We start from the raw sequence: 72,089 nt of genomic DNA, 5'->3' as shown, positions 1-72,089 counted from the left end.
ACGTTTCAATCGTTCAAATGGCTCTGAGCACTATGGGACTCAACTGCTGAGGTCATTAGTCCCCTAGAACTTAGAACTAGTTAAACCTAACTAACCTAAGGACATCACAAACATCCATGCCCGAGGCAGGATTCGAACCTGCGACCGTAGCGGTCCTGCGGTTCCAGACTGCAGCGCCTTTAACCGCACGGCCACTTCGGCCGGCGTTTCAATCGTATTACAGAGGCTTTCCTCAGGGCAATATCTGCCTTTTGGAGATGTTATTCAGTTCTTCTGATAACATATAAGTTGTTTTGTATCATACACTGTAGGTCTCTCGTAGAAAATAGTGTCCAGCTGTTGGAAGAAAGCACCGGTCACGCGTGTCTGAAGCAAGAGTAGCAGGAGTGATCACAGAACTACCGACCAATACGACATTCCTGTGTTGAACAATCTGCGAACATGTTACGAGCACTCCGCCTTCAGGCCACAAGTGGCCCATCGGGACCATCCGACCGCCGTGTCATCCTCAGTTGAGGATGCGGATAGGAACGGTGTGTGGTTAGCACATCGCTCTCCCGATTTCTTTGACCGGAGGAGCTACTATTCGGTCGAGTAGCTCCTCAATTTGCATCACGAGGCTGAGTGCACCCCCAAAAATGGCAACAGCGCATGGCGACCCTGATGACCACCCATCCAAGTGCCGGCCACGCCCGACAGCGCTTAATTTCAGTGATCTGACGGGAAGTGGTGCTTCCACTGCCGCAAGGCCGTTGCCCGAACATGTTATGAGGTCATAAGCAATTAAGTATTTCGAGCAGGGTGACTAGATTGGTTTAGAAACCTTTGTTCATCTGAAAAAAGCACCGGTCACGCGTGTCTGAAGCAAGAGTAGCAGGAGTGATCACAGAACTACCGACCAATACGACATTCCTGTGTTGAACAATCTGCGAACATGTTACGAGCACTCCGCCTTCAGGCCACAAGTGGCCCATTGGGACCATCCGACCGCCGTGTCATCCTCAGTTGAGGATGCGGATAGGAACGGTGTGTGGTTAGCGCATCGCTCTCCCGATTTCTTTGACCGGAGGAGCTACTATTCGGTCGAGTAGCTCCTCAATTTGCATCACGAGGCTGAGTGCACCCCCAAAAATGGCAACAGCGCATGGCGACCCTGATGACCACCCATCCAAGTGCCGGCCACGCCCGACAGCGCTTAATTTCAGTGATCTGACGGGAAGTGGTGCTTCCACTGCCGCAAGGCCGTTGCCCGAACATGTTATGAGGTCATAAGCAATTAAGTATTTCGAGCAGGGTGACCGGATTGGTTTAGAAACCTTTGTTCATCTGAAATTCAACTCACTTTTCTTAAATGACACACTGAAAGACGTGGGTCAAGGCCGCCACGTAGCTGTGGTACTTCTTGACTTCTGAAAAGCGTTTGACTAAGTACCAAACCAACGACTATTAACGAAATCAGAACCATACGTAGATCAAAGGAAAACTGAGAATAGATTGAAGATTTTGTAAGTAGGCTGTTTATGTTTTATTATTGGCAACTTTACGTAGCGCTCTGTATGAAAATCACTGGCTGTGCTGTGTGCAGTATGTGGCTAGTTTCCATTGTTGTCTGCCATTGTAGTGTTGGGCAGCTGGATGTTAACAGCGCGTAGCGTTGCGCAGTTGGAGGTGAGCCGCCAGCAGTGGTGGATGTGGGGAGAGAAATGGCGGAGTTTTGAAATTTGTAAGACTGGATGTCATGAACTGCTATGTATATTATGACTTTTGAACACTATTAAGGTAAATACATTGTTTGTTCTCTATCAAAATCTTTCATTTGCTAACTATGCCTATCAGTAGTTAGTGCCTTCAGTCTTTTATTTAGCTGGCAGTAGTGGCGCTTGCTGTATTGCAGTAGTTCGAGTAACGAAGTTTTTTGTGAGGTAAGTGATTTGTGAAAGGTATAGGTTAATGTTAGTCAGGGCCATTCTTTGTAGCGATTATTGAAAGTCAGATTGCGTTGCGCTAAAAAATATTGTGTGTCAGTTTAAGCACAGTCGTGTATAAGTTTTCTAAGGGGACGTTTCAATTTCTTCGTAGACTGGGTGCAGTATGATATCGTGGATGGTGAGTCATCGGCGGACATAGAGGTAACTGTAGGTTTGTCTCAGGGAAGTGAGTTCAGGCCCACTCTGTTCGTTCCCTATATTAAAGACATGCAAACAATGTTCGTAGTAACTTCAGACTTTTTGCAGATGACTCAGTTATTCACACTGGAGAACTAATCAAAAAGCTGCACAAATACTGTAACGTCTTAATAAGATTTCAAACTGCTGCGAAGACTGGTAACTTACTTCAGATTTCCGGAACTGAGAACTGTGTATTTCACAAAATGCAGAACAGTGGTATAGTATGACAACAATATCAATGAGTACCTATTAGAATCTGTCAACAAATACAAATACCAGCCTGCAGCATTTCTGGCGTAATAATTTGTTGGGATATGAAACAGAATGATCGCGTAGGCTCAGTCGTAGACAAGGCAGGTGGCAGACTTCTGTTCTTCGGTTCAAAACTCTGAAAATCCAAATGGTTTACGAAGGAGATTGCTTACGAAACACTCATGTGACCCATCCCAGAGTACTGCTGAAGTATGTGGAAACCATACCAAATAGGACTAAGAGGGAATTTATTATTATTGCTATTACTACACAATTTTGCCTCCAGGACAGTGGTTAGCTTGAATGTTACATGGTTATTCATTTTCTTTCTTGTTTTCTTCTAATTTTTCTCTTCATTTTTTGGCTCTATTCCTGTTACCTTTTCTCTGTTCAAATTTTCCCTGTTTCCTTCATTTCTTCAAATTTCATGTTCATAATTTAATTCCTGAATTTGTCTCTTTCGTTTATCATTTCAGTACTGATCCCAGCTTGTTCTATGTCTACTTCTAGTTCTTGAAACCGATTGGTTTCCTTCACTGAACTGTTCACTATATCAAAAATCCTCTTTGTGAGTCTGTTGTTCATCCTATGTATATGTCCATAGAACATTAGTCTCCGTTTTCTGATCATGTCTGTGAGCGCGTTTGTGCATTCATATAATACTTTGGTTGGTCACTTCGGCCATATACCTTCTCTGTGTACTGCTCCAAAAATTTCTCTGAGGACTATACGTTCTATTTTTTTTTCTGTGTCTATGATGCCTAATGCTCCGATTCTGGTCGTTTCTGACGCGTAGAGTGATTCTGGTGTTTTACAACTGTAGTGTGACACCTGAGTTCTGTCTCTTTAAATATTTCTTGTATTGTAGAGCGTCCACGCCAGTTTCTACGCTTTCCGAAATTTTTCTTTTCCTTCTATGTCGGAAGCCCTGTTTAATTGTCCTAGTTGTAAATATTCCGCAAGACATTTCAGTTTTCCACACTGTTGACCTTTCCGTATTTAGTGTACATGGCTTGGTTGTTGTTGGTCTGTCTTTCCATGTAATGCGTTTCCTCGTATGATATCTGTAGACCTGTTTTGACAGGGAATTAAAGTTAGTATTTCAGTTCTTCTTCTCTATTGTTGATGAGTATTGCCACGTAATCTGCAAATGACAGGAATTTTATGATGATTTGGTTTGCACATGTTCTTAGTAACTGAAATCCTTTTACTTTTTCTTCCCATCCTTTGATGTCTTTGTCAAAGCTCTTGTTGAATAAAAACAGGGAAAGAGCGTCTCCAAGTCCGACCCCTGTGTCTTAAATTCCTCCCATAAATTTTATTTTGGTTGTGGTACCTGTAAATGTGGGTTGTATGAGTGTCCTAGTTTTCCTGTCTATTCCATATTCTTCTAGTGTGTCAAAGATAATCTCGCTGTCTACTGAGTCGTAGACATTCTTAAACTCCACGAATGTGACAACAGTGTTGTTGGTCTGTCTGACCTTCAGGAGAGTTCGCAGGTTCCAGATTGTTCAATACAGGACCTTCCTTTTTTTTAGCAGGGAATTTATTATTATTTTTGGTAATGCAGTATTTCGTAAAAGAATGAAAACAGCGCATGCCATGCCTATATGTAATTCACAACTAGAAACAGATGACGCCGAATTATTCATAGGGTCAGTAGAGTCATCGCAGATTTAGCGTCACAATACGGCGAATGGATTTCCAAACTTTTTCGTTTGCTCCCCGGCAAGTGGAAAGTTCGGTGCCAGCTATTTTTACAAAAGAAAGCAAGAAATAAAATAGCTGTATACGAGCAAAACACTTTACCTCGTGAACAAAGGACATGCCTCACCTGACAAGGTGAAACTGGAAATACATTATCGTTCATCGAAACGCGAAAGTGACGGAGAGATAGAACGCAGAAGTGAGTTTCGGTTTGTGGCGTATTTAGTAATTCGCTGGCTTTGATGGAAAAACGTTGTAGAAGTAACTTTGAGCCGCGCGTTTCAGTGATTATTCGGCGGCTTTACGTATTCCGGTCGCGCGGGGCTCACAATGTGTGCGCTTTCGCTCTGGCAACAAAAACAAGTTAATGCCAAAAAAAAATTGGCCGCTCTTTCTGCAATTTTTCCACTCTGTCTGACCGAATCAAGTGCTTTGGTCTCGAGATTGATGTTTCGACCTCACAACTCTTTTAACTCGAATGACGCATTGTAATGGGTAACGTGTGACAGAAATCAGTACTTTAAAAATATACGACTGGGGGTAATAGTGCGGAGAAACAAAGGGCACTCCGATACTTTTGTAAACAAGATCCTGAGAACAGCTGCTCACTGTCTGTATTCAATTTTTAGAGGTAGCAACTCACTCTCTTGCCAACTCACTCTCTTGCCATTCTTTAAAACATATCGTTCATTAAGTCCCGTCTGCGTCAATAAATATTACTGCTCCTCGTGTTTAATATCCGCGAAATAGAAAGAAAACCTTCACGAAAGTCATTGTCTACGCAAGAGAGTAAAATACAAGCATGCGACATGACTTGTCATGCAACATCACTGATACATACACACTGCAAGAAATAATAATGTTTTTGGGTACAGTATGTCTAGTTTTCAATTTTGACTTTTTTTAACTAATTACACAGATACAAAAAAGGAACGGTAAAGGAATAAAACTGGCCGTGCCCAAAACAGACGTGCTACCAGTGAACTAGTTCACAAAGATGAAGCAGCTTGACCACATTTAATTTGTTATAGTCTACGCGCAATAAAATTTCATCGTCAGGCATGACGTTTTAACTTATTACATCTCTACTACTAACTCTATTCGAAACACATTTAGCAGACAATATCCATCTATATCGCTGAACGTTCCAGCAAAACTATGTCATTATACAACATATCTTTCAGAAGATATGACGTCATAAACACTAACATGCTTAAAAAACTGCAATGTACTGAACCGTAAACGCTTTACATGCTTAATCAGATGTTCGAAGTTGTTTTGTAGACGGGAATTCGATTGGTTGAACAATCGGGGGTGGGGCTACTTCATCTACAACTACATGACTGCTCTGTAATTCACACTTACTGCCTAACAGAGGCTTCATCGGACCACTTTCTGACACCGTTTCATTCTCGAATGATGATCATTTCTCTCCATGTACACCGGTGTCAGCAAAATATTTTCGCGTTCTTAGCAGAACGTTGGAGTCTGAAATTTGCCGAAAGGCTCTTGCTGCAGGGAAAAACTTGTTTGTTTTAATGACTGCCAAACCAATGGACGTATTACATTCGTAACACTCTCCCCCCTATTTCGCGATAGTACAAAATATGTAAGGAAAATCGCACGTCAGTACTATAGCAGGGGACGAAAAATCGTAGTGTAGGGAGTTTCTTTAGTGGACCTGTTGCATCTTCTAACTATGACGCTAATAAAACGCAGTCTTTGGTTTGCCTTCCCACAACTTTATTTTCGTGATGGTTCCAGTATAAGTCGTAAGTAATCCTAATTCCTAAGCTGTTAATTGAATTTATGGCCTTTAGATTTGCGTGATTTACTGTGTAGCCGAAATTTAAAGAGTTCCTTTTAGTACTCATGTGGATGCCTTCACGCTTATCATTATTTAGGTTCAGTTGCCACATTTCGCGTAATATAGATATCGTGTCTAAAACATGTTGCAATTGGTTTCCATCATCTTCGATTTTACTAGACGGTAAATGCAAGTATAATCTGCAAACAATCAAAGATGACTGCTCAGATCGTCTCGTAAGTCACATATATAGGTCACAAACAGCAGAGGGCCTGTAACAGTCCCCTGGGGAGCGCCAGATATCACTTCGATTTTACTCGTAGACTTTCCGTCAGCTACTACGTAATGTGGCACTTTTCTGACAGAAAATCAAGAATCCAGTAGCACAACTTGGCCGATACTCTATAGGAACAGACTTTCATTAGAGGCCACTTATGAGGATCTGTAACAAAAGCGTTTTAGAAATCTAGAAACATGGAATCAATTTCAAATTCCCTGTCGATAGCAAACATTACTTCGTGAGGAGGAGTTGCTTGCGTTTCACGTGACCGATCTTTTCTGAACCCGTTTCCAGTGGGTATTAACAGATCGTTTTCCACGAGATTATTCATAATGTTCGAAATAGTATATGTTCCAAAATCCTACTGTATACCAACGTCAGTGTCGTCGATGTTGCTGTTGTGGTGGTCTTCATTCCGAAGACTGATTTGATGTAATTCTCCATGTACTCTATACTCTGCAGGGCCCTTTGTCTGCGAATAAATACTGCTACCTACATATTTCTGAATGTACTTACTGTTTTCGTCACTTGGTCTCCCTCTACTTATCCCCTGCCCCACTTCCATCCAGTACTAAATTTGTGATCCCTTGATGTCTTATCAGTCCACTCAGACTGTGCCACAAAATTTTTCTCCCCAATTCTATCCAGTACCTCATCATTTCTTACGTGATCTACCCATATGATCTTCAGCATTCTCTTCTAACACCACATTTCAAAGGTTTCTATTATCTTCTTGTCTACACTGTTAATTGTCCATGTTTCACTTCCAGACACGGCTACACTCCATACACATACTTTCAGAGAAGACTCCGTAACACTTAAATGTATATTCGATGTTAACGAGTTTCTTTTCTTCAGAAACATTTTTCTTGCAGTTGGCAGTGTACATTTTATATCTTCACTACTATGGCCATCATCAGTTATTTTGCTGCCCAGGTAGAAAAATTCATCTACTACTTTAATTGTTGATTTAATTCGATTGTATTCCATTATACTTGGTTTGGTTTTTTTGACGTTCATCTTATTACCCTCCTTGCAAGACACTGGACGGTGTTCAACTGCTCTTACAAGTACTTTGCTGTCTCTGACAGAATTAGTGTCAAAAAACCCGCCAGGGTAGCCGAGAGCGCTAATGCGCTACTTCCTGGCCTCGGGTAGAGGCGTCGGCCCCGACGACGGCCAGTGTGCCGGCCAGACTGGATGTGGTTTTTGGGCGGTTTTCCACATCCTAATAGGTTAATACCGGGCTGGACCCCACGTCCCGACACAGTTACACCACTCGCAGACATTTGAAACACAGAATGAGATTTCCACTCGGCAGCGGAGTGTGCGCTGATATGAAACTTCCTGACAGATTAAAACTGTGTGCCAGGCCGAGACTCGAACTCGGGACCTTTGCCTATCGCGGGCAAGTGCTCTACCAACTGAGCTACCCAAGTACGACTCACGCCCCGTCCTCACAGTTTCAATTCTGCCAGTACCTCATCTCCTACCTTCCAATCTCATTCTGGAAACATCCTCCAGGCTGTGGCTAAGCCATGTCCCTGCAATATCCTTTCTTTCAGGAGTGCTAGTTCTGCAAGGTTCGCAGGAGATCTTCTGTACAGTTTGGAATGTAGGATACGAGGTACTGGCAGAAAAGCTGTGAGGACGAGGCGTGAGTCGTGCTTGGGTAGCTCAGTTGGTAGAGCACTTGCCCGCGAAAGGCAAACGTCCCGAGTTCGAGTCTGGGCCTGGTACACAGTTTTAATCTGTCAGGAAGTTTCATTTGAAACACATTCACACTATTTCACGATTTACACTAGACGCAGACAGCTGGGGTACACTACTTCCGTCCCGGGGGGGGGGGGGGGGGGGGGTATGGGGTGGCGGCAGGAACGGCATCCGGCCACCCCTTACAATTAACCATGCCAATTCCGTACTTAACCCTGCCGATCCTGCGCACAATGCGGGGTAAAGGCGGTAGTGAAAGAAAGAAAGAAACAGAATTACTGTGTCATCGGCGAACCTCAAAGCTCTTATATCTTCTTCCTGAACTTTAGTTCCTAACCCATATCTTCCTTTGGTATACTTTACTCTCGCTGGAGGTTCGAGTCCTCCCTTGGGCATGGGTGTGTGTGTTGTCCTTAGCGTAAGTTAGTTTAAGTACTGTGTAAGTCTAGGAACCAATGACCTCAGTAGTTTGATCCCTGAGAAATTGACAATTTGAACATTTATCCCTTACTGCTTGCTCAGTATACGGATGTAACGTCTGTGATTGGCTACAGCCTGCCTCACTCCCTTGTCAATCGCTGCTTCTTTAGTGGCTAGTTTCTGAATGACCCTCGTGGTTTCGTCGCCTCAGCGGCAGGCGTCGTTGGAAGGCACACGGGGGCGTCGTCATAAGTCGCCTCGACCCCCTCGGTATTCCGCAGCCGCACCGCGGGCCACAGTGTCCGCGGCAAGTGTGGGCGCCGTGAGCCACCGCGGAGCTGACGTAGGACCACTGGGCCGGCGGCCAGCGCATGCGCAGAGCTGAGGAATGTGCCGCCTTCCGGACGGCCGCCTCGCCCCTCACCCGCCCGCCACGCGCAGCACCCAGCCGGATTTGAACCGCGGACCGTCCTTCCGCCAAGGTCACAGCCAGCGCGTGCGAGGACCTCCACTCCTCTCTCTCTCTCAGCCGTTCGCCACGCGGTGCATTCCTCCGGAGTCGTCGACAGCGGGGCTGTTTCCAGCGCACTTCACCGCAGCTTGCCAATGTTGCCACTCGGTGGAGGAGTTGCGCTTGCCACAGAGATTGCGCAGAACCGTACCACTCAGAGGCACGTTTTCTGTACACCTGCAGTAGGATTGCGAATTTCTACGACATCGCAGTAAGGGACACCGACTATAACTCCAGATAAAAAATATCTATATAATGCCACCAAGCCGACCGCTGTGGCCGAGCGGTTCTAGGTGCTTCAGTCCGGAACCGCGCGACTTCTACGGTCGCAGGTTCGAATCCTGTCTCGGGCATGGATGTGTGTGATGTCCTTAGGTTTAAGTAGTTCTAAGTCGACTGATGACCTAAGATGTTAAGTCCAATAGTGCTCAGAGGCATTTGAACCAGTGCCACCAAAAAGAAACATATATCAATGTCCTGAATTATTGCTTTATTTCCCTCTGCTTAAAATATTTACACTAGCTGAACGGCCAACTTTTTCTACTTAGTCGATACTGGTATGTCGATTTTGGACTGCTTAAACTGGTGAATGCAGAAGTGATGTTGAATGTGAGTTGCTTTAGACAGTTGTGCATATTGCTGTGTTCCATTCGGCTTTGACCACTTCACTGAAATTCATACCTTCACTTTGAAGACTGAACAGCTGCGCAACACTGTCAGGTTAGTATCAGAAGTTCGTTATTCACATAGTGTCATTATTTTAAGCCGAGGGAAATATATCAGTAAGTTAAGACATTTAAGATATGTGAGTTGGTCCTGTTATATCGATATTTTGGTTCAAATGGTTCAAATGGCTCTGAGCACTATGGGACTCAACTTCTCAGGTCATTAGTCCCCTAGAACTTAGAACTACTTAAACCTAACTAACCTAAGGACATCACACACATCCATGCCCGAGGCAGGATTCGAACCTGCGACCGTAGCAGCCTCACGGTTCCGGACTGCGTGCCTAGAACCGCGAGACCACCGCGGCCGGCTTTGGATATTTTGTCCCGACGGAGGTTCAAGTCCTCCCTCGGGCATGGATGTGTGTGTATTTGCCCTTGGGATAATTTAGGACTGATAACCTTACCAGTTAAGTCCCATAAGATTTCACACACATTTCAACATATATCGATACTTCATTTATTCGCGTTACCAGAAGCCGTCTCATAGACCTTGTGAAGGAGACCATTGAAATACCTTTCGTGGTAAGAGGCGCAGTTTTGCGTGCGAATGATTCGTACCACTGTTTTTGGGATGGGCGATTTACAAAGCGCATTTTCGGGCGGTTTAGTGCGTTCCAGGTCACGCACTTCCCTTGTAGGGGTAGGACTTCTAAAATATACTGACTGGAATAGTGGATGTGTACTGTTGACCTTCGAGAGAGGAAGTCATCAGAAATAGGGTTAAACTAATGTTCTACACAATTTCAGATTGTTGTTTCAAAAACAGATATGCATGGTACGGAGATACCCAACTCCTTTTCTGTTTATATTGCTGATCCTTCAAGTCGAATGCCGACATCATACCTTTATGCAGTCTTTTCGTTTCTCTGCTCTATCTCTGTTAGTACTCCGCCTATTAGGGGTCTCGTCGCCCATTCTTCTTTGGGAAGTCGACTGATATTAAACAGTAACTCGTCTTGTTTCCTATTGCCCTTATTCTGTCCCAGCAGCAGTGACACGCTAGGGCAACTTCCATCATCTGAGTGGTAATAGAACCTCAAAACCCTGTACTCACTGAAAATGTTGCTGAAACACTGCGCTTTTTCTATTTAACTGCACTTGATACGTGTACCTGTAGACCTTATCGCGTGCTATACAGGAAAACATTAATTGCCTTAATTACCAAGCGCAACAGATCGTACGTGCATCTCGCGTGGGAAAGAACATCGTATGTGCATAAATAGTCCACCGTTTCCTGTAAGAGCGGCAGGCATCAGAGGACAGCTGGTGAAAGCCAGCTTGTAGTGCGTGTGTGTGTGTGTGTGTGTGTGTGTGTGTGTGTGTTTGTGTGTGTGTGTGTGTGTCGCTGCACAAGGCTGAGAAAACTATCGGGCATGGGTGTGTGTGATGTCCTTAGGTTAGTTAGGTTTAAGTAGTTCTAAGTTCTAGGGGAATGATGACCACAGCAGTTGAGTCCCATAGTGCTCAGAGTCATTTTTTGAGAAAACTACTTTTTGAAAATGCGAACTCAAAGCCATTTCATTACCTTAATTATAATACGCATTACCCGTTGAATTATCGGCTGATTTAGAATATTCCTTCAGCCCTATTAACGTATAGAATTAAAATCATTGTAGCTCATAAAAACTTCAAAAGACATTACTTCAGATAAGAAGATAATGACAGAGAACTGCTAGTTCCTGTCTTTCTGCTGACGGGTACAGATCAAAATGGTAAAAAGTTCTGAAATAATAACATAAAATGTCACAGTTTTCCTTCTTTTTATTGGTATACTTTTAACAGTAGAAATGGCTCAATATTTTACGAATCAGCATTCAGTAGTAGTTTTTTTTTAGTTTCTGCTCGAGAGACATTCAGATAATATCTATAACGTACCTGGTGTTCAAATAACATTTCACTGGACAACATTTTTTAGTCTACTGAATGCGACCGACCATGATCTGATACTACCATAATTTATGGTTGTATCCTGCGGTTTTTAGTATATTTCTGGCATACAATGGCATATGCACTTCACTTGAGAGAAGATGGTCGGAAGACCGTAATCGGGAGTTCAATAAAATATCACTTTACCATTAGCTTATGGTGGTACTTTTGTAGGATTTCACTATCCAGACGGAAAGCTTATCTTATGAGAGAAATTTTCAGACTTGGTTAAAGATTCCTAGACGTAACTCAACCGCTGTCAAATTTCGAGAGAAATAAAAAATCTTTACGATATCTACTTCCTTATCAGACTGTAAAGTGCTGTAATATCATACATTATAATTTGTGAAGGCGCTTTCTTCGTATTCCCATATATAAAAGAGAACATCAGAAAGTAAGATACAAGTGAGTGGTGCATTGTCAGAAGATAGTACACGTCCTGGGTCATGCAGACACAGTTCTGCTGCGGTACGGACAACTTCCCTGCCGTTTTTGCCATCTAAGCTTGATAATGGTCATTGATTGAAACTAGTAGCAAACTATGCAAAATATGTGACAGCTGAAGGTTTCACCACGAATTTTCACGAGTACGGATAACAGTTGTATCATAGCGTGGGAGTGAAGTGACGTGACAGCTAGAAACGTACTTCAGAGCACTATTCTAGGGTCCACAAAGTCTAAATTTCACATAGATTCCCAGCGAAATCTTCGTCGTATGTGGACCAAATGCAAGTCGCATCCAGCCATAGTGCAATGGTGTCAACAATTTGACCAAGGCTGCACTGATTTGAACCCCATGGGCTCTGTGACCAAAGTGCTGATTTCTATCGTCGAAGAACTGAATAATTAATAGAACGTTCTGATGGTTGCTTGCAGAGAGGTGGTAGCTTTTTGCAAAATACCGTCATGTATCTGTGTTGCTATAAAGTCTAGTGCAGCATTCAATAAATGTTATCTTGCCTGCTATAAGACAATGTAGCTCACTTTTTGAAGGACTCTCGTAGTAACTCATTTAAATAAAGCTTTTGAGCAAAGAACTGTACACCTACAGCTAGTTCCACAAGAAACTGTACGCCACAAATTTAAATTTAACGTCGCTGTCGCACAGTGTATAGGTAAACAGTGTGAGAGTTGAATGTTCTGTTTGGTCGGTTGCCTTTTAAAATGAGTGCAAAGTGTCTGAAGCGTCAGGAGGCGGTGTTCCTTGTAAATCATCTTTTTGGGCCTGGTCTCCTCTTTCGAAAGCGTGGTGTACGTGGCGTGAAGTATTGCTTCGACGGACTGTAAAAACACACACACACACACACACACACACACACTATACACAAAACACACATACATCTAATTTCTGTCTGGGACAATGTTCAGCTCTGTCCGACCCAGATTTTTGATAGGTTTCCCTTGGTCATCAGGCGAATGATAGAACTGCATATACTCTCACAAAGACCGTAACTGGGATTCCCTCAGCCACACTTCCAACCTACAGGTGTTTTAGCTTGGAAGGAGGGGATGTGAATGAAAGATACAAAAAATAAATAGAAAAATCGCACCCTCATTATGATGTTCATAGCAATGCACCGTGGACTGCCCTCATTGGTTACAACATGTAATAATAGGCCTACTACGGATCTGCGTCACGATATGCAGCTATTAGTAAGTAAACTGAGTCTCTGTGGGTTCCTAAATCGACTACGAAACCTGAAGTCATTTCGTCACATTCAGAACACATGAACGGAGGTATGTCGTTAAAAATCCTTAAAAATGGCGCTGGTCTAAATAAACACTGACAATCAAGATAAAAGTGACAGTATCTCATTACTGAACCGTTGGAGACGATGAATATAGAGTGGCATATCAATCAGGTAGGAACAAGTCCAACTATTTTATAAAGCCTTTCCACCCAAGTTCCCTTCTACTTTTACTGACCTGGTCAAACGGTTAAATCTAGAACTTTCTGTACAGTTGTATACACCCTCCGATATCAATAAGAGGAAATATTGCTTATAAACAATTTCTTATATGAACACAAATACCACTAGCATAATTTTTGAGTAAATGGAATTACTGTAATAAAAAATTTTAATTACCACATATTTACATATTTGATATTATATGCACTATTAAATTTTATAGACTTGAACAGGAGCTCAAAGAATCAGTTATTGTTGAGTATAACTGTTCAAAAGGAACTCACAGTAGCCGCCTGGCGCCTGAGGAAACGTGACGTGCGTTCGTATATGTCAGACTCAGAGACTGCTTACCTGTAAGAGAAAGAAAGAAATAGTAAACAACTAATACCACAATAGATATGTGACTATGATCAGTTGCTCTGGATGTAAGAAAAGGAGTACTGTTAATGGTAAATACTACAAATGTATGTGTTTGAGTGATAAGTGTTCCGAAATGATTGCCTTGATTTCTTGTTAAATTCATTTGTTGTTATAAATCGCCGGCCGTGGTGGTCTCGCGGTTCTAGGCGCTCAGTCCGGAGCCGCGCGACCGCTACGGTCGCAGGTTCGAATACTGCCTCGGGCATGGATATGTGTGATGTCCTTAGGTTAGTTAGGTTTAAGTAGTTCTAAGTTCTAGGGAACTGATGACCACAGATGTTAAGTCCCATAGTGCTCAGAGCCATTTGAACCACTTTTTTGAAAGTGAGAGAGTCCGCTTTGTCTTAAAGGGTGAAAGTTGTGGAGTTACGTCTTAGATATTCGATGCGTAATCAGGTTAACTGTAGTCCACAAATTTTCTTCATTTACATCTGTTTTCAATTCGCAGTTTAATTCGATGCATTCCTTTACAGTAATAACTGGTACCATTCAAACGTACTCCCGTCCCACAAAGCTTAACAATGTTTTCGAAAGGCAGTGCCCTAATCATCAGGTGTGTTAATCTTAACTCATGGGGTTACAACACAATAACACCCGGACCTTCCCAGAATTGTCAGCTGGACACCCTTGGAGCACACACGGTGTGTAGTAGTGTGCGATATGATACAAAACTGAGAGGAGTCGACGATTTTAAGGTAAGATGACGAAAGACAGTGTGTAACAACAACTACTGTACATATAATAATTTTTTTCTTCTGATTTTCGTTAAATTAGTGTAATCGATGTTCTGATTTCATTTCTTTTTCTTTTTATGCCATGATGTCAAAGGAACTGTAACCAATTTTCGATGTGAATATTAATGTTTATGTCAAATTGCAAGCAATATTATAACAAAATGGAAATGTAAGAAATGTTGAAACTGTTGTTGTTAAAGTTGTATTTATGCGCCTGGTCCATACGTAGGCAATGTATTAGGGTATGTGGAATGCAAAACCTTTGGTGAATACCCTGTCTGTAGGGGAGCGGTAAAAGGTGGATGGCAGGCGAGCGCGGGAAAATGCACACGGGCGCTGCACGGCAGAACGGGCTCAGCAGTCGTAGTAGTCGGAGTTGGGCATCGGTCTCAGAAACACGCTCTGGATTGAGGAGGCTCTCCTGGAAAACGTGATTTCATTGAGCCTCGGATGGGCCGTTTCCGACGACTATACAGCATGGCTATATTCCATAGGCTCTAAATGGAAAAGTATTGCGACGCTAAGAAGAAGTGAAGTGCCGATACATCAAGAGCCATAGCTGTGATTGTATGTGTGCTGTGGGCCTCGACATCTCGCCGCCCTCCAACCGCCGCATCGACACGAACAGGTTGAAACTTTTAGTACTGTATTCGTGTGGACCAGTGTTACTTTTGTTCCTGACTGTTCAATAACAACTTAACTTTTACCAGAATTGTCCTATCATTTAATTATCCTCATCACTAACCTAGACAGGGTCCTTTCCACATGTTGTGCAATCCGAGTGTCCCGAAATGAAGATTTAAAGTTTATGTTAATAATACTTAGCTGCTGACCTATCTATGTTAGAATGATGTTTAAAGAACTTTGCTGTTAATGAATATTTAGGCAAATAGTATAGGTCTGATAAAGTTGGAAGATAATTTTGAAATTGGTTTAGTAACGAAGTTTAATTAATTTGAAACAAAAATAATGGTAGTTAAATGAGCAGGAAGTAAGCTAAAAAGAGTAATAACTCATATATTGGAAATCTTGAGTGCTTAATGATTTAAATAACCAAAATTTCAGTACAGTGATCATAACAGTTTCGGCCCCCCCCCCAACCCTTTTCTTTTCTATTCATTTAAATTCTGAAGTGTAATGAACTGATTTGACCAGCAAAGTTAAAGTCAATATAAAATCAAAATTTATTAGTGTTTTACCTTTTTCAAAATTAACATTGTATGTGTGTTTCGAAAGTGCTGTTTCTAGGGTAACCTATGCCCGAATTTAATCAGATCAATAGACAGTACGAAGTTTGTAGTAAACATTATAGTGTATTGTTGTGTATTTTTGGTTTGTCCATATTAGTACAGAAAGTGAAATTATTAGTTCAGTAGATTTTCTGGTTCTAAAATTTACTATATTATGCAGTGTAGTTACGTGTTGTTTTGCATGAACGTACTTCAACTTGTACTGGGAAGAAACTCAGTTAATGCCTAATTAGGCTGGCGACCGTATTATTAACAATTTGGTAGCATCTGCGGTGTTGTTTCTTGTCCGTCCTAACGTGTAGTTGCACTTCAGACTTGCTTGACGTATCATTGTTGTTACTGAGTGGATGGAAGTCTGATTTTGGCCTCCATTCAGGTACACGCGGTCAACATATATACCAAAATCCTTTCTTATAAGGTGAAGCCCGTCAACTTAGCATAGTACAGGCTTTAATAAGTATCGTGCGCAGTAGCGTAGTGTTACAAGTGCTATTTGTATTTTTTCAGTTTTACTTTAGGAACGTCGCAATTGTGTTGGTAGCCCTTTTAGGATTTTAAACTAAGGAATTACACTTGTACAACCTGATGATGTGAGCATTCTTAAGCTGTATGTAGGACAGAAATACGGTTGAATGCTACCTTTTATTGTCGTGAAAACATAACAGCAGTTACATCACAATCATGATGCACTCCCTCTTTACCTGGAAACGGGGATAGCGGAACCTTCTTCTCCACAATTGCAGATTACAGAGTTACTAAATCCCATTGGGATTTACAGGCTTGGGATAAGGACCATGTCCTACTAAAGGGTGTAGCGTCCTTCGAGTAGGGCCGCATATCCAATCTGTTCTTAACGTTTTAGAATATGCTGTGCACTCCTTGTATTGCTTCTAGTGACTCAGATCGTTATTCGTCTAATCTGTAGGTCCGTAAGTGTCTGAAATTAGGAATACGAGCTCCTTTGATCTTGTACATTCGAGCATATTGTCACGCCCCTTTCAATACAACCACGATACGCAACGCACGTGTCCCGAGAATCACCAGCACACCCTCGACATGAAATTCGACGCGTGAAACTAATCCAGAGAGAATACTAGCAACACTGACTACAACGTCTAACGTTGCGCGACAATCGGTAATGGTGTTACGTTAAACCGACAGTGACATGTGGAAACAGATTCCAAACAAGGCACTTCACAGCAGAGACAGACGGCGGGACTGGATGAACAGAAGCCCTCTGCACAAGAGAGAAAACAGATGAGTAACTTTTAAAGGCAATTACTCTTCAATCCCGCGCTGCCCCGGGCGACAGCACTGTGTCTGCTTCCGACAACCGGCCCCCTTCCCCGCCTCAGTTTCTCTTTGTCTGGTCACTCCTTTCTTTGCTTTCAGCCGCAGACACTAGCCCCAGGCAGAGAACGCATCGGACGCAGTGTCTTTTCTTTGCCTCTCTTTTATCTGTCTTCTCGTGCAAGTACTCGAGGACATGCGTATACGTGCCTTTCCAAGCGTGATAGATTTCCAATATCGCCTGTGATCATTTCACAGTAGCGGTGACAGACGGAACCTAAGGGAGAAAGCAACGCGAGTTCAGTCGATTACTTTAAAACATTCGAATTACTGTCGTTCCCTTGTGGCAACATATTATAAGCTCTATTGGGCTTTTACGTCCGCTTAGGTGTTGTCATATACAGGGCGAAAAGTATTTAAACCAACAAACTCTGGGAGGTTGTAGGGGACATCAAAACAAATATTTTCCCTAAAGTCATTTTTCCTATGAGGAGCATTTAAACCGGTAGAGGAAGATTTCTCTGGGCGCAAATTAATCAAATCAACAAACACTTTTCCATTTTTTATGACCAAGAGACAACACATTAACACAACCCAATTTCAATTACATTAGATTTTCAAAAATGCCTCCATTGACACGTAAACAAACGTTACACCGTCGGATCATGTCCTGTCTGAGACGCGCAAAAACCCCAGGAGTATCCTGAATTGTTCCTGCTGCTGCTACTATCCGGGCAACCAGATCTGATGCAACAGGATTTGCGTAAGTAGGATTGTGCATCTAGCCCAGCACAAAAAGTCCAGAGGGGACATGTCTGGGCATCGAGCAGGCCAAGGTGGAGGACCACCTCTGCCAACCCACGTTTCTGGGAACCGTCGGTCCAGGAATCGACGCACACGACGACCGAAATGTGCCGCCGCCCCGTCACGTTGGAAGCAGATGTGTTGTCTTGTAGGGAGCGGGACGTCTTCCAGCAATTCTGGCAATGATCTGGCGAGAAAATTGTAATAGTGCCTGCCATTTAACGGCCTAGGTAGAAGATACGGCCCAATTAAACAGTCCCCAACAACACCGACCCACACATTAAAGAAGAACCGCACTGATTGAAGGATCCCGCTCCACATGCTGCAAGATAGCTTCCTCAAATTGCAGCGTTCTTACCGTGCGACGGCGTCCCTGTCCAGGTAATCTGCTAAATGAGCCGGTCTCACGCATACGTTGGTACACAGCAGCAAAGGTTGCATGATGCGGGATACGACGATTAGGATACTGTTGTTGATAAACCCGCTGCGCAACTCGTCCGTTGTGGTGCGGTACGTAGTACACACGAACCATATCAGTGTACTCACTCCAGGTGTATCGCTCCATTAGTAAACAGAGACAATGCACTACTACACTGGTGGACAGCAGTTGACTACAACTGAAGAGCGTAATACGCCCTCTAACAACTGAAGATAGTAATACGGCCTCTGACAACTGACTAGCGTAATACAGCCTCCACCGGTTTAAATAATCCTCATAGGAAAAAATGACGTTAGGGAAAAATTTTTGTTTTGATGTCCCCTACAACCTTCCAGAGTTTGTCGATTTAAATACTTTTCACCCTGTATACAGGTTGAGTCACTTGAGTTTATCTGACCGTGAGGTGCTAGCCATACCATCTGACTTACTTCTTGTAACTTAAGTCAGAGCGTGTGTATATGTTTCTAGAAAACCAGTATTGTAACCAGCTGTACGAGTGTTCACCAGAAGCAGCAAAGACCATCAATTCAGCGGCGGCTGACAGCAGCAACGCGCACCATGGATCATCCGGGGCGAGCTTGCCGCTATGCAACGAAACCACAGCCACAGGGAATTATACAGGGTGATTCAAAAAGAATACCACAACTTTAAAAATGTGTATTTAATGAAAGAAACATAATATAACCTTCTGTTATACATCATTACAAAGAGTATTTAAAAAGGTTTTTTTTCACTCAAAACCAAGTTCAGAGATGTTCAATATGGCCCCCTCCAGACACACGAGCAATATCAACCCGATACTCCAACTCGTTCCACACTCTCTGTAGCATATCAGGAGTAACAGTTTGGATAGCTGCTGTTATTTCTCGTTTCAAATCATCAATGGTGGCTGGGAGAGGTGGCCGAAACACCATATCCTTAACATACCCCCATAAGAAAAAATCGCAGGGGGTAAGATCAGGGCTTCTTGGAGGCCAGTGATGAAGTGCTCTGTCACGGGCTGCCTGGCGGCCGATCCATCGCCTCGGGTAGTTGACGTTCAGGTAGTTACAGACAGATAAGTGCCAATGTGGTGGCGCTCCATCCTGCTGAAATATGAATTGTTGTGCTTCTTGTTCGAGCTGAGGGAACAGCCAATTCTCTAACATCTCCAGATACTGTAGTCCAGTTACAGTAGCACCTTCGAAGAAAAAGGGACCAAAAACTTTATTGGCTGAAATGGCACAGAAAACGTTCACCTTAGGCGAGTCGCGTTCATACTGAGTTGTTTCCTGCGGATTCTCAGTGCCCCATATACAGACATTGTGACGGTTGACTTTCCCGTTAGTGTGGAAAGTTGCTTCATCACTAAACACAATCTTTGAAACGAAAGATTCATGTTTCCATTTGAGCAAGGATAAAATCACAGAAATCGATTCTTTTAATCTTATCAGCTGCAGACAGTGCTTGAACCAATTTCAGACGATAAGGTTTTATAACTAACCTTTTTCGTAGGACTCTCCATACAGTTGATTGTGGAATTTGCAGCTCTCTGCTAGCTCTGCGAGTCGATTTCCCTGGGCTGCGAACAAATGCTTGCTGGATGCGTGCTACATTTTCATCACTCGTTCCCGGCCGTCCAGAACTTATCCCTTTGCACAGACACCCATTCTCTGTAAACTGTTTATACCAACGTTTAATAGACCACCTATCAGGAGGTTTAACACCTTACTTCGTTCGAAATGCACGCTGAACAGCTGTCGTCGATTCACTTCTGCCGTACTCAATAACACAAAAAGCTTTCTGTTGAGCGGTCGCCATCTTAGCATCAACTGACGCTGACGCCTAGTCAACAGCGCCTCAAGCGAACAAATGTACAACTAAATGAAACTTTATAGCTCCCTTAATTCGCCGACAGATAGTGCTTAGCTCTGCCTTTTGTCGTTGCAGAGTTTTAAATTTCTAAAGTTGTGGTATTCTTTTTGAATCACCCTGTACTTTTCAACCTGTAGAAACGTTAAACTATCTCTCGGCAGCTGCGACTGTGAGATTCCGGAACAGGAATGTAGTACATGGTAGGTAATCACTGAGCTATAACCGTCTGCTGAAGCAATAAACGGAATCGCTCATACGATGAAGCATCGTGCACCTTTATAGCACTATAGCGTTCAATATGGAAAGTATATAACAAACCCACTCAAACATAACGAAGCGTCTCAATGTGAGCTTTCCAGTGGCTCTATTGAGCTGCTTCCAGCCTTTCTGTACTTCATAGCACCTGCTTTTGTCGGTGCATCTGTGCTTCCGATTCTAGAGAGAAGGACGAACAGTAGGTTGTCTCATTAGACAGCAATAGCAGCACTTTAGTATTCAGATATTGTATTTTATAAACTACGATTCACACTTGTATACGTGCTTTAGGTTTACATGTGTTCTATAACGACGTTTATGTCGTATCCATACTATATATTGTTTGTTCCATGTTGTGTTTTTGGGTTCCTGTTCTTTTTCATTATCTCGTCTGCTAGGGAACGTATGTCAGTGTCTGTGTGTAATGCTTTCTTAGACTTTGGTATGGTAACGGAAGTTTAGCCAACTTTTGTGTAGAGCTTAAGTTGTGGTCTGCTGGGCCAAAGTGAGGTTATGTGAGACTAGTCAGCAGCTATTGTGTAGGTTGACACAGGTAGCCGAAACGTATTCTCTCTGCCCATTTCCGATGGCGTGGAAAGGCACTATTTTCTGGGTCTTCGGAAGGTGAGGGCGTCTTTTCTGGCCATTTTTATTAAGATAACTCAGGTAGTTGGAATGTGTAGGAACTTGGTTGAGTCTGAGATGGTAATATGTTCCTCAGAAGTATAATGGTGGTAAATCATACCGGAGTATCTATTTCAGTTAGTGAATGAGAACTTGCGCATCAATACTTCAGTTATCTGTGTGCTACCGACACTTACCGATGGCAGAGTTCTTTCTCCGACCTATGTATGGTTTCCGTTAGTAAAGTCTTTCATGCATGAATGCATGTGCGTTTTGCGTTTACTGTATTGGAGCTATTTTTCGATGTTCAGTTATAATTTGATTTCGCAAGATTCGGGTTTATTGTAGCACGGGAATAGTTAATAGTTACCACGTGTTTCTCATGGAGCTCCATCTCTGAAATGTCATCTTCTGTTTCTGTGACTTCTTTTTGTAACCTTTCGTGTGTGTATAATTGTACTTTATTCGGACAACCTGCGTGACTTCGGTGTTAATTGGTGTTGGTTATTTAAACTAGATCAGGTGCCTTTCCGCCACGTGGTGAACCTTCAGCTCAACGCTATTGTTCATTCAAGCCCGTTGGCAACTTGAATTTCGAATCATATAAACATTTGTTTTCACCCTAAATAAATCCTTATTCTTTTTACGTCCGAGATGGAAAATTTCTATGCGTCTACCGACCACACCGCTGAATAGTGAAGGTAATGTTCCTCTGGCTCATCGTGCTTTTACTCTCATGTATAAATTCATCCTTATGTTTTTTTCTGTGTTTGTATTGTTGGGATGAATGCGCGTGTGCGTCTAGATGAGGTGAATCCTTCATTTTACGAAACCGAAGCTCTTCCCAGGTTAAGATATAGTTATCTGAAATAGCTACTGTGTTATATAAAGATTATCAAGCACTCTTTATTGACCATTATTGTTCGAAATTGAAATTAGTATGCGGTTTTATTCGTGAATAAATGTGGAATGGTTTCTAAATGGCTTTCCTAACATTAGTTATGCAGCCTGCCCAACTTTCTGTCTAGCTTTCTTAGAGCCATCTGATTTGACTATTTGGCCTTTTAATACTTTTTTGGTGTTGATAGGAAGTTTAAATTTGAATTTGATCAGATACTGGTTAGGCAGAAAACATTCCAGTTTTTCTGTGTAATCTTAATTGATTTAATTAGTTTTCAACTGACAAACGTAACTGACTGAGACTTACTCCGTACAAACGACCACTAGGCTTGCTTTCAGTTCTACCATCAAGTAGGACGTGTAGTGGAATATAGGCAGGAAGCAACAATATAATTAAGTTTTCTGTTTGTTACTCGAGCTCCTTTTCTATGTTGACTGCATCAGAAGTATAGAGTGAATGAAAACTGATGCGTAATTACTGAAACCCTCATCAGATACGAACGTCAGTTCTCCTAGGAGAGAAAGCATCGGAAAAGATAAGCCGGGTGAAGCATGAATAATACTATGTTGCAACACAGGTGCGCGGGATTAGCCGAGCGGTCTTGGGCGCTGCAGTCATGGACTGTGCGGCTGGTCCCGGCGGAGGCTCGAGTCCTCCCTCGGGCATGGGTGTGTGTGTTGGTCCTTAGTATAATTTAGGTTAAATAGTGTGTAAGCTTAGGGACTGATGACCTTAGCAGTTCAGTCCCATAAGATTTCACAAACACTGGAACATTTTGCAACAAAGGTACCTACTGTATTTTCCTCGAAGCTTGTGTCACTACAAGAGGAAACAGTGTCAGTCTTTACCCTAACGGATTAAGCTGCAGATGTAGCGGTGGTGGTGGTGGTTAGTGTTTAACGTCCCGTCGACAACAAGGTCATTAGAGACGGAGCGCAAGCTCGGGTTAGGGAAGGATTGGGAAGGAAATCGGCCGTGCCCTTTTCAAAGGAACCATCCCGGAATTTGCCTGAAACGATTTAGGGAAATCACGGAAAACCTAAATCAGGATGGCCGGAGATGGGATTGAACCGTCGTCCTCCCGAATGCGAGTCCAGTGTGCTAACCACTGCGCCACCTCGCTCGGTGCAGATGTAGCAACACTAGCTCGTACTTTGAAGATAAAATGTTCAAACAATGAGCACATTTATGAAAGATAATGCTCCACATCCCCTTTTAGCCGTCCTCCCAAGATACCTTATAATTCGGAAGAGTTAAACGCCTGGGTGGAGTTCTTTGCTAGCTGTTATGGCCACTTCCTTGTTCCTTCTCTAGGGTTCTCTTCACCGCTGGTTAAGGCACTGACACTGTACCACAATTATACCGACTTGTGGCTTCCGTCCGGTTGCCTTTCTATAGCGCCAGTACATTCAAAACGGCGTTAACTACTTCCCAGAAGCCGTTTCACTGCTTTCCAGTTAATGGTGCCTGCCTATAAATTGATCTTTCCGCTCCCATCCGACTAGCGGAACACAGTGGCACCGAAATAACGAAATAAGAAGAGCATTTTTAAAAATCATGTTATTATCCAACGGCACATTGACCTGCTTCATAGCATAATGTAGCATAAACCGCAGTGCGCTAGCTTGCTCGACAACGAGGTGAGAAAGATTCAGAAGGAATCCACGCGGCGCATTAACGAGCAATGGTGTGGTACACTGGCCAGCTTGATGTGTGGTTTTAGGCGGTTTTCCACGCTCGCTAGGTAAACGCTGGACGGGTCCCTAATTTCCAATTTAGAAAACACGACACGCAAACAGTTGAAAAAGGATAACACATGGAGTAATGTGTACACGATTCACAGGTAGGTGGTGCACAAGACTTCTATCCATTGGGCTGAGAAGTGTTGCGACAGGTGGAGTATCTGAACAAAAAGTTAAAAAAAAGAAGAGTTTCTGTATAATGGCAACAGCGGAATGCTAGAATAGGTAGATGAGATAGATAGACAGAAAGAGAGAGAGAAAGCGGGAGAAATTTAGTGAGCATCCATTTAATGAATTACTGAAGGTATTTTAAACCCGTCTCTGCAAACTGCAGGTAAGTGTGTATTTTTGTCACCAAACGCATTTCGTTTTGTTGATGTAAAACTTCATCAGTGGCAATATTGTATGATTGTATGTCCTCTTTTCACTCACATCAGAACGTGTCCTTTGACTGCACATTTTGATTTACAGAGTTGTTTTTGGCCTGATTTTCAATGTTACATATTTGTTGTCCAGTTTTCATATCAGAACTGACTCCACATTCTTAAAAAAATGGTTCACATGGCTCTGAGCCTTATGGGACTTAACATCTGAGGTCATCAGACCCCTAGAACTTAGAACTACTTAAACCTAACTAACCTAAAGACATCACACACGTCCATGCCCGAGGCAGGATTCGAATCTGCGACCGTAGCAGTCGCGCGGTTCCGGACAGAAGCGCCTAGAAGCGCTCGGCCACCGCGGCCGGCGCACATTTGTAACATGTTCCCTTGCATGGTAGGCCTGTTTTTCGCCTTATCTAACACTGATTAGCAATATTGTACATTTTTTGTCATGAAAAATGGCTCAATGTAACACCAGTTCTGTGTGTTTGCATACTTCTATAAGTGATCGAATGCCTCAAAAGCACACGACAATTTTTGCTCTGAGTGAAAACAGGACGTAATATTCTACCACTGATGTTTTTTTTACGTCAATAAAACGAAACGCGTTCGGTGACAAAAATACGCATATTCTTTAAAATTGGACAGATGGATTTAAAATACCTTTTGTAACTGTAAAGCAACTATGGATTCTACGGCCACACAAATTACATATTCCTACAGGAGGGAGTATTGGTCAAAACTAGAAGACAAATACCTGTCGAGACATGAGTCGTTCAACATCCACTGTTCACAGCCTGCGTTTAACTTAAACATGAAGCAGAATTCAGAAGAGAAGAAAGAAGGAATATTAGTGTTTAACGTCCCGTAGACAACGCTGTCGGCCGGCCGGAGTGGCCGAGCGGTTCTAGGCGCTACAGTCCGGAACCGCGCGACCGCTACGGTTGCAGGTTCGAATCCTACCTCGAGCATGGATGTGTGTGATGTGCTTAGGTTAGTTAGGTTTAAGTAGTTCTAAGTCTAGGGGACTGATGATAACAGCAGTTAAGTCCCATAGTGCTCAGAGCCATCTGAACCTTTCGAACAGCGCTGTCATTAGAGACAAAGCTCAAGCTCGGGTTGCGAAAGACTGAGGATGAATAATATCGGCCATGTTCTGTTCAAAGGAACCATCCTGGCATTTGCCCGAAGAAATCTAGGGGAGTCACAGAAAACCTGAATTCACATGTCCGGGCGAGGATTTGAACCGTCGTCCTGCCGAATGCGAGTCCAGGATGATAACCACTGAACCGCCTCGCTCGGTAGGATTCAGAAGAGATGATACCTGAAATTACCACAGCACGCACGTTTTGGAATATGCACATCCTTGAGCAGTCTTGGAGGTGACGCATCTGTATCGCTTCAGTATCAATGTATGGGCAAAAATTGTCGATAACAGTCTGAAACGGCAATACAGATTAAGAAAGAGATTAATATGCGCTGTGTATAACCGATTTTTGTGCGATGCATGACCAGCGCTATTGGAGAACGTCACGGTTGCATAAAGACAGCGAATGTGTTTCATATACAACGTGATACCACTCCATTTTCCACGGATAGTGGGAAGCACCTCACTGTAGCGTTTCACTGGCGATGGATTCGCCGACAATATCCGACAGCACGTGCCGCCCCGTTATCGAAACTGGATCCTCTGGCTTTGGGGACATTCAAAGGCGTTGGTGTATGCCCAACCCATCGACATTGTGCAGAAGATACAGGAACATGTGATCAATGGAGCCAGATGTATTTAAAAGAGTGCACGATTCACTGCGCGAAGAAGGGCTGAAGGATGTGTCAGGATGCGAGCGCGGTAACTACATGCAGAGGTGCCTACAGTGTATACTACTACATAACACATGGGAATATGCCAACAGACTGGCACATATCCAAACAGGTATTGCTTTCCGGACACAGCGTTAAAGAAACTTTTCTTCTTTGACCAACACTACTGTAGGAACTAAACACACTGCACAACCTTGTCTCATTGACGGATGTTGTTTGAGTGACGACCTTGCAAACCTAACATTAATAACTAAATTATTCCTGAAGCTCTTCCCACATTATCACTCAATTGCCCCCTTTCTTACACTGCTTTACCTTTTTAGGTTGCGTACCACAATCGGTAAAAATCCTTATCAGATCACTTTGTTGTCTGTCTGTCTGTCTGTTAAGACCCGTTTTTCGCAGGAATCGGTAGAGGTTGAAGTTTATGGGTAGATGTTGAGACTTATGTCAAATGCTAAGGTATACAGTCGCTTGGTGGTACAAAAGATATTGCTATTTACGTCACATATTGTGATACTCGCAAACTGACTCATCAAAGCCAATAGATGAACTATGTATACACGTAACCAAGTTTGTACGTCATTCTCATAGCACGAGTCATTCTCGCACTTGTCCACTTCTTTGTTTTTTTTTTTTTCTTTTCACTGCTATTTGCCTGATCAGTGTTTGGTGTGGTGTTTCGTATCGATAACATCCTACTGGCTTTTTACAGTTGTCAACGGAATAGCAAGTTTCCATCTGACGCCAACAGCAGTCGCGCGGGCTCTGGCGGACCCAATGGTGTGCGCCCGCTGAGCCACGCCTCCAGCTGCTCTGGGCTATGAGCGCCCTCTGCCTCGGCCGGCGCAACCGCTCAAGCCACTTGCACTTGGAACCTCTATACTACAACACCACTGTTCGTGCTTACAAGGGAACCTCCCCATCGCAGCCCTCTCAGATTTAGTTATAATTTGGCACAGTGGATAGGCCTTGAAAAACTGGACACAGATCAATCGAGAAAACAGGAAGAAGTTGTGTGGAACTATGAAAAAAATAAGCAAAATTTACAAACTGAGTAGTCCATGAGCAACATATGCAACATCAAGGAGAGTGCAAGCTTAAGAGCGCCGTGGTCCCGTGGTTAGCGTGAGCTAGTGCGGAGCGAGAGGTCCTTGGTTCAAATCTTCCCGCGAGTGATAAATTTATTGTCTTTATTTTCGCAAAGTTATGATCTGTCGGTTCTTCATTGACGTCTCTGTTCACTGTAATAAGTTTAGTGTCTGTGTTTTGCAACCGCACCGCAAAACCGTGCGATTAGTAGACGAAAGGACGTGCCTCTCCAATGGGAACCGAAAACATTTGGTCGCATGGTCGTAGGTCAACCGATTCGTCCACAGGAAAACACGTCTGATATATTCTATACAACACTGGTGACGGCATGTGCGTCACATGACAGGAATATGTTATAGACCCACCTATCTTGTACACTTGGCGAATGGGTAAAAAGATTCTTCTACCCTGCCCGATTTAGGTTTTCTTGTGGATGTGATAATCACTCCCAAAAAAGTGATGAAAGCATAAGAGTTTGTCACATGAACTGCAACAAATGAATGCAATAGTTTCACAGTCGCACAGTTTTCCCTGTGCTCTGTCAAAACATATGTTTTTAACGTTTTCAAATTTTTCCGTGTGTAGACCGTCAAATCCTGCATATGTCCAAGCAAATCTGAACATGTCCTGGAATTTTGGATAGCGAAGTTGATTATGTGTGGCCCGCAGCTCGTGGTCGTGCGGTAGCGTTCTCGCTTCCCACGCCCGTGTTCCCGGGTTCGATTCCCGGCGGGGTCAGGGATTTTCTCTGCCTCGTGATGGCTGGGTGTTGTGTGATGTCCTTAGATTAGTTAGGTTTAAGTAGTTCTAAGTTCTAGGGGACTGATGACCATAGATGTTAAGTCCCATAGTGCTCAGAGCCATTTGAACCATTTTTTGATTATGTGTGAGTGCCTGAACTTTGATAATTGTCTGAAAATAAAAACTTAAACTTTTCGCTTGAGGGAAGACTTGAAGCAAGGACCTCTCGTTCCGCAGCTGCTCACGTTAACCACGGGACCACGGCACTGCTGTGCTCAAGAAGTCCTTGATGTTGCCTGTCTTCCACATGGACAACTCACTGTGTATATTTTGCTTTTTTTTTCATAGTTCCACACAACTTCTTCCTGTTTTCTCGATTGATCTGTGTTCAGTTTTTCAAGGCCTATCCACTGTGCCAACTTATAACTAAATGTGAGGGGGGTGCGATGGGGAGGTTACCTTGTTAGTACTGCGAGCCTCATCCTAGTTGACATTGTGACAACTGGTCAGTATTTCTCTGGCGTTACATGAAATGAACCTTCTTACACTTGGAGAAATACAAGTTAAGTCAGTCTTCTGTTTGTTCTGTTAACTTGATTGCTAATCATTTATGCTCCTGTCCACCTTGCCTACGACGACAATTTCAGCACCACTATATAGCTCACCTCTCCTTGCCACTGTGTAATAAGTCTTACACGAAATTTACCGTTTCTGGAATTCTGTCACTCTCTGAGATAAAACTTCATACCTTTGTGGAGAACTGCATGCAGACCATTAACACATCTCACCCCAAATTCTGTGTGAGTCTCCTCCGACTCAGAAACATATCGTCCCTAAGAGATGGCATTATGAGAGATGTGACTGTTGATCAATACAAACAAAACAGTTTATTTTTCCACTAGGTGATTCGATGGTTTGCGCCATCATCTTTAGGCGGAAAATATAAAATCATACGTATTAAATGCCCAGCCACTACACAGGTCAAACAGGCTGTAACTTCCACACCAGATTCAAAGAACACACCAGTGTCTTCTTCTACGACACACTACACAAATATGCAATAGCCTCCCATATAAAAGATACGAGACCTCCATTTGATAATGTAGAAAGCAATCCTGAAATACTACCTGCACTGAACAACGGACACAGAATGTCTCTATATGAAGAACTAGAAACCTATACACACAGAAAAAAAAACTTCGGGAACATCTACTCAATAACAATAGTGCAAACAGACTCAAAAGCTTTCAGAAACTACTTAAAGCATTCTCATAACTTGCAGTTTCAATGCACAGCAATTAATGTAATTACTACCACTGAGTCCTCAATAAGTTCTGCCTACAAAACATTTGTATGATCTTTTGTAATTTTCTTACATATAAGAATATAATAACTGACATATGCACATATCTTTATTCAAGAGTAATCTATAGACATTCTTTAAAGCAAAAGGAAAACATATTTACACACATAGATATTTAACCATTATTTTTGTATCCAATCCTGCACCACATCCGCATTAAAAAAAAGGAAGTATACACAGCTACGCAGTACAATAACTGAGTTGTGCACATATCAGTGTTCTGGAACAGCCCACTCATTTGTTTAAAAAAGGAAAGCTATTTCATGTAAAATCTTGTACATGGCTGCACGTTCAGAGACCGTGAATAGCTACAATTGAAAGAAAACAGCCCTCGGTCACTATTTTTAACGAATTAACCGGGTTTCAACACTGCTAGGAGTGTCTACCTCAGAATTTAAATCAGAGAATGGTCTATAACATGGTCACAGAATTATGACTAAAAACGTATGATACAGAGTATAAGTATAGAATCATCGTGAAAGACTGGCAGTACTTATGTGTCATTTATAAAATAATAAATATGCCAAAAAGGCATTACTCACAAAGATATTTAAGATAAAAAATAGTGATGGCGAGCCACTAAGGGCTGCTCGTTACTTACGCTGTTACAAGTTGCAAACTTGTCATAATTCTGTGACCATGTTATAGACCACTCTCTGATTTAAATTCTGAGGAAGAGACTCCTAGCAGTGTTGAAACCCGATTAATTCGCTAAAAATAGTGGCCGAGGGCTGTTTTCTTTCAATTGTAGATATTTAATGTTGTATCTCTGTATCCAATGTAAACAAACGTTTCTGTAACATGTAAAACTTCTTTGAAACGACAGTGTAAAAGTAATGTGCAGTGGAGAGGACGTATATCAGGAAACAGTATGGAGATCCTTTACAACTCTAACGTCCCTGTAAGTAGAATTGACCGTCAGAAATTCATGTTTTTAACATGTAAAGTGCCTTTTATAAATGAACAATTTTAATCAGTAGCAATAGACACAAAATAATCTATACTGTCCTTGATCTGCGATTGTGAAGAGCGTTGTGTACATAGTTCCGCGTAGTCAGCACGTACACAACTTTCCCACTAGAGCGCCCCCCGCTAAGCACAACAGCGCAGACGCAGCGCTCGTCCGTCTCCGCACTACGAGATGGCGCTGCCTTAGAGACGGACCAAATTCTACTTCTGCCGATCCGCGTATTAATATGTAACACAGCCAATGAGATTGCTGCTAACGTAGAACCTTTTCTCCTCACGGATCCTTTCTTTCAGGAGTGCTAGTTCTGCAAGGTTCGCAGGAGAGCTTCTGTAAAGTTTGGAAGGTAGGAGACGAGGTACTGGCAGAAGTAAAGCTGTGAGTACCGGGCGTGAGTCGTGCTTCGGTAGCTCAGTTGGTAGAGCACTTGCCCGCGAAAGGCAAAGGTCCCGAGTTCGAGTCTCGGTCGGGCACACAGTTTTAATCTGCCAGGAAGTTTCATATCAGCGCACACTCTGCTGCAGAGTGAAAATCTCATTCTGGCAAGTTACGTAATGTCTATGCTTTTTATTATTTTAATAAATGTGTGTGAAAATTAATCAAGTTCTGTTTAAAGTTGGTCACCGTCAATCTGCTACTCTAAGCGTGCAAGTGGCATTTCTATCGTCTGACCTAACGGCAGAAAATAAACACGCCACAATAAGACCACGAGACATATTGCTGACACTCGCCTACTTCGTTAGAGCGACAAGTCAAATAATCTGATGGTGTGTGCACCGAGGGTCTTACAGTACGCACACCACAAAAAGACATGTGTACTCTTCACCAACACCAACCACTAACATACAGTTCTCCACCTGAGGATGACGGTGAGAACCATCGAAACGGGTAGTGACAAAATAAACAAGTGACTGGCGCAGAAACTGTTTTGTTTGTATTCCTCCCTCTCGGTTCTCAACCCCTCCCTATCTGCCCCGCCCAGTTACAGACACACACAATGCACTGTAAGCTACATTAATATGCACGTGTGTAAATACTCATAGTAACATAGCCTAAGGGTCTTTGTACCCAGTAGGATCAGTAGTTTTCATTCCGAAAGCGTCCTTTGTGCTAGTCTTTCTCATTAACAGCGAAATTGGCTGCACTTGGCTCCCCGCAAGTGGTGGAACTAGCTGTTCCGAGGCAGCGACTGGCAGCGCCGCGGAGCGGTTAGCGTTGGCGCCTTTGTTTCTGTTGTCTTTCACGCGACTCGGCGCCCCTCTCGTATCCATTATCCCTGCGAGGCGGCGGCTAAATTTAGCGGACGGGTAGCAGCCCGGCGGCCCCACTCGGGGAAGCTGCGAGTTAATGAGCGCGGCCCGGCTCCGGTTCGGGGATCAAAGGATTAGCGCATCCGCGCGATTAACACTTTAAGCAGCATTCCTCCGGGGAATACGAATAATTAATTGTGGCGTGCCACTTGCCGCCGGTGCTACCTCAGCACAACAATGACGTAGGTGGGGATGGGAAGGGGGCCGGTGCTTGTGGCTGTGACGCTGGGCGAGCAAGGTACAGTAGTCAGCTGCCGCAACGCCGGCGCCTATACTTAGGTGTGATGAGAGGGAGAGCCGGCAGCAGCGATTTCAGGTTTACGACTTAGAAGAACGCGGGCCAGTGCCGCTAGAACTCCTGCCCAGGTTAAAGAGGCGGTCTATCGATGAGCACTGGTGTAAACTGATTGTACCGTGTGAGTCGAAAAGCACAAGTGGAAACTTAAAGGCAGGTACCTCTGTAACACCCCACCCGTCACTTATCTGGTTTTGGTGTGTGTTCACCCCAGGTAATTGACTAACAGATCAACAGAGAGTGCAAAACTGCCGCAATGTCGGATAACGCAAAGAAAGTAATAAGGCCCTGTGACTCCTGATTGAACTGCGGTGGCAGTGTTGACATTAATTGATTCAGAATTGATCCCTTTTAATTAAAAGGGGTGCACATTGATGTTCTATTCAGCTATTGAACACCAGATGCAAATGTTGAACATAAAATTAATTAAGAAAGTGACTTGGGATTTCAACTACTTGATTGAAAACAGATGCAGTCGATTAGCACAGATTTATTTTTTAACTCACGACCTTCAATCATCGCATTACATGACTCTCCTAACAGGCAGTGGTAATAAATTGCGTTTGCGTGGAGTAATGCGCGATAACTCAAAAGTAATTCCTATTGACCGACCCAAGCGTAATGCAAAGTGCGAGAAGAATTCTACAATACACGGCCCATGAAACCCCATTGGAAACTTTGCCGACGTGATCCAACATATTAATCAGTGGCCGGAGCGGGCGCAATATCACCGAATACAGCGTGGCGGAGAGGCGTCGTTGTGTGGATGTCGGCCGACCTCGTGGTGCTGCAAGTCTGCGCTCGTCTATTCACTCCTAGCTATCTTGCTCAGTACATAGCTGAACCAAAACTTTCTATCTCCAAGCTCAATTGTTCCATTTGCTAAGTCCTAAACTGCAGGGATGCTCACTCTTTCTCAGGCAAGCTCGGAACGGAAGACCTCTACGGAGACTTTTCCCAGTCCGCTCTTCGCCTGTTTCCCCTCCAGCAAAATCACTTACGCCAATTGTAGCGCAAGTCGCGTTAATTATGCGTCACTTCCCAGTGCCGACCAATGCCTGCTCTGGAAAGTGAACAAATTCCCACAAAATCTCCCTTCGTATCAACTTCTGCTATTTAGCTCGTCCCAGGCCACTCATCAAGGTTAGCGTCTGCACAAACACCAAGTTTTCCGGAATTCTGACTCCCAGGAGAGTACTTCAAATTCCTTGGTCCTATATTCCCATCAGAGGCCGGCGTATTTAGTTCTGTCGCTCTTCACCTGATTTGCTTCAGACTCTGCGGACCGTGAATTCAGCGTGAAGTTGCTATAGTTACGAACACGCATATTTTGACATCTGTTGACCGCTCCACCGTAGCTTTGCACAGCTTTCTCGCATATTTCACAGAAAACGGGACAACGGACATTTATCAACAGGCGTACAAGTTCTCCGTCTGTTTCCCGGTACACCAACATGGAGTCGGAGTCAACCACCCACTCACTGTCACTCACCTTAAGGTGGCTGGAGGCCGCGCCCCGTTACCGCTTTCTCAGAGCTTGAGCCACCCTAAGCTGCCTATTGTCGCTTCCCTTAGCCACTCCCCCGGCGGCCATGATCAATTCTGAGTACTTCCCTGGGGTAAACTAGCCTCCAGTAAATCGATGCGTTTCCACAAAGTTTTCATGTCATGTGAATTACTTTAAAACCATCACCCGACATTAATTATTCCAACACGTCCATACTATAACCTATACAAGATGCATTGTGCCTTGTCAGTCATTTTTGTTCAGCCCTGCTGTTTGCTCAACGTGAGTTAGGTGATCTTTAATGACTTCATGTAAGGGGCATAGTTCTTGCCATCTTACACCTCTAATGGGCCATTCTGATTTTAGTTAGCCTTCGTTTCCATAATTCATTTAAAAGAAATGACAGGTTCATTCCTTAGGCACATCATTATTGATTTCTTCATTTTTCCAGCTCATTAACTATTATACCTCTAATGACTTCGACATTGACGGCACTTTAAACTCTCTTGTACAGCTGTTTAGGAACATTAAATTAAAACTTCACATAAATTTTCGAGACAAAGAAAGACAAAATTATTTTCCTATCGTTTGTGTAGATAGTGGCAGAAAATTGTCGAGCGTTCCACTAACACTCTCTTTAAGTAACCTCCACCGAATACCATAGACCACACAGCCCGGTCTCACCAGAACTTCTGCGCCAGCTTAAAGAGGCGATCCGTTTGTCGATGAGTGTTGGTTGTAAACTGACTTTACAAGTGGAAACTGAAAGACAGGAACCTCTAACGAGCTATCCTATGTTCCTTAATTTTCCATAAGTCACTTGGGAATAATGCCATGATCGATTTATGAGGTATCACGTATCGATACGACCCCATGGGAATCGTTACATTGGTTATGGATTTACAGGGTTCCATCCAACGCTCACAGTGGTTGTGTGACATCTGTCGGACCCAATGGAGCACACCTGCTGAGCCACACCTCCATTGGCTCTGGACTACGAGCGTCCTGTTACCAGATGTAGGATGGCCAGTGGCAATGACTCAGCCACCCATGCTTGGAGACACTATGCTTCGACGCCTTTCTTTCTGCTTCTTCCTTGTGACATCGATAGCTGAACTCTGTTTCTTGTGGCATCACTTGTATTAAGTCTTCGTTCGTTAGGAGAAACACGAGTAAATCTCCTGTTTGTTGCGTTATCTTGTTCGTTAATCATTTCTGCTTCTGTCCAACTTTCCTACAACAACAGTTGCCGCACCAGTCTGTAGCCCACTTCTCACTATTGTGTACGAAGCTATATACAAAAATATCTTCATTCATCCAAATTATTAAATTTAATCTATTGACGGGACATTAAACTCCCATCTGCCTATTTTACTTCTTGCACAAATACTTAGGAACATTAACTCAAAATTTTCGTGTCAAAACAATTAACAGAGTTATGTTTGCATCATTTCTGAACTTAGTGGCAGAAAAGTGTCGACAGTTTAACTAACACTATCCCTAAGTAACCTCCACCAGACACCATAGATGACACAGACTACTGTTGCTAGAGCTTCTGCCGCAGGTGACAAAAGTGACACATTCACGATGAGCGTGAGTTGTAGACTGACTTTACCACGTGAGCTGTTTAAATTTATACTTAGTTTCCACAATCCACTTAAAACAAATGCCAGGTTCATTCCTTAAGCAAATCATGATCGATTTCTTCAGTCTTCTGACTTATTAAATATTACATCTCTAATGACTTCGGCGACGCGTTAAACTCTCTTGTGGCAACATTACCTCTTCGACCTCACAAAGAAATTTTGTAGCAGGAAGATTTGAGAGAGTTATATTCGCATCGTTTCTAAAGATAGTGGCAGAAAAGCGCTGACATAACACTCGGTCTAAGTGACCTCCGCCAAACACCAGAGACGACACAGGCCAGTCTCGCTAGAACTTCTGCTGTGGAGAGGCGATCCGTTTATCAGCGAGCACTGGCTGTAAACTTCACCATGTGAGTCAAAAACACAAGTGGAAACTAAAAGATAGGAACCTCTACGAAGCTATTCTGATTGATTTGTTCCTTAGTTTTCCATAATTCACTTGGAACGAATACCGCGTTTGCTCCTTAAACAGATGACGATCGATTTATGTGGTATCACGTATCGATACAACCCCAAGAGTCTCGTTACATTGGTTAGCGATTTACAAGGTTCCATCCAAAGCCGATATTGTTAATTTGAATCTGGCGGACCCGATGGAGCACACCTGCCGAGCCACACCTCCAGTGGCTCTCGACTATCAGCGCCGCCTGTCAAAAGATATAGGGTGACCAGTGGCAACGACTCACCTACTCGTGCTTCGGGCCACTACGCTGCGACACCTTTCTTTGTGCATCTTACTTGTGACATCGATAGTTGGACTCTATTTCTTATTGCATCATTTGGAATGAGTCTTCTTTCGTTTAGAGAAATGCAAGTAAATCTTCTGTTAGTTGCGTCATCTTAATCGCTAATCATTTCTGCTTTTGTCTAGCTTTCCTACAACGACAATTGTCGCAGCAGTCTGTAGCACACTTCTCCTTACCGTTGTCAACAAAGTCGTAACAAAAATATCTTCATTCATCCCACTTATTAAATATTACATCTGTAATGCCTTCGATATTGACGGGACATTAAACTTCCATCTGCCTACTTTACTTCTTGCCAAGTACTTAGAAACATTAGATTAAAACCTAACATAAATTTTCACATCAAAAGAACTGAGTGATGTTCGCGTCATTTCTGAACTTGGTGCTAAAAAAGTGTAAACAGTTTATCTAACACTACCTCTAAGTGACCCCCAGCAGGCACCATAGATGACACAGGCAACTGTCACTACAACATTTGCCGCAGTTGAGAGAGGTGATGCATTAACAGCAGGCCGCTGTGGCCGAGTGGTTCTTGGCGCTTCAGTCTGGAGCTGCGCTGCTGCTGCGGTCGCAGGTTCGAATCCTGCCTCGGGCATGGATGTTTGTGATGTCCTTAGTTAGGTTTAAGTCTAGTGGACTGATGACCTCAGATGTTAAGTCCCATAGTGCTTAGAGCCATCTGAACCATCTGGTACATTAACGATGAGCATGAGCTGTAGACTGACTTTGCCACGTTGGAAAACATTAGTCTACCAAGTGTTTCTAATTTAATTTATGCTTAGTTTCCACAATCCATTTAAAACAAATGCCATATTCGTTCCCCATGCAAATCATGATCAATTTCTTCATTCATCTGACTTATTAAGTGTTATGTCTCTGATAACTTCGACGCCGACGACAGGTTAAATTCCTTTGCACCTCACATAAATTTTCGTAACAAAAAGAACTGACAGAGTTATATTCGCATCGTTCCTAAAGATAGTGGCAGAAAAGTGCTGACAGTTTCACTAACACCCGGCGTTAGTGACCTCCACCAAACACCACAGATGACGTTCACCAGTCGCGTTAGAACTTCTGCTGCGAAGAAGCGATCCGTTTATCAATGAGCATTGGTTGTAAACTGACTTTACCATGTGGGTCGAGAAACGTTAGCCTCGGGCATGGATCTGCGTGATATCCTTAGTTTAGTTAGGTTTAAGTAGTTCTAAGTCTAGGGGACTGATGACCTAAGATGTTAAGTCCCATAGTGCTCACAAGGGAACCTCCCCATCGCACCCCCCTCAGATTTACTTATAAGTTGGCACAGTGGATAGGCCTTGAAAAACTGAACACAGATCAATTGAGAAAACAGGAAGAAGTTGTGTGGAACTGTGAAAAAATAAGCAAAATATACAAACTGAGTGGGTCATGGGAAGATAAGCAACATCAAGGACACTGAGAATGCAGAAGCGCCGTGGTCTCGTGGTAACGTGAGCAGCTGCGGAACGAAAGGTCGTTGGTTGAAACCTTCCATCGAGTGACAAATTTAAGTTTTTATTTTCAGTTTATGTGACAAACTCTTATGTTTTCATCACTTTTTTGGGAGTGATTATCACATCCACAAGAAAACCTAAATCGGGCAAGGTAGAAGAATCTTTTTACCCATTCGCCAAGTGTACAAGTTAGGTGGGTCGACAACATATTCCTGTCATGTGACGCACATGCCGTTACCAGTGTTGTATAGAATATATCAGATGTGTTTTCCTGTGGACGAATCGGTTGACCTATGACGTTGCGATCAAATGTTTTCGGTTCCCATTGGAGAGGCACGTCCTTTCGTCTACTAATCGCACGGTTTTGCGATGCGGTCGCAAAACACAGACACTAAACTTATTACAGTGAACAGAGACGTCAATGAACGGACGGACAGATAATAACTATGCAAAAATAAAGAAAGTAAAATTTTCATTCGAGGGAAGACTTGAACCGAGGACCTCTCGTTCTACAGCTGCTCACGCAACCACGAGACCACGGCGCTCCTGTCTTCCCAACGTCCTTGATGTTGCCTATCTTCCCATGAACTACTCAGTTTGTATATTTTGCTTATTTTTTCACAGTTCCACACAACTTCTTCCTGTTTTCTCAATTGATCTGTGTTCAGTTTATCAAGGCCTATCCACTGTGCCAACTTATAACTATATTTGAGGGGGGGTGCGATGGGGAAGTTCCCTTGTCAGAGCCATTTGAACCATTTGAGAAACGTTCCATACGTCTGACCAAGGTGAACGGACAAAGTAATTATGACGGAGAGCAGTCTATCCCACTATGATGCTATGCTATGCGGGATAGCGATACGGCAGCCTCTCGGCCTACTGGTGCCGCCGCGGCTGAGGTGGAAAAGTTAATACCCTGCTGGCGCGGTCTGATACGGGAGCGGGCTCTGATTAAGCCGAGGGCGCGCGCGGCTGCTTGTGAGTCAGCAGCGCGGCCCCCGTCAGCAAAGCCCATCAGCTCCGCGGAGCGACCTTCCGCAGACGCGTGCCGTCCGATCCGGCCGTAATTGCGAAACGGCGACAGCCGGCCGGACAAATTTTCAATATCGGCCCCCGAGGCGGAGTTTGACAGGCGCCCCAAATTGGGCGGAAAGCCGTGGCGGTTGGCGGGGGAGAGCCCACTCACGGCTGAGCCGTCGCTCGGAAGAGGTCCGAATCTGTCCGCCGGCACGCATCGCTGACAGATTCCCACGCAGTATCTTTAAAGAAGCTCGCTGCGCCGTCGGTCAGATAGAGCGGGTTTATCTGCGATTAACTGTGCACTTGTTGACAACACTGAGTCAAAGCACAGGTCCTTTCACAACTAACAAGGGAACCTCCCCATCGCACCCCCCTCAGATTTAGTTATAAGTTGGCACAGTGGACAGGGCTTGAAAAACTGAACACAGATCAATCGAGAAAACAGGAAGAAGTTGTGTGGAACTATGGAAAAAATAAGTAAAATATACAAACTGAGTAGTCCATGTTCAAGATAAGAAACATCAAGCATTGTGCCAGTTCAGGAGCGCCGTTGTCTCGTGGTTAGCCTGAACAACTGCGGAACGAGAGGTCCTTGGTTCGAGTCCTCCCTCGAGTGAAAATTTTACATTCTTTATTTTCGCAAAGTTACGATCTGTCCGTTCATTCATTGACGTCTCTGTTCACTGTAATAAGTGTAGTGTCTGTGTTTTGCGACTGCACCGCAAAACCGTGCGATTAGTAGACGAAAGGACGTGCCTCTCCAGTAGGAACCGAAAACATTTGATCGCAAGGTCATAGGTCAACCGATTCCTCCACAGGAAAACACGTCTCATACATTCTTTACGACACTGGCGACGGCATGTGCGTCACATGACAGGAATATGTTGTCGACCCACCTAACTTGCACACTTGGCGAATGGGTAAAAAGATTCTTCTACCTTGCCCGATTTAGGTTTTCTTGTGGATGTGATAATCACCCCAAAAAAAGTGATGAAAACATAAGAGTTTGTCACATAAACTGCATCAAATGAATGCAACAGTTTCAGAGTCGCACAGAGTTCCCTGTGCTCTGTCAAAACATATGTTTTTTTACGTTTTCAAATGTTTCCGTGCGTAGACCGTCAAATTCTGTATATGTCCAAGCAAAGCTTAACATGTCCTGGAATTTTGGAAAGCGAAGTTGATTATGTGTGAGTGCCTGAACTTTGATAATTATCTGAAAATAAAAAATTAAAATTTTCGTCCGAGAGAAGATTTGAACCAAGAACCTGTCGTTTTACAGCTGCTCACGCTAACCACGAGACCACGGCGCTCATAAGCTACCACGCTCCTTGTTGTTGCCTACCTTGCGCATGGACTACTCAGTTTGTATATTTTGCTTATTTTTTTCATAGTTCCACACAACTTCTTCCTGTTTTCTCGATTGATCTGTGTTCAGTTTTTCAAGGCCTATCCCTGTGCCAACTTATAACTAAATCTGAGGGGGGTGCGATGGGGAGGTTCCCTTTTAAGAAAGCACTGTGCTGTTTATGATGTGGAGTCGTCGTCAAAGAAAGAGTTATGAAACCAACAGGGTGCTGCAAACCACATCTAGGAGCAGTCTCTGATATCAAACGTTACTTAATGACAAGATTTTTTGCAGTGGAGAAAGCATTGTTACCTGATTTGGAAAGTAGAAGAACGGATACTGGTCGAAGTAAAGCTGTGAACCGAGCGAGGTGGCGCAGTGGTTAGACACTGGACTCGCATTCGGGAGGACGACGGTTCAATCCCGCGTCCGGCCATCCTGATTTAGGTTTTCCGTGATTTCCCTAAATCAGTCCAGGCAAATGCCGGGATGGTTCCTCTGAAAGGGCACGGCCGACTTCCTTCCCCATCCTTCCCTAATCCGATGAGACCGATGACCACGCAGTCTGGTCTCCTTCCCCAAACCAACCAACCAACCAAAGCTGTGAGCGCCAATAGTGGTCGGTTGGCTAGTTTTGGAGTAGAGGACCAAACAGCGAGGTTCTCATCGGTCCCTTAGGATTAGGGAAAGACAGGGAAGGATATTGGCCGTGCCCTTTCAAAGGAACAATGCCGGTATTTGCCTGAAGCGATTTAGGGAAATCGCGCAAAACCTAAATCAGGATGGCCGGACGCAGGTTTCAGCCGTCGTCCTCCCGAATGCGAGTCCAGTTGTGGCGAAACAAGCGCTGTATAGTTTCAGAGATAGAGAGGCGAGCGAGTGTGCTACGACTTACCCCAGCTCACTGCTAGTAGCGCCACGTCACAATAACGCGTCTGTGAGTAGCAAACAAGTATTGCGCCATAATTAAGAATGAAATTAAAAGTTAAAGTTGCTTTTTCAAACTTTCTCAACATAAGCTTTAGTGTAATAATGTTTAAACTGGCAGGTATCAGATTGATTAGGTCAATATTTCACCTGAATATATAGTTTTAATAAAAAAAAATAAGTGGTGCTAAATAATAAAGCTAGGAAGCCAGAAATTGGTCATAATGTGCAGATGTAAGTCAACATTAACTGGTACAAGTCTCAACGTGATTACAGCAACATTTTGGTCAGAATCCAAGTTTTTAAGAAAAATTGAAGGCGCTAAATATTGGAGTTGGAAATGTGAAAATTTGTATTACGCTTCAGTTCAACATAAAAATAATAACTGCGTTACCTATGTTTTCCAGTAATTTACTTAAAACTAAATTTGGATCAAAAACGTCGTTATTTGTACTAGATTAAGTATCTGTTATGTTAATGCTAGAAGCTTTTGGTTATAGCACGTGATGAAACCCATTAAATAATACAGCTATAACAAGTTTTAGGACCTTGATGTTAATAACAATGAAGCCAAGGTCTCTTAAAGTTGTGGGTCAGAGGTCATGATCTACTGTCAGTTCCGTTCTAAAAATTCTAGAAGGCAAAGTTTTAATACAGGCGAGCTAAGACTTTTTCTGTGATTTTAACCAACCTACCTACATTCATGCAAAAATTTCGAAGATTCTGAATTGATTCATAACACTGTTATTAAATACGGTGTGTCCGAGAAAGTGGCCGGTTAAAGACTGTTACCATGGGCATAGAGCGGATGACAGCAGGAGTTCCCTTGGCCGTCCGCTGGGCCACATATATAAATACAGCCCGAGAGGCAATATTAGGCTTCATTTCGCACCCAACCAATGCAAGATCCGCGTCAGTCAAACACCGGATTGCGCGTTGCCTCGGATGACGTCAGAGACAGGTTGTTACAAAACGATTATTTTCATTAATAATAGAAAGTGAACTCGCGAGGACTGTACACCGTCCTGGATCGCTCAGATTTTGCAAAAGTAACTGTTAGTATGTCGCCTGTACTGTTAACAAATCTGCGGAGCAAGTGGTGACAGTTATTTTCCACTTTTGTGGCGAGCATTTATTTTGATTGTCAGCAGTCAGGGCGAAAGACAGTTTAGTAGGACCTTATCGTAGAGGTCGCCTCAGAACTGCTCATAGTGCTGTTTAGGATAGAGAGATTTACTGTCAGTATAAACATAATGAATATTACAATATTTGTCGTGTGAAACTTTACCAAAAATATGTTTTAATTAAAATTCAAAATCTTCATTTATAATCATAGTCCTGATCCCGCTGAGCAAATAGAGAATAGAAACATTTCTTTCAGTGGGCTGGACAAGAATGTGGACTTGCAGGCTGGGAACTGTGGTCAGTATTTTCTCCATCGCTTTCTGATTGACCACGGAAATAGTTATCAGGCTCTCGTAAAAGACGGCGAATAATATTTACAACAATACCCATTTCTTCCTATGGCTAATGAATACTAACATGACGATCAACCAACCGTCCCACACAGTGTGATTGGTGAATCGATAGTTCAATAGCTCAGTCGGCAAAGAACCGCGAAAGACCGTACCAGATCCTGCGTGTAGTTTCAATCTATCAGGTAGTTTCAAATCAGCGCGCTCTCAGCTTCACAGTGAAAATTCTGAACCCAGTACAGCTAAAGGACAAGGTCATCGTTCCATGCCAGCTTCAGTAACAACTATTTACTTTATTACGATCCGTACAAGTAGCCAATTTTGGTCTTGCAGGACATTTTCAAGTGCCATGTACAAAAGAACAGATCACAAATACTGACGCTTTATGTATGGCTTTCTAAAACAAAAAATATTTTGAGTAGATCTAAAATATTTGATTCATAGGCATCGACAGCTTCTCTTAATATACCCAACTACGTGGATATACACTACTGGGCATTAAAATTGCTACATCACGAAGATGACGTGCTACAGACGCGAAATTTAACCGACAGGAAGAAGATGCTGTGATATGACAATGATTAGCTTTTCAGAGCATTCACACAAGGTTGGCGCCGGTGGCGACACCTACAACGTGGTGACATGAGGAAAGTTTTCAACCGATTTCTCATACACAAACAGCAGTTGACCGGCGTTGCCTGGTGGAACGTAGCTGTGATGCCTCGTGTAAGGAGGAGAAATGCGTACCATCACGTTTCCGACTTTGATAAAGGTCGGATTGTAGCCTATCGCGATTGCGGTTTATCGTATCGCGACATCGCTGCTCGCGTTGGTCGAGATCCAATGACTGTTAGCAGAATATGGAGTCAGTGGGTTCAGGAGGGTAACACGGAACGCCGTGCTGGATCCCAATGGCCTCGTATCACTAGCAGTCGAGATGACAGGCATCGGCATGGCTGCAACGGATCGTGCAATCACGTCTCGATCCCTGAGTCGAGAGATGGGGACGTTTGCAAGACAACAACTATCTGCACGAACAGTTCGACGACGTTTGCAGCAGCATGGACAATCAGCTCGCAGACCATTGCTGCGGTTACCCTTGACGCTGCATCACAAACAGGAGCGCCTGCGATGGTGTACTCAACGACGAACCTGGGTGCACGAATGGCAAAACGTCATTTTTTCGGACGAATCCAGGTTCTGTTTACAGCATCACGATGGTCGCATCCGTGTTTGGCGACATCGCGGTGAACTCACATTGGAATCGTGTATTTGTCATCGCCATACTGGCGTATCACCCGACGTGATGGTATGTGGTGCCATTGGTTAGACGTCTCGGTCACCTCTTCTTCGCACTAACGGCACTTTCAACAGTGAACGTTACATTTCAGATGCTTTACGACCCGTGACTCTACCCTTCATTCGATCCCTGCGAAACCCTACATTTCAGCAGGATAATGCACGACTGCATGTTGCAGGTCCTGTACGGGCACTTTTGGATACAGAAAATGTTCGGCTGCTGCCCTGGCCAGTGCATTCTCAAGATCTCTCACCAACTGAAAACGTCTCACCAATGGTGACCGAGCAACTGGCTCGTCACAATACGCCAATCACTACTCTTGATGAACTGTGGTATAGTGTTGAAGCTGCATGGGCAGCTGTACCTGTACACGCCATCCAAGCTCTGTTTGACTCAATGCCCAGGCGTATCAAGGCCGTTATTACAGTCAGAGGTGGTTGTTCTGGTACTGATTTCTCAGGATCTATGCACCCAAATTGCGTGAAACGTAATGACATGTCAGTTCTAGCATAATATATTTGTTCAATGAATACCCGTTTATCATCTGCATTTCTTCTTGGTGTAGCAATTTTAATGGGCAGTAGTGTAATTATGTATAAGGGACGATCGAGAAATTTCCGTTCGAGGGCGTTGCTGCAGCATGTATGTCACGCAGCAAGACTGCAATGCTGGTTTGCCGAGTGTAAGATTCGTCGGGCGCAATTACTCCCGTTTTCCGACAGATATTTGCAATTTCGTTTTTGCAATGTGTAGCTGGTCTCGGCCCAAACAAATACTCATCATGTATTTCAAGCCACTCCCCGAGTCAACGTAAATCGTCGATTTGTTTTCCGTTGCAAACAAAACGATTTTTTAGCACGAAGTTTTGCTTGTCCATTCAATAGGGCAGTCGCAACGTAGTCTAGTGTGATGTTGTGTATTTTGTCGATGCGAATTAACAAGTAGAATGAAAAACGAAGTCTAATAAGTTCTCCAGTAACGGCAACAACCCCGTGGCCCGTGCTGACTGCTGCCGCCATGCACTAGTGTTTTTATGTTATTTCCAAATGAGTACAAACTGGACCAACGTACTGTTATTCGTTTCTTGGTTGCCGAAGGACAAACGCCGGTACACATTCATCGGAGAATGGCGGATGTGTATGGGGCGGCAAATCTTGTCGAAAACCTTCGTCCCAAGAAGTTCAAAGGACAGCCATCTACTGGGAAGATTGTTCATTGATTACCTGAGCCCATTGCTTATCGATTTCAATGAACCTGGTGTCTCTGTCGAACGGGAACGCTGATAAATTACGGTGTGCAATTAGCGCCAAGCGTCCAGGGAAACTGCGGCAAGGGTTGCTGCTGTTTCACGATGATTCACGTCACCATGCTGCAAATGTGGTAACGCCAAACAAGTGGAAGACGACCGAGCATCTGCCCTGTATTCCTGATCTGTCCTATGCGATTCTCACGCCTTCGGTCCCTTAAAAAAGGCCATGAAGAGTTGCCGATTCCCATCTAACGAGGATGTGTAGTAGGCACTCACGACAGCGGGACACGGTGTTTTAGCAAACGGATATCTTCAACCTGGTGCGACAGTGGGTTGATTGGCTCAGTGCCCAAGGACAATTTTGCCCGACTGACATAGATTCTGGACTGTAAGGCCTTTGGACGGAAACTTTCTTATCGCCCCTTATAATTATGTTATGTAATTGTATCCTTATGCATCGACAAGATGAGTTATGTATTCAAATTTTTCACATTTCTATAAAATAAAAAACTTTCTTCTCCTTTTGTATCCTGCCTGGATAGGCGGTGCGTGGGTCGGCTCCTGTGAACTGCCGAGAGTGAAGGAAGCGAGTAGGAGCAAGAGAGGTGAAGCACTTCGGAACTGCATGTAACTTTAACACTTTTAATAAAGTCAAAAACATAAGTAAATATCAAATGCATGCATAACTTTTGCTAGTATGAGCACGTAGGTGTGAAGCCGTAGTCAGTGTCTAATCCTGTGAAGTTAGGATGACTGTTCTGTATAATCTCAAAACTAATAAATACTCGTTGATGTCCAAACTGAACATAACTAATACAAAGTTTCAATAGCAAGCTAGAGTCTGCTCTTGATAAAAATCAGGCAGAAAACAAGACGGCACTCGCTGAGCTCCACAGCGTCGGCCAGAGGGCGCTGTGGTCGGTGTAGTTCGTCATCTCTCGTAGTGCCAACTTACGAGAGCGTGCACCTACGTTGTGGCATCGTAACTATCGACGCCACATCTCCATTTTCCCTATTTTGCCTGACTTTCAAGACACGTTTACTGTTTTAAACTATTTGCACTAAACTCGTTTGTTAAATTCGAACATCAAATATACCAGTAAACTTCTGATATATGTTTTGATTTGTAGACTCACTTTGTTTCCTTCCTTTGTGGAAAGCTCAGTACGAAAATGGGCAAATACAGTGTCTAGGAAAGTCCCAATAGATTCAACGATGCCCATTACCGTATTCTATAAATACTTGACGCCTATGCATGTATGTCCCTGCGTACGAAGCTGCCATGTCGGCTGCCTGTAGCCGGATACATTACGACATACTGTCGGTATGAACAAGTACAAATTTTTAGATTAAACTATTTTTACAGTAGATCACTGTGTTTTCATTTCATGCCAAAGCAAGGCAATCTGATGAGCAAACGCAATGTCTCTTCCTGCGCGGCTGTCTTGCGATTTGTATGCGAGCCCTATAGGACATAGAAGTTAGGACATATGGACATTTGGATCTGGTCGTGTGTAGTGCATGAACAGCTAAAACGGTTAAAGCGACAGCTCGCGCAAAGCGGTAGACCAAGGTGCGAATCCTGGTCCGGCAGAAAATTTTCGTATGTTACTGGTAAATGTCGTAGCCGATGTACTAACATTCGCAATTTGCGAATGCATTTCAGAAAATATTTTTGTCTGTTAGCAAACGAAACATAAGCTCTCTATACTTGTAATCGATCTTTTGTAGAGAGCACTTGAGCATGGATTGTTGTATATAGTGTGTTCGAACATTATGAATTACCTCTAAGAGCCGGCCGTGGTGGCCGAGGGGTTCTAGGCGCTTCAGTCTGGAACCGCGCGACCGCTACGGTCGCAGGTTCGAATCCTGCCTCGGGCATGGGTGTGTGTGATGTCCTTAGGTTAGTTAGGTTTAAGTAGTTCTAAGTTCTAGGGGACTGATGACCTCAGATGTTAAGTCCCATAGTGCTCAGAGCCATTTGAACCATTTTGAACCAATTACCTCTAAGAGAACTATCTATTGACACACACTCTCAACAAGGATTTAGAAACCATCATTCTTGTGAACCAAAACTAGCTCTCTACTCTCACGAAGTTTTGAGTGCCATTGACAAGGCATTCCAAATTGATCCTGTACTTCTAGATTTACAGAGGGCTTATGACACTGTATCTCACTAGTGGATTTTTGTCAAGTTCCGTGCTTATCAAATATCGTCTCAGTTGTGTGACTGGATTCGTAATTTCCTGTCAGAGTAAAACATGGTTCAAATGGCTCTGAGCGCTGTGGGACTAAACATCTAAGGTCATCAGTCCCCTAGAACTTAGAACTACTTAAACCTAACTAACCTAAGGGCATCACACACATCCATGCCCGGGGCAGGATTCGAACCTGCGACCATAGCGGTCGCGCGGTTCCGGACTGAAGCGCCTAGAACCGCTCGGCCACTACGGCTGGTCCTGTCAGAGAGATCACAGATCGTAGTAATTGACGCAAAACTATCGAGTAAAACAGGTGTGATTTCTGGTGTTCCTCATGGTAGTGCTCTGCTGTTCCTTTTCTATACAAACGATTTAGGAGACAATCTGAGCAGCCGCTTTAGGTTGTTTACAAAAAATGGTTCAAATGGCTCTGAGCACTATGCGACTTAACTTCTGAGGTCATCAGTCGCCTAGAAGTTAGAACTAATTAAACCTAACTAACCTAAGGACATCACACACATCCATGCCCGAGGCAGGATTCGAACCTGCGACCGTAGCTGTCGCTCGGCTCCAGACTGTAGCCCCCAGAACCGCACGGCCACCCCGGCCGGCTGGTTGTTTACAGATGATGCTGGTTATCGTCTAGTAAAGTCATCAGAAGATAAAAAAAATTGTGAAACGATATAAAAAGCATGTATGTATTGTGCGAAAATTGGCAATTGACCCTAAATAGTGAAAAGTGTGAAGTCATCCATACGAGTTTTAAAAGGAATCCGTTAAACTTAGGTTACACAGTGAATCAGTCAAATCTATAGGCCGTAGATTCAACTAAATACTTAGGAATAACAATTAAGAACAACTTAAATTGGACGGAACACACAGAAGATGTTGTGGGGGAGGCAAACCAAAGACTGCGTTTTATTAGCAGAACCCTTAGAAGATGCAGCCGATCTACTAACGAGACTACGTACACTACGCTTGTCTGTCCTCTTGTTGAGTACTGCTGCACACATAGGACACATAGGACAAACGGAATACATCGAGAAAGTTCAAAGAAGAGCAGCACATTTTGTATTATCGCGAAATAGGTGGGTGGGTGGGGGGGGGGGGGGGGGAGAGTGTCACTGACATGATACAGGGATTGGGATGGACATAATTAAAACAACGGCGTTTTTCGTTGCGACAGAATATTCTCACGAAATCTCAATCACCAAATTTCTCCTCCGAACGCGAAAATAATTTATTGACCTTGAACTACATAGGAAAAAAATGATTACCATAATAAAATAAGAGAGCTCGCACGGAAAGATACAGATGTTCGCTTTCTCCGCGCCTTGTTTGAAATTTTGAAATTTGTAGTACGAGCCTGTGGGACCAAACTGCTGAGGTCATCGGTCCCTAAGCGTACACACTACTAGAGCACTTGCCCGCGAAAGGCAAAGGTCCCGAGTTCGAGTCTCGGTCGGGCACACAGTTTTAATCTGCCAGGAAGTTTCACTACTTAATCTAATTCAAACTAACTTACGCTAAGGACAACACACACCCCATGCCCGAGGGAGGACCCCAACCTCCGACGGGGGGGACCCGCGCCATCAAAGCGCTTAAGCCGGCTGGTGTGGCCGTGCGGTTCTAGGCGCTTCAGTCTACATCTACATCTACATCTATACTCCGCGAGCCACCTTACGGTGTGTGGCGGAGGGTACTTATTGTACCACTATCTGATCCCCCCTTCCCTGTTCCATTCACGAATTGTGCGTGGGAAGAACGACTGCTTGTAAGTCTCCGTATTTGCTCTAATTTCTCGGATCTTTTCGTTGTGATCATTACGCGAGATATATGTGGGCGGTAGTAATATGTTGCCCATCTCTTCCCGGAATGTGCTCTCTCGTAATTTCGATAATAAACCTCTCCGTATTGCGTAACGCCTTTCTTGAAGTGTCCGCCACTGGAGCTTGTTCAGCATCTCCGTAACGCTCTCGCGCTGACTAAATGTCCCCATGACGAATCGCGCTGCTTTTCGCTGGATCATGTCTATCTCTTCTATTAATCCAACCTGGTAAGGGTCCCATACTGATGAGCAATACTCAAGAATCGGACGAACAAGCGTTTTGTAAGCTACTTCTTTCGTCGATGAGTCACATTTTCTTAGAATTCTTCCTATGAATCTCAACCTGGCGCCTGCTTTTCCCACTATTTGTTTTATGTGATCATTCCACTTCAGATCGCTCCGGATAGTAACTCCTAAGTATTTTACGGTCGTTACCGCTTCCAATGATTTACCACCTATGGCATAATCGTACTGGAATGGATTTCTGCCCCTATGTATGCGCATTATATTACATTTATCTACGTTTAGGGAAAGCTGCCAGCTGTCGCACCATTCATTAATCCTCTGCAGGTCTTCCTGGAGTACGTACGAGTCTTCTGATGTTGCTACTTTCTTGTAGACAACCGTGTCATCTGCAAATAGCCTCACGGAGCTACCGATGTTGTCAACTAAGTCATTTATGTATATTGTAAACAATAAAGGTCCTATCACGCTTCCTTGCGGTACTCCCGAAATTACCTCTACATCTGCAGATTTTGAACCGTTAAGAATGACATGTTGTGTTCTTTCTTCTAGGAAATCCTGAATCCAATCACAAACCTGGTCCGATATTCCGTAAGCTCGTATTTTTTTCACTAAACGTAAGTGCGGAACCGTATCAAATGCCTTCCTGAAGTCCAGGAATACGGCATCAATCTGCTCGCCAGTGTCTACGGCACTGTGAATTTCTTGGACAAATAGGGCGAGCTGAGTTTCACATGATCTCTGTTTGCGGAATCCATGTTGGTTATGATGAAGGAGATTTGTATTATCTAAGAACGTCATAATACGAGAACATAAAACATGTTCCATTATTCTACAACAGATTGACGTAAGCGAAATAGGCCTATAATTATTCGCATCTGATTTATGACCCTTCTTGAAAATGGGAACGACCTGCGCTTTCTTCCAGTCGCTAGGTACTTTACGTTCTTCCAGAGATCTACGATAAATTGCTGATAGAAAGGGGGCAAGTTCTTTAGCATAATCACTGTAGAATCTTACGGGTATCTCGTCTGGTCCGGATGCTTTTCCGCTACTAAGTGATAGCAGTTGTTTTTCAATTCCGATATCGTTTATTTCAATATTTTCCATTTTGGCGTCCGTGCGACGGCTGAAGTCAGGGACCGTGTTACGATTTTCCGCAGTGAAACAGTTTCGGAACACTGAATTCAGTATTTCCGCCTTTCTTCGGTCGTCCTCTGTTTCGGTGCCATCGTGGTCAACGAGTGACTGAATAGGGGATTTAGATCCGCTTACCGATTTTACATATGACCAAAACTTTTTAGGGTTCTTGTTTAGATTGTTTGCCAATGTTTTATGTTCGAATTCGTTGAATGCTTCTCTCATTGCTCTCTTTACGCTCTTTTTCGCTTCGTTCAGCTTTTCCTTATCAGCTATGATTCGACTACTCTTAAACCTATGATGAAGCTTTCTTTGTTTCCGTAGTACCTTTCGTACATGATTGTTATACCACGGGGGATCTTTCCCCTCGCTTTGGACCTTAGTCGGTACGAACTTATCTAAGGCGTACTGGACGATGTTTCTGAATTTTTTCCATTTTTGTTCCACATCCTCTTCCTCAGAAATGAACGTTTGATGGTGGTCACTCAGATATTCTGCGATTTGTGCCCTATCACTCTTGTTAAGCAAATATATTTTCCTTCCTTTCTTGGCATTTCTTACTACACTTGTAGTCATTGATGCAACCACTGACTTATGATCACTGATACCCTCTTCTACATTCACGGAGTCGAAAAGTTCCGGTCTATTTGTTGCTATGAGGTCTAAAACGTTAGCTTCACGAGTTGGTTCTCTAACTATCTGCTCGAAGTAATTCTCGGACAAGGCAGTCAGGATAATGTCACAAGAGTCTCTGTCCCTGGCTCCAGTTCTGATTGTGTGACTATCCCATTCTATACCTGGTAGATTGAAGTCTCCCCCTATTACAATAGTATGATCACGAAACTTCTTCACGACGTTATGCAGGTTCTCTCTGAGGCGCTCAACTACTACGGTTGCTGATGCAGGTGGTCTATAGAAGCATCCGACTATCATATCTGACCCACCTTTGATACTTAACTTAACCCAGATTATTTCACATTCGCATTCGCTAATAACTTCACTGGATATTATTGAATTCCTTACTGCTATAAATACTCCTCCACCATTGGCGTTTATCCTATCCTTGCGGTATATATTCCATTCTGTGTCTAGGATTTCGTTACTGTTCACTTCCGGTTTTAACCAACTTTCCGTTCCTAATACTATATGCGCACTATTTCCTTCAATAAGCGATACTAATTCAGGAACCTTGCCCTGGATACTCCTGCAGTTTACCAATATTACGTTAACTTTTCCTGTTTTTGGTCTCTGAGGACGGACGTTCTTTATCAACGATGCTGATGTTCTCTCTGGTAAGCCGTCAGGTATTTTATCGTTTCGCCCAAGGGGGGGTCCCTCTAACCTAAAAAACCCCCGTGTGCACGCCACACGTACTCTGCTACCCTAGTAGCTGCTTCCGGTGTGTAGTGCACGCCTGACCTGTCTAGGGGGACCCTACAGTTCTCCACCCAATAACGGAGGTCGATGAATTTGCAACCATTATAGTCGCAGAGTCGTCTGAGCCTCTGGTTTAGACCCTCCACACGGCTCCAAACCAGAGGACCGCGATCGACTCTGGGCACTATGCTGCAGATATGAAGCTCAGCTTGCACTCCGCGTGCGATGCTGGTTGTCTTCACCAAATCAGCCAGCCGCCGGAAGGAACCAAGGATGGCCTCAGAACCCAAGCGGCAGGCGTCATTCGTTCCGACATGTGCTACTATCTGCAGCCGGTCACACCCAGTGCGTTCAATAGCTGCCGGAAGGGCCTCCACCACATTACGGACGAGACCCCCCGGCAAGCACACCGAGTGCACACTGGCATTCTTCCCCGACCTACCCGCTATTTTCCTGAGGGGCTCCATAACCCGCCTAACGTTGGAGCTCCCTATAACTAATAGGCCCGCCCTCTGTGACTGTCGGGACCTTGCCGGAGAATCGGCCACTGGCCCAACAGGCGAGGCATCCTGTGGTGGCTCGGAAACGATGTCATCACCACTAGGAAGCACCCCGTACCTGTTGGAAAGGGGTAAGGCAGCTGCCACGCGGCCAGATCCCACCTTCGCCTTTCGGCCAGGCACGCGCGAGCCCACCACTGTCCGCCATGCACCCTGGAGTGATGGCTGACCGGTAAGATGCTCACTGCCGGAAGACGCAGCGACATCAGGGGTTCCATGTGATTCCAAGGCCACCGAAGTAGGCATAGGTCTCACCACAGTTGCCCCAACGCCACTACGACCGCAGTGACCGCAGTGACCGCTACGGTCGCAGGTTCGAATCCTGCCTCGGGCATGGATGTGTGTGATGTCCTTAGGTTAGTTAGGTTTAAGTAGTTCTAAGTTCTAGGGGACTGATGACCACAGATGTTAAGTCCCATAGTGCTCAGAGCCATTTGAACCATTCTGACAAAGCGCTTAAGCGCCTGAAGAGACAGAGAATGACTGTGAAGGTGGTTGGATGAATCCTCTGCCAGGCACTTAAATGTGATTTGCAGGGTGTCCATGTGGATGTAGATGAAAGACGAAACATAATAAGTACTTGCCAATTAGGCCGTGTATTCTCGGGTTCGGAACGTTCCACGGAGAAAATGACACTGCATAGGTAGTTGTGGAGATGGTGGAGATATGGCTCTCTGGTTCAAATGGTTCAAATGGCTCTGAGCACGATGGGACTTAACATCTGAGGTCATCAGTCCCCTAGAACTTAGAACTACTTAAACCTAACTAACCTAAGGACATCACACACATCCATGCCCGAGGCAGGATTCGAATCTGCGACCGTAGCGGTCGTGCGGTTCCAGACTGAAGCGCCTAGAACCGCTCGGCCACACCGGCTGGCTATGACTCACTGTCAAAAATCGCGTCCATGAGCACGAACATGAGACGAGCCTCGCTGCTTGCGTGTAGAAGTACATGGTTGCGCGGTGTCGCTCTGCCAGGGGTCGTGTCCGTGAGCTTTGGTAGTACAGACGTGTCCCGCAGCTTGCAAGTGGCCCCAACCACTGCACTGTCGCAGCTTGGTGTGGCATGCACACGACGGGACACAGTCGGACACGGAATGTCGGGGCACAGTGGCAGGCGGGTGCTCGACCCCACGCAAGCGTCGCTTCCTGGAAGACGGAGGGCGGTGCGGGACGGGCGCCAGGCGGCGAGATGCGGTTTATGCCCGGCCGCCGGCATAAAGTGCAGCCCCCGCCTAACGAATGGCGACGCCGACTCACGGCCCCCGGCGATCCATCCCTCCGCGGGCACTCTGCCGGATTGTTATGACGCTTTCCCCGCCGGGGGCGCAGGCCAGCGACCTCTGGACAGCCGCGCCTCTAACTTACAACCGTAGAGCGCTGATACTAATCTTCAGCGGTTTATGTGTGCACTAGAGCCGTGACGGGGAAGGCGACAGGACTGTTCACTGTAAGCGACGAACCAACAGACTACATTTCGGAAGCATTAATTGGGCACTTCACTTTGTTATATATAAATAAAAAGTTTTTTTTAGTTTACTTGTGTATGTTTTCTTTGATTTTGATTAATTTTATTTATCCTTATGGACTACTTTAGTTTTAAGAAATATTCATCATAAATAATTTATTTTAATATATTAGAAATAAGGAAAATCATCCAAACAGCCAAATAAATTATTAAAATAAAAACAGGGGAAAAATAATAAAGCTAATAATTTATTTAGGGATACACTATCTGAGTGAAGTTGTTCGGGTATTTATTTATTCCGATATTGTCTTGCAGTCCTTTTTTGAACAAACTTTTAATTTTCGAAGATCACACGGAAGGAAACAACGATTACCTGATTTGACTAGTTAAACGGCCATCATCAGATCGTAAGACAGAAAGCAGTGTCTACACTGATTATTAAAAATGGTTCAAATGGCTCTGAGCACTATGGGACTTAACATCTGAGGTCATCAGTCCTCTAGACTTAGAACTACTTAAACCTAACCAATCTAAGAACACCACACACATCCATGCCCGAGGCAGCATTCGAACCTGCGACCGTAGCAGTCACGCGGTTCCGGACTGAAGCACCTAGAACCGCTCGACCACCGCGGCCGGCACTCATTATTAAAGTGAGACGCTTTGTCACTATCATGTTTACAATTCAAATCTCAAAAACTGTAGTTACAATATACACGGTGATTCAGTTGCCCCTACCGCTGGTTTTTATGCAACCCGCAATGGATTCAAAAATCACACTTGAGATTCTCATATTCTCCTGTTCGCTATACTCAATTTCAAAAATTTTGTGGTAAGGCCTTATGGGACCAAACTGCTAAGTTCATCGGTCCCTAAGACTACACACTTCTTAATCTATAACTTACGCTATGGACAACACACACACCCATTCCCGGGGGCGGACTCGAACCTCCGGCAGTGGTGGTCGGGGGGGGGGGGGGGGGGGGGCGAGCCGCACTGACCGTGGCACGGCGCCTGACCGGGCGGTTAAGGCGCGCGGCTTCTATACTCAAACTATTGTATTGTATCCAGAATGAGATTTTCACTCTGCAGCGAAGTGTGCGCTGATATGAAACTTCCTGTGTGCCCGAGTTCGAGTCTCGGTCGGGCACACAGTTTTAATATGCCAGGAAGTTTCTTATTTATGTTAATCGGGGACCTAGAAACGACGGAGAGGCTCCGACCCCGCCGCAACCACAGTGGTCCACAACCTCACGACGACTACCACAGTCCACTTCACCCCTCCGCCGCCCCACACCGAACCCAGGGTTATTGTGCGGTTCGGACCCCGGTGGACCCCCCACCCCCCCAGGGAACGTCTCACACCAGACGAGTGTAGCCCCTATGTTCACGTGGTAGAGTAATGGTGGTGTACGCGTACGTGGAGAACTTGTTTGCGCAGCAATCGCCGACATAGCGTAACTGAGGCGGAGTAAGGGGAACCAATCCGCATTCGCCGAGGCAGATGGAAAACCGCCTAAAAAGCATCCACAGACTGGCCGGTTCACAGGACCTCGACACAAATCCGCCGGGCGGATTCGTGCCGGGGACCAGGCGCTCTTTCCCGCCCGGAAAGCCGTGCTTTATTTAAATTTTTTTTTCAATGTCAGGCTTACCACCTTTGCTGACATACATTTTGCTGTACTACCGCATAAATAGTGTCTACAGTGTCCATATGTTGACAAATAGTGAATAATTAGAAAATTAATTAATTAAGGAAATGAATAAAACTGAAAATGCCCAAATGAAAGACATGAAGACATTGCGGATGGTACAAATACAAAAGAAACATTCTCCTGAAGCAATGAAATGAAATTCGTGTCGGGGGCGACACCTGCTCACGACCCGACGTTCGATAGAGCAAGAGAGCCATCTATCGACTCGTTCTCCAGACGTTGGTGTAAGACTGGGTCGTCTTCTCGAAATTAACTAAGGGTCCTTAAGTGTGATCGATGTCTATCTCGGCTTCTTCGTCTATCTCATCTCTCACCCGTCACACCCCATCTGGCCGGCGGGTCGGTAAATGTAAGTCGCAAGTAATTAGCGAAGTCTTGCCCATATTTCTTATGCTGTTGCAGCTTCGTGTGTCCATCCAGGAGAAAATGCCAAAAATCAATTTTGTCCTTTTCCGATTCGTTATACACGTAGCCCACTACCATTCCCCTTACCCATGTCACTGCATTGGTTTTTTGGACCTGAAAATAAGATTCTTGGCGGAAAAAAAGTGTGTCTGATGAAATTGTGTGAGGGGCGGAGCGTCACAGGAACGCCAATATCTGTTGTGCCGAGTGCCACACTGGAGCCGTCCCACTACGTGCTAAACGATGTTCATCAGTGTCCACTGTTGCGCAGCCTAAACATAGTGGAGTGTCTGCCAAACGAATCGCGTGCCGCCGTTGATTCGTTGCGAACTTCCTATTTACCACCACATACCATGTTGAGCGTACCGCGTTGGGAGGTAAACGTTCCGTATAACGCGCCATATCTGTCGCCAGTTCTTGTCTGGGTACTTCTCTTCCAGTGTATTCCTGGGGCACCGGCGCAGTAAGAGTCGATATACATCTCCAGTCGTCGGTAGTCGTGTTTTTGGGAAGGAATATCTGACACAGCTAAGCTCAAAAAAAAAAAAAAAAGACTTGAAATGTGACAGCTTCGGTGAAATATGGTCCACATTGACTGGGGGCAGCATTGAAGTGGGCGCTAGTACATCGGCCAACGCACCCGAGATATTGCGAAATTGACCGCGCCACTGTCGGAAAATCGTACTGACGAATAACGCCCGTGCCTTTTCATATACGTTCACTAGACCAAGTCCACCCTCTCCAGGGTGTAGCGTAAGCGTTGTGTATTGGATCTTAAACAGGTGTCCCACACTCACGTAGGTTCCGAAATTTGCTTGTATCCGTGATGCCATTGTGCGCGTTAAAGGCAGGACATGCTCTACGTGAGTGAGTCTCGGTGCTAGGTAAACGTTAACATAAGTCACCCTCTGAATCATATCCAACGCTCTTAATTTCTGTAACAGCACCTTTGTCCGCATCAGCTTCAATATGCGTCGGTAGTTATCCGCTGCTGTCCGCTGCACATCCGTGTGGAACGTAATACCTAGACATTTTATGGTCTTAACTAACATGAGCGGGCCTTCCTCCCCCGGTTGTAATCCTCGACCGGCATTCATGCAGCGTGATTTCTGTAGATTAAGCACGCTTCCTGCTGCCATCCCTTATCGCTGTATCCATGCCAACGCCGTACGTGCGTTAGACCGCACGGCCAACTGGCCGGGCTACTCAAACTATTACTTACAGAAAAATAAAAAGGAGCTTTCCATACGAAATTTCATGCAGTTGTTATTTGTACTTGGATACATTTTCACTGGAGGACACTGTTTTCGAGTTATTAAAAAAATGCGTTTGAAAGTCAATTTTGTGTGCTTTTCTTGCCTCTAGTGATAACGTATCCCAGCACAAAATGTAACTACATTACATTTCCTAGAAGCACGGTCCTGTTCATTTTTTCTGTTGGACTAAGAGTTCACATGTAGTGACTGAGAGAATATGAAAATCTTATACGTGGTATCTGAAGGCATTGCACGCTACATAAAATCTCCTCTCGCTGTACCTCTCCTCCTGCTCTGACCATCTTTTCCTCCCCCCCTCTCTCTCTCTGGCCACCTCCTCCTCCCTCGTCTCTCTTTCCATCCCCCTGTCTGTCTCCATCTTCTCCTTCTCCTCTCGTCTCTCTGCCCTCTCCTTCCTTCCCTCTCTCTCTCTCTCTGTCTGTCTATATCCTCTCTCCATTTTTCTGAGTACCTCCTCCTTCTCCTCTCCAATTTTTCTCTAACTCCTACTCCCCCTGTGACCATTTCCTTGCCCCTTCTCTCTCCATCTCTTTATCCGCCCTGCACTGCCCTCCTCCATCTTCCCCTCTCTGTCCCCCTCTTCCTCACCCCTAGCCTCTGTTCATCACCCCGTTGTCACGTCCACTTCCACTCACGTCGGCGAATGTTACCCCCACAGCATTTCCTTACAGACAGCAAGTAATATATGTATCACGTTTGGTTGAAATCGATGCGGTGGATAGGTAAAAACGTTGAACTTATGCAGGTCCAGAAACACGTGACAAAATTGTTTGCTCGCTGCAGAGTTCATTCTCATGAATTGGTTGTCACAATGAACAATACAAATAAGGGATAAAATGCATTTCGTTCTTTTAAAATTACCCCCTATTTTATACAAACACATTCCATTGAAACTCCTCCAGGCGTTCCTGATCTATTCTTTAATGTTACTCGCTTTTCATTCCCACCCCAATGGCTTGCAGGTTGTTTTTAACCCGACAGTACTTCTTCTCAGATAGTAAGTAACTAATAAACCCCGATTCCTTACAGAATGGAACTCCCTATATAAAATGCTCTCACCTTCGCCCTTGGAGAGGTAGATGATTATTTCCACCCAACCTCCTCCCACAGTGCTTCTTTGCAGACAGTAACTGACATGTGTTCAAAGTTTAGCTGAAATCGATCCAGTGATTTACGAGGAGTTATGGAACATACATACGTATAAACATACACACACACACACACACACACACATCTGCACAACAGGCAAATGTCGACGGTATGTGCAATGTACCTTGTTTGGATCCAGACATGTTCAATTCCCTCACGGTACTTACTGTTGACAGCAGTAAAACATGCTTTATTCTTCGCTCTCACGCTTGAATTCAGTGCTGCTAAATTTTGTCTCTGGTTTGCTATCCGGCAAACACCTCATCTGAATATGCATACTGATGAAGAATTGGCCGATATGGACCACATGTATGGAGTCACTGAACGCAATGAAACAGCGGCACTAACACACTGTGGTGAGCTGTTCACGCGGTGACGGCAATCACGTCACAGTAGTTTTGCAGTTGAGGGTTGTTTTATCGATCTGTGTTTTGTCTTGTATGGTTTAGTGGTCGCATATTGCACGATTTTCAATATTATGAGCTATTTTCACAAAAAGAAAGGTAATGTGGTAAAAAAGAGAATACATCGTAATAATTTTATTACTCTGTCACAAGCCACCAGAGAGCACCGGTAACTTAGCCCGCAGCTCCTGGTCTAGCGGCAAGCATTGCTGCCTTTCGATCATAGGGTCTCGGGTTCGATTCCCGGCCGGGTTGCGGATTTTCTGCACCGGGGACTATGTGTTTGTGTTGTCCTCATCACTTCATCATCATAATCGTTCGTGAGAGTGGCTAAAATGGACTGTGTAAAAATTAGGACATTGTACGGGCGCTGGTGACCGCGCAGTTGAGCGCCCCACAAACCAAACATCGTCATCAGAGGTCTCTTATATCAAAACACTCGAAGAAATATCACTAAGGAATCTTCAGCAAGAGTTCTAGTTTCCCCTGTGTGTGTTACTTCAAAGGCCATGCTGAACTCCTTAATACGTTATATAGCAAAATATCCTTAATATTGGTAAATTCTAAGATAATTTAACCCATACCCATAAAGTGTAAGCAATGAAGTGATATGATTCGTTATACAGATAAGAAAAATTCCATCTTTTGCGACTGTGTTTTATTGGTATCTACCAAACATGTTTCGCTCATTGATGCTAGGTATCATCAGTGGTCTATAATGTAAGGGCTATTATGTAATTATACATATTTTCTTAGATCTCTAGTGATTCTTGGCAGCTCACGTAAATTATCTAATTACCAACACACAGTTGTTTTCTTTTTTTTACATTTCCATTCATCATTGTAGCCTTTTCATGCGTGCACATGTACAGATTACGAGTTGACAGCTCACATTTGAAAATTTAACTCCACATAATCTATCTTGTTGCACAGTGCATGTGATTTTGCTCACATGCTGTAGGACTGTGTTGGAGTGGGGTTGCAGAGAGGGAGGACAGATGTTGGCACATGGTATGTGTGTGTGTGTGTGTGTGTGTGTGTGTGTGTGTGTGTGAGAGAGAGAGAGAGAGTTTTTGTTATTATGCTGAGTTATGAATTAGTGAGAATATTGCCCTTATATTATTTCTTTTTTGTGATTTAGGATATTTTTATTTTTATTTACGACATTCTGCATAAAATGTTTGTCATGGGACAGTGGTTACATTTGTGATGTCACAGCACAAAACTGCACACCATTTGTTAACCGTAACCACCTGAAAGTCCTTAGAGGCTTCGTGTGGACGTCCGGCTGCATTGTGTCCAGTTCGTTTGTTGTGGAGACCGGAAAGGCTATTGGGGCACAACGGCATCGGGCGTCGAAATTCGGAGGCGCTGTCGGCTGTCACACTATAGTAATTAGGCCGTGTTTAAGGCACGGCGCCTGTGATCTCGTTATTGGCACGCGACAAAGCTACATAATTAGTCGCCAGAGTTCGACAAAAGCAGCACTGCTACACCTGACTTTGAAGTACGCGCTCGCCACGTACGGCGGCCTTTCCCCGGCAGTGCTTTTGTTTTAGTTGACAGCCGTGTTGTTAAGCCACGTCATTCCAGCGGAACAACACGTGTGAAACCAGCTACTGTGGTTCCTCAGTTTCAGTAGCCCAGTGGCTTCAGCGGCAGCTGATCAGATTTACCAGAAGTAAATTAGTAAGCCCAAAAGTAAAAAAAAAAAAAAAAAATAGGTAGATTATGACCATATGACGAATTATGCATCTTGAGTCTGAGAGGAGTCATTTTTTTCAGAATCATAGCAGGTGTGGAAGAGAATATCGGGGAGTAGTGGTGAGTTTTCCATTTTCACAGAATCACAAATTAGGCAGGAGTGCGTAGAAGACGGCAGCAGAGTAATACTGTGTGATTTTGCTAAATGGTGACAATCTAGAGGAAATGTTCCCTGAGAGGATAAGAATCAAAAAGGTAATTTGGACATACAGCCAGAGATGCATTCCAAGGAACATGCACCCACTTGAAAGCCGAGATGTAATATCTTTGACAGCCACCCCACAGCATCAGCTAAGTGGCCCGCGAGCTTAGGGTAAGCCAGACGACCGTCTGGAAAAGTCTCCAGGACTTATTGTCTACGGAATGGCCTCTGCGCAGACGGTTTTGTCGTTGGTTCGTCGCTCACGATAGTGCTGGGATTTCTGTCATCCGATTCACAGATGAGACTACTTCTATCAGCGGCGGAATCGTCAAAGTTCGCGACACCCAGCTGAAGAATACCAAGGGAAGGGTAAACTGTCTGGGATGTTAGCATAATCTTTAGGGGGTGGGGGGGGGGGGAATGAAACTCATGGGAGTACTTCTTTAGGCTAAGATCAGTGTCCAGTCATCCTACATTGATTGAAATTAAGCTTAATGAGAAGTTCAGACAGGCAGGTACTAGAGGTGTGAAAATATCACAAGATTCTCATAACAGTACAGTGAAAAATAGTGTTAGTATGTCACAAGATTCACATAAAACCATAGCGAAAAGTAATGTTAATATATTATATCAGAATATCAGGGGATTAAGGAACAAAGTAGATGAGCTTCTTCTTTGCTCATAAGATATAGAAACTTAGGGTGTAATAGATGTACTATGCCTGTCTGAACATCGTATAGTCACAGGTATGAAAATGGTAAATGTAGTTGGACATAAGCTTTCAACACATGTAAGTAGAGACACTATGGAGGGAGAAGGAAAATCGTAGTGTGAAAAATTTGGAAACTTAAAAATTTTGCGTAGAGAAATACGTGCATGAGAGCTTAAAATAAATAATGGGACTTTTATAATTGTAGCAGTGTATACGTCCCCATTGGGAAATTTACAACTAATTTTGAAAACTTGGATTCTTTGTTCTGCTATCTGTCAGACAGAGGAAAGCAAATTGTTGTTTGTGGGGTTTCAATGCAGATTTTCTGAAAGAGTCCTATAGAAAGCTTGACCCTGAAGTATTACTTGGTTCTTTCAATTTGACATCAGTTATTGATTTTCCTCCTCGAGTGGTACAGGAAAGCAGAACACTGATAGATAATGTTTTCAAAGACCGAGATATATTTAATCAAACAAAAACCTTTCCTGTTAAGAATGGTCTGTCTGATCACGATGCACAGCTAGTTACAGTATATGATATAGCTCCATACAGTGATGCAAAATAGTCCTTCAAAGTAGTGCATTCAATTAATGATTTAACAATTCAAAATTTTATGGAAACAGTGAAATATAATTGTAAGAAACCATGTAAATAGCCATGGCTTTCTAATGGGATAAAAATATCTTGTAAACGGAAAAGGGAAATGTATTTTACAGCTAGGAGGAGTAATGATCCCGAAACAGTGAAACATTATGAAAACCACTGCACTGTATTAAGAAAAGTTATTAAAAAGTCCAGAAGTATGTGCAGTATGTCTGAGATTATCACATCTGATAATAAAATTAAAACAATTTGGAGTATTGTGAAAAGGGAAACAGGGCAACCGAGAGCACAGGAAGACTGTATTTCTGTCAGACACAATGAAAAGTTTGTTGGACAAGAAGTCAGAAGTAGAACACATTTTAATAATCATTTTTTAAGTGTAGAGAAAATAGGATCCAGCTATTCATCAGAAAATGTAAGGCTGTATATGGAAGAGGCAGTACCTACACAATGTGGTAAAAGTGAAATTCAACCCACCCCTCCCATCGAAATTAGGAAAATAATAAATTTACACAAAAGTAAAATCTCACATGGAATTCATAGCATTTCCAACAGAGTACTGAAAGCTTGTTCCCAACAAATAAGTGGGATTCTCAGCCACATATGTAGTAGCTCACTGAAACAGGGACTTTTTCCAGATACCCTGAAATGCACTATCGTTAAACCATTGCATAAAAAAGGGGATATATCTGTTGCTAACAACTACTGCCCAATGTCACTTTTCACAGCTTTATCCACAATTCTTGAAAAAGTAATGTATTCAAGAGTAGCGTCACATATTTGTAAAAATCAAGTAGTAACCAAATGTCAGTTTCGTTTTCAGAAAGGCTTTTCAATAGAAAATTGAATAACCGAACATCACCCATTGGGATATTTTGTGATCTCTCAAAGGCCTTTGATTGTGTGAATCATGAAATTCTTCAATATAACCTTAAGTATTGTGATATGAGTGGGACTGCACAAATGGTTTAATTCACACTTAACTGGAAGAATGCAGAAGGTTTAAATTAACAGTACAGATAGTCTGCAAAAACCAGCTGAGGCGTCTAACTTGGGAGGTAACAAGAATGGTGTCCCACAGGGTTCAGTCTTGGGTCCCTTATTGTTCTTGATATATCTTAACGACTTGCCACTCTATATTCATGAAGATGCAAAGCTAGTTCCTTTTTGCTGACGATATAAGTGTATTAATCACACCCAACAAGCAAGAATCAGCTCAGGAAATTGCAGCTAACGTCTTTCAGAAAATTATTAAGTGGTTCTCTGCAAATGGACTCGCACAAAATTTCGAGAAAACACAGTCTATACAATACTGTACAGTAAATGGCATAAAACCATTGATAATTATAGACTTTGAACGGAAGTCTTTCGCTAAGACAGAATACTCAAAATTTCTGGGTGTGTGGATTGATGAGTAATTGAATTGGAAGAGACACATCGATAATCTGCTAAAACGGCTACGTTTAGCTACTAATACTATTAGGGTTATTGCAAATTTGGGTGATAAACATATTAGTAAATTAGCCTACGATGCCTATTTTAATTCACTGCTTTCATATGGCATCATATTTTGGGGCAATTCGCCATTAAGAGAGAAGGTATTCATTGCACAAAAGCGTGTAATCAGAATAACAGCTGGAGCCCACTCAAGATTACCATGCAGACATTTATTTAAGGAACTCAAGATATTCACAGTACCTTCGTATTACATATATTCACTTATGAATCCAATTAAAATATAACAGCGAAGTGCACAGCTACAACACAAGAAGAAAGGATGATATTCACTATTTCGGATTAAATCTCACTTTGGCACAGAAAGGGGTGAATTATGCTGCCACAAAAATCTTTGGTCATTTGCCAAATAGTGTAAAAAGTCTGACTGATAGCCAACCAACATTTAAAAGCAAATTAAAAGAATTTCTGAATGACAGCTCCTTCTACTCAATAGACGGATTCTTAGATATGAAGTACTAACTGAATAAAAAATTAATTATTTTGTGTAAAGAAAACTTATGTTAAAGTGACATGTTCCACATCATTACGAAATGTATTCATTATCTATGTAACATGGATTAATATACGTATGTGAGGCAGCAGCAAACCACCAGAACCTCAGAGTGCACGCTGGGGTTATTGGTGATTGCCTCGAGAACCCAGTCATCTTTCCACAACACCTCACAGGCGAGGCATAACAGTACATCCTGCAGGTGGCCATGCCTCCTCTGCTGGAAGACGTGCCTTTGGTGGTACAAAGGGTGATGTGGCCACTACATTATGCTGCTCGAGCTCAATGCCCCTTGAGTGCGAAGCTGAAACAGTGGTACAGAGAGAACATTCCGACTCCCCTGGTGTATTCCCATGTTTGCCTTCTGTCCCTGAAATCTACACCGTCAAAGATCTTTTATCTCGACCTTCAAGTGGGCGTACCTCCCTTACAACGCATTTCTAGCCATATAATTTCTTTGTCCTTAAGGGGGGACGTTCATTGAATTGGTAAAAAAATGTAAATTTTTAATTTATTTATTAATTATTAGTATAACTCATTTACAACAAGTTCCCACAGTTTTAATGATGAAGTCGCATCCCAAATGCCTGAAAAAAAATTAAATGTATTTTACAGATCATCTGTGAATCTGTTCCGTATCCTCGTCTCTTTAATGTCACTCATTTGGAAACGATGACAATAAACCACATTTTTTGTGCTTTAGTTGCCATAATTGCAACTAATGATGCAGTTCTTGTATTTAATAATGGGGAGGATGAAGAAATTAGAGAGAATGGGCTTTAAGATAGGGGGTTTCGCTCAAGACATTCTGAGAAAAATAGATTTACAGCGCTTCTCTTCAGCTGGAAAGTCATCTGAGGACCCGGTAAAGGGAAGAAGGCAGAAAAAAGAAAGCAGAAGACAATCCTTGAAGGAAAAGATGACCATAAAGTACAAATCTGGGGTCTTCTATGGAGGTCACTTAAGTAAAAACGTTGCCTTGGGCTTCAATTTGCGTTTCCTGAAAATTATAGTTCCTTAAAAGTTTATGGGCTTTTTCCTCATAATCTTCGACGGCTAGAATTATGAAATTTTGCACACTTGGTTCTATAGACCGAATAAATGTTGACTCGAGAGTAAATTTTGAATTTCTGAGTGCAAGCTGAGATATGGACGAAGTGCTTGGAATTTTGGATAAATTTTTATTATACTTGCGGAATTATAATTAAAAATTATTAAAATTTTCCTATTAATGTACTTAAAAAGTCTCATGAGAGAAGTTTGATACATGCAAAGAGATTAAACAGACGAAAGTCTGTAGAAATCTCGTGAATAGTTTCTGAAGAAAAGGTACATATATTATCTTTTTGAACATAAAATCTTTAAATTCCTTAAAAAAGCTAAAACATGGATAATCCAAGGAACTGATCAGTATATGTGTCACTACCCTGTGAAGCATCGTACAATATTTCATTGACGTATTTTCAGAATTGTGGATTTGGTGCACCTCTTAAAAAAATGTTCAAATGTGTGTGAAATCCAATGGGACTTAACTGCTAAGGTCATCAGTCCCTAAGCTTACACACTACTTAACCTAAATTATCCTAAGGACAAACACACACACCCATGCCCGAGGGAGGACTCGAAACTCCGCCGAGACCAGCCGCACAGCCCATGACTGCAGCGCCCTAAACCACTCGGCTAATCCCGCACGGCTGCAACTCTTAAATACTGTGTTCGTTCCAAGAACGTCCCCCTTTAATGTGCCAGGTATCGTTTCCTGCAGGTTGTCTGGTTGTCCCCATTCAGCAAAATCACCCTATACGTTATTTATATTAACCACACGGAAGACAGTCGATGATAAATAAGAGTACACTACATAGAGTCCAACTTTAAAGAAGGTAAGCAAGCATAAATAAAAATAGCAGGATCTCCGTACGGATGTGGAAAGGACTGGGAAATCTGATCAAAGAGGGATGCTGTAGGTTCCTGTAAATAGAAAGCCACATAGATAAATAATATTCAAACAACTTATCAAAGTTACATGTAAAACCAAATTACATTCTTTAAGGTTTGATTCATCAGTACCTGAAGTAGTAGCTGGGGCAGTGTGAAAAGGCACCTTATAAAAGCTTATTGATCATGCTTAAACGCTTAAAAGGAATGCAAGGATAGCTGAAGCTGTTCTGACTGCAAAAGTTCGCTAACCCCAGTTCAGTTCCATGTGAGCACGTAATGATTCTGCGTGCTTTGTCACTCTACTTCTTCCGCTGCCACTGTCCTTGCGTATCTAGAGGCTGTTGCCCCATACGCACTAGTTTTAAACAGCAGTTTGGCAAATGGCTCTAAATTCCCATGCAATTTACAGAACTGCTTTCGTAGCGGTGAACGCGAGTGACTGTGTTACGCCGAGTGCTGGATATTCACAGTAGCTTTGTTCGGTGTATGTCTTCTTCAGTAATCGACAAATTGTGCATTCAGAACTTCCATTTTCCAGGCTTCTGGCCAAAGCCACAGTAATTGGAACAACGAGGAAATAAAGAAATACCTAGTTATTCTAATCATGTAACTGTAGTATTCATCACGCAGACAGTGTTTCCTTTCGAAATGTCTTCATCAGGTAAGGTATCGTAGTCATTAAAATACTGAGGAGTAATGTTCAAATCCCTACCGGGCGGTTTACCAAGTTTTGCCTAAATTAAGTCAAGCAAATGCTTGCATGGCTTCTTCAACAATACCAACAGACCCACTGCGCGGTTTCTAATGACCTCCGCGTGTATAACAAGTAAAAACACTTGCTGCCCTTCCTTTTACACAGCCTACTGCTTTATTAATAGATGCTCCAACAGTGTAACATTTGTCATACCAGAATAGTAGATATAAAGTGTGTTTGAAGATAAATTTATCCGATTTCACAATAACTTACTATATCATCTGAATTCGGATAGAAACTTGAGGTTAATTTTAATTTATACATGGCTTACAAAGATATTATGTTCGAAAAAACCATCCAATTTTGCAAGGTATATCTTTTATATGTCCCCATGAACCATGGCCATTGTTGAGGTGTGGTTTCTTGTATACCTCAAAGATACATACAGCTCTACCGTAGATGCAAAGCGCAACGGAGGGATATCTGTGGAGAGATCAGACTAATCCGTGGTTCCTGAAGAGGAACAAGAGCCTTGTCAGTAGTTACAGGGGAAACAGTCTGGATGGCTGACCGATCTGCCCTTGTGAGATTAGCCAGCATGGTGTTGCTGTGCTGGTACCGGGAACGGCTGAAAGTAATGGGACTTATGGCTTAATCATGATGGCGCCCTTTTGAGTCAAATATTCCAGAGGTGGAACAGTACCTCATGCGGATCGCCATCTACACTCATCGAACATTGGACAATGAAATAGGGCGCAAACTTGCTGTACAGTCGAGGCCAAATAAACCGGCAACTCTCAACTGGTAACAAGATAAACTTTAAGTTTCCAGATTTATAATCCAGCCAAAGATTCTATCTCAGACCATGATAAACATATATTGTGAAATCAGGAGAAACTCCCTACATATATGAGTGTCAGCTAATAGACGTCAAGTTGATTATATTTGGTATTTCAGCAAACATTTGTAATTTGATTTTTGCAATGTGTAGATGGATTTAACCCACTCTAATTCTGCTCATTACGTGTTTCATGCGATGCCCAGTGATAGTAAAATAACATTTTTCTTTCTATCTCTCGCTAGAAACCAAATGATTTAAGTCTCAAAATTTTATAGCGCGATATTCGGTTTGATGTTCTGAAACAAAACGCAAAGAGTAACCAGTACAGCAGAAATGACTGAGCAGTGACTGTTCCTTCGGTTTTAGTTATTTCACTCGTCAGTTCTGCATCTAAGTATAATGTGTGCAACTACTAATTCGAGGCTCTCTGATTTTTTTCTATTTTACATTGACATTACGAGTAAACAATCATTTATGTATCTGTACTTACGCCACTGTAAATAGTTGGAGAGACAGTGTTCTGATGGAAAAAAGTGTTGTGTTGTGAAAAGATGGAAGGACAACAGTAGGTGAGCAACAGTTTCAACAATTTTTTATCTCCTCTATACCGCTTATACATGTGTATTTCAAAACGTCCACTATTACAGCGTTGACAGTTTATTACCTGCTAACATTTAGAGACCACCCTCGTTAAAAGTGGGAATGAACGTGCTGCGTAATTCTCGATTACAAGACAATTACTTGTTAGTCAGTTAGAAGAAAAAAAATCTTTAAAAACCACAACGGTAAACATATAATAGACGCCAGAAATAATTCATAAATTCCCCAGCTATGACTATTTATTCAGTTTAATGATTTACACTGAACTTAACTGCAATACCCGCTTTAGATATTAGTATGCAAAGAACAAAAATAACATTGGCTTTCAGTGACTGGCGTAAAGCAGCGATATTAGCTGCCTTATTTCAGACAGCAGGTGTTCTGCGCTCGGGTACTGTCCCACGGTTCTAAACAGATATTCAGCACAAATCAAGGGAAATTATAATGAGTTGCTAATTGTTAACAGCGAAAATTATCCGGTGGCAATGTTTTTAACTGATAACTGTTTTGTGCCGAGCAGAACTCGTGCTCGAAATATTGCAGTATTGGATCATTTTTAATTACCAGTACGAACGTAACTACATTATCGGAGATGCAATTCAGAACTACAAATTCTCTAAACATATGTATGTTACATTTCACCTATGCAGCACTACAATTTCCAATTCTTTCGGACAGAAGGAACATGTACGTGTAGTGTGGCATCTCGTGAACAAAAATCCTTTACACTATTATTCTTGGCATGGAGAGGTCTACTGTATTAGATCATATCACACCTGAACTTTAAAATAAGTGGAAATGTAAAGGAGCCGTGACTAGCGTACTCATCACATCTGAGCAAACGCTACAAATTTCATTGCTTTTGTGTCGACGATCCACTAAGAGAAAAATGAAAAATAAGTAATTACATTTTTGGTATTTCCAAAGAAGCAGCGATAAAGAAACATGAAATGGAATTTTTTTCAGATGACAAACCAAAAAACATTGCTCTTCGAATTAATTTTGCGACAGTACGTTCCTAGTTTCTCTCGGATTTCCGGAAGCCTACTTTGGACACTTCAGATAAGTACGAAATGCACCGTTTATTACTTGTAACCTGGATGACTATACAAAACTACCACAGCACAACAATCTTTTGGCGTGGTTGTAGTGGAACTGGCTTCTCCGATTATTATACGTGGTACTTATTTAGCGCAGACGATTGTAAGTCTCCAAAGAGCATCAAGAAACGGCTGATTTTAGGATAACTTTTATCTGGAGAATGGTCAAAAACAGTGCTCTTCACCTTAACACAGCGTGTGGTAGAGATACTTGGCAGTTAACCCAGAACATTCATATACATACCACATTATTTTCTTCTTCCCTAATACATTCCAATGAAAATGACGTTTTACTATCGTCATAACTTATGTCAGCTAATTGGTTTACAGTGACATCGGAGCACACCAGTCGAAACAAAGCTTACGTTACCTTATTTATTATGTAATTTCGTAATGTAACCCAGACCGTGGACATACAAGTACTAATCGGCCTCTATCAGACTGTTCATTGAACAAGCAATAAAAGAAAGAAAAGGCATATTTCGAAAAGGAATTAATGTTCAAGGGGAAGCAAAAAAGGCATGTCGATAACATTGTGAGGCCACGAAGGACCTGAAAGATCAATATAACAGAAAGAATAGTATCGTCAAAAGAGGATATAAGATGAACATCAACAAATGTAAAACAATAGGTAAAGGACTGTAGTAAAACTTAGATGATGATGAGTGGATTAGAGTAGGAAAAAGTTCTGCCATTTGGGCTAAAAGGTAAGCGATTGTGGCTGGAGGAAATAAGCAGACTAGCAATAGCAAGAACAATGTTTCCGAAAAATTAATATTTTTTACTTCTAATATATACATTTACATGATAGGAAGCATCTTCTGAAAGTATTGCTACACTGCAGTAACCTTGAGCGGAAGCGAAAAGTGGACGATAATAAGTGCAGATAAGAATAGAGAATAGAAGATTTTGAAATGTCGTACTACAGAAGAGTCCTGACGATTGTCTGGATAGACTGAATAACTGAGGTACTGAATGGAAGTTGTGAGTAAAGCAAATTGAGTGAAAGAAGGGATCAGTCAATACATTCAATACTACGTACATCGACAAATAGTTTAGTTGTGGAAGGAAGAGCATGTGTGTGTGTGTGTGTGTGTGTGTGTGTAATGGAATGAAAAGGGGGTGGAGGGAATCTGTGAAGGGAGCCCAAAGACAAGAAGAGGCTTGCACAGGATAGACTACAGTAAAGAGGTTCATCAAACATCAAACGAGGTTTCGGACTGAAGTCCAGAACAACTACCGTTAGCATTTCAAATTGAGTGCGGCGACGACACCTGGTAATCCAGTAGTATTTCGTCTGATTCATTGCCTGTTGCATTTCTGAAGTACTGTTTTGTCTGTTGATGTTTCACTAGTAAAGATTAAAGTTTAAATTTCCATTTCCTCCCCCAAGTAGTAAGAAGAGTAGTTCTGTGAACCCTCGCAGTACTGTGGGGGGGGGGGGGGGGGGCAGGGGTAATTTATGCCAACCTTTTGAAAATATTGTAATATAGTTAATTACTTCATATTTACAAATTTGGAAAATAATATTTACTGCTTTTAGTAAATTCTTCTACGGGATTACATAAATGTTTTAAATTTTTCATTTCAACTTGACCCAAAAATTTAAGTCTTAATAGTAGATGTCACTTTCCACAGTGAATGCCTTAATAGAAATCTTCCGGTTCAGCAAAATGACGTTAGGAGAAAAAGTCAACAACAGTTTTACAGTTAATTATCTCAATTTTTTCCACAGTTTTTAACAGATTTGAAAAATTCTAGGCCGACAGCGGTGGCCACGCGGTTCTAGGCGCTGCAGTCCGGAACCGCGCGACTGCTACGGTCGCAGGTTCGAATCCTGCCTCGGGCATGGATGTGTGTGATGTCCTTAGGTAAGTAAGGTTTAAGTAGTTCTAATTTCTAGGGGACTGATGACGTCAGATGTTAAGTCCCATAGTGCTCAGAGCCATTTGAAAATTCTAGAGTTTTGCATTAAGGACTTTATGTTTCATTAGCATACCAAGTTTGAAAGTAACAGGATATTTATTTTGGATGTTACATGTACCTAAATACAGAAATTAGTGTTTTGCGGTAATTGACCGTTAAAGTTTTTGCTTGTATTTGGCGTTCTTTTAGAACTGTCCAGCACTATAAGCATCTTATTTCTCATTTTACAAATCAGTTTTCTTCATTTTCACATTCCTATGATGCACTTCCATAAATTATTTATCTGTTGTCACTACACTCTGTCTATCGCATACAAAACTTTTCTGCAGTTCACTCCGCGCTTAATTCGCATTTTCTCTAAAATATATTTCTTTCTTTGTACACCATCATAAAAAAATGAAGCTGAAGCATAAATATCAATAACAAGTGCATTTCTTCCCACAATAATGGTTTTTGGCAATCTTTCCCGTACTAATCGGTTAAAACTTTCATTGCGGTTTGGGTTCCGCCATGAGGACATTTCTTCAATACATTTTCATTGGCAAGGTCCAAGAATATAGGTTTGATGGCTTCCATTACAGCAGTTGCCAGAGAATTCCGGTGATGATATTCTGTACCACCAACAGTTGACCTTTGGTAGCCAAAACATGATTCACTTCCTTTCGGGCACAAGTTGTGAATAGCGTTATTGTCTGTGGTTATTTTGTGGAAGTAACTGCTTGCTTCATATTTTTCAAGTCCCCTGTGTTCCTTCTTACTGCCAAGCCATAATATGTCTGTAGCTTGTCGGTGTCTGCATCCCTCAGTCACCCTCTCCCTTTTATTCCTTCCCATCAGATAATTTATTCTTGACAAATCTTGTCTCAGCCCTCTGATAATGACTGGTGCAAATACAAACATTCGAATTCTTCAGAGCGAAATACACTTAAGTATGACAGAAGAATGCTGTGCAAGGGGGAGTGGCTCAGCATCTTGCTACTCTTAAGACCAAAAAATGTGCCTTGTAGTCTCCAAAATAAATATGTTTTATACATCAAATTATTCACGAATATGTGCGCTACAAAATAGGCATATTTTTGAAAAATCGAAATTTTTAAATTTTTGAGGTCGTACCCCCCTTAAAAAGTATATTGTTAATGTAAGTCAAAAACAATTACCAATTTTTTTTCAATTTTTGTGGGTGGGCGTAAGGAACACCTCACTTGGTAATGCGCGTTATGGAAAATGAGTAGGTTGAGGGACGGGGGAGAAAGTCAGACGGGAGAATGCTCTAAAGAGTATTCGAAAACTTCCAGTGTCATAACGGCTCACCCGGATTTTGCTTTTGTAGGAGTGAACGAAGATTACTGCTTATGCAAGGCTACAGAGAAAGCCAGCGCGCCCACTGGAGCGTGGCGGCGACGTGAGCAGCGATTTCCCCATAAGCCGCACGTCACGTCACGTCCTCGCCTGAAGCAGGGTCGCCACTTTGCGCAGGTCTTGTCCTGTCGTGTCCGCCACCTCGCGTTGCTCTTCGGCAGGCGCCAAGAGCAGACAGTAAAACTGATTACGACTGCATCCTGCCTAATATTATACACTGAAGCGACGAAGAAACT

This window comes from Schistocerca nitens, chromosome 2 (genome assembly GCF_023898315.1).
Source record: "Schistocerca nitens isolate TAMUIC-IGC-003100 chromosome 2, iqSchNite1.1, whole genome shotgun sequence".
NCBI classification, from domain to species: Eukaryota; Metazoa; Arthropoda; class Insecta; order Orthoptera; family Acrididae; genus Schistocerca; species Schistocerca nitens.
This window is presented reverse-complemented; position numbering follows the sequence as displayed.